General features: G+C 38.0%; 2 protein-coding genes and 1 long non-coding RNA gene across 3 annotated transcripts in view; all 3 read right to left on the reverse strand.

Annotated features, from left to right (window-relative positions):
- Nucleotides 1-11,571: 11,571 nt before the first annotated feature.
- Nucleotides 11,572-20,374, reverse strand: LOC118580025 (hyaluronidase-4). The gene is made up of 3 exons (XM_036181857.1): nucleotides 19,421-20,374; nucleotides 13,295-13,384; nucleotides 11,572-11,982 (listed from the first exon to the last, which is right to left on the reverse strand). Exons 1-3 carry the CDS (start codon nucleotides 20,372-20,374, stop codon nucleotides 11,572-11,574), a joined length of 1,455 nt encoding a protein of 484 aa, XP_036037750.1.
- Nucleotides 20,375-36,523: 16,149 nt separating this feature from the next.
- Nucleotides 36,524-46,671, reverse strand: LOC118580026 (hyaluronidase-like). The gene is made up of 3 exons (XM_036181859.1): nucleotides 45,751-46,671; nucleotides 39,144-39,233; nucleotides 36,524-36,961 (listed from the first exon to the last, which is right to left on the reverse strand). Exons 1-3 carry the CDS (start codon nucleotides 46,669-46,671, stop codon nucleotides 36,524-36,526), a joined length of 1,449 nt encoding a protein of 482 aa, XP_036037752.1.
- A 22,924-nt stretch (nucleotides 46,672-69,595) lies between these two features.
- Nucleotides 69,596-72,089, reverse strand: part of LOC118580387 — a 4,140-nt gene continuing 1,646 nt past the window's right edge. The window contains exon 3 of the long non-coding RNA XR_004944523.1: nucleotides 69,596-70,388. This is a non-coding gene — a long non-coding RNA (uncharacterized LOC118580387). The remainder of the gene's footprint in view (nucleotides 70,389-72,089) is intronic.

Consider the following 72,089-nt stretch of genomic DNA (forward strand, 5'->3'; position numbering starts at 1 on the left):
TTCTTAAGTCCATTTGATTGTAAAGATTTTCCCCAGCCCTTTCCTCTGAGGTAGTGTCTGTCTTTGAAGTTGAGGTGTGTTTCTTGTATGTAGCAGAAGGATAGATTCTGTTTTCATATCCATTCTGTTAGCCTGTGTCTTTTTATAGATGAATTGAGTCCATTGGTATTAAGGGATATTAATAACCAGTAATTGTTAATTCCTGTTATTTTTTGATGGTAGTGTTGTGTGTTTCCCTTCTTTGGGATTTCTTGGTGTGGAATCATCTATTGCCTATATTTCATGGGTGCATCTAACTCCATTGGGTTGGAGTTTTCCTTTTAGTGCTTTCTGTAGGGCTGGATTTATGGATAGGTATTGTTTAAACCTGGTTTTATCATGGAATATTTTGTTTATTCCATTATTGGCAATTGAGAGTTTTGCTGGGTGTGATAGTCTGGGCTGGCATCCATCTCTCCAGGACCTTCTGGCTTTCAGAGTCTCCATTGAGAAGTCAGGTATTATTCTGATGGGTCTGCCTTTATATGTTACTTGGACTTTTTCCTTTGCAGCTCTTAATATTTTTTTTCTTTATTCTGCATGTTTAATGATTTGATGATTATGTGGGGTGGGGACTTTTTAGGGGGTCCAGTCTATTTGGTGTTCTATAACCTTCTTGTATCTTCATAGGCATTTCCTTCTTTAGGTTAGGAAAGTTTTCTTCTATGGTTTTGTTGAATATATTTTCTGTGGTTTTGAATTGGTATTCTTCTTCTTCTATCCTTATTATTCTTAGGTTTGGCTTTTTCACGGTGTCCCAGATTTCCTGGACGTTTTGTGTTATGACTTTTTTGGCTTTAGTATTTTCTTTGACTGATGAATCTATTTCCTCTTTTGTATCCTACATGCCAGTGGTTAAGCTTGCATCTGTAGTTCCTGTTCATTTACTCAGATTTTCTATTTCCAACATTCTCTTGGATTGTGTCTTCTTCATTGTTTCTATTTTGCTTTTCAGGTCTTGAATGTTTTCCTTCACCTGTTTAATTGCTTTTTCTTGGTTTTCTTGGCTTTCTTTAAGGGATTTACTGACTTTTTCTAATTTTTGTTTGTCTTTTCCTCTATTTCATTAAGGGAATTTTTCATTTCCTCTTTAGATGCCTCTATCATCTTCTTAAAGTCATTTTAATGTCATTTTTTCTGGTTTTTCTATGTTATGATGTTCAGGTCTTGCTGATGTAGAACTACTAAGTTCTACATCAAGTGCCATATTGCTCTTTATGTTGTTGAATGTATTCTTGCACTGACATCTGCCCATCTCTTCCTCCAATTGGTGCAAATGGTGTCTGTGTCTCAGGGAGCCACTCTTGGTTCAATCAGAGCTCTTGGTCCAATTGGAGCTGGCAGAGTCTGTGTCTCAGGAAGCAGCTGTGGTTTCAGAGTATGGGTGAGTTTGAGGACTACATTGGGGCATGTAGGTTACAGAATCCATTGCAGGGGGCATTGTCAAGCCTGCCTGCAGGAGTCCTATGTGCTGGCCTGCCACTGGGACTGCAAACTATTTTTTATTTTTTGAGATTATAATAAAATTATACAATTTCCCTGTTCCCCTTTTCTTCATCCAAACTTTTCCAAATATCCTTCCTTGCTCTTTCCAATTCATGGCTTCTTTTTTCATTAATTGTTGTTACATATATAGATACATACAGACAGACATACTTCTAGAGACATAATTACAATATGAAGGGCTAATATATGAAATATATAAAGAACTGAGATAACACAGTAACAAGTAAACATCTGGCAAGTAGCAAACTGGCAAGAGGCTTACACAGATATTTCTAAAGAAAAAATGAAAATCATAGTGCAACATCATTTGTTACCTATCATAGAGGGTATTATTAAAGACAAAAGACAAGTATTTGACAAGGATATGGAAAAAATGGAAAACACACTTTTGATGAGAATGTATATTGTTGATTTGTTGTGGAAAACTCTATGGTAGTTCCTAAGACACTTAAAATGTAATTGGCATATTATGTAACAATCCCACTTTTGTTTGCCTGAAGATTAGAAACCTGTTTGTTAAACAGGTATCTGTACTCCTGCTGTATTCAGTGAAGCCCCATTCACAATAGCCAAGACACAAAGTCAACCACAATGTCTATCAACAGATAAACATAGAGGGAAAATATAGTGTATATGCATAACGGCCTTAAGGAATCATTAAGTGTCATTTGTGTTAACATGGGTAGAATTGCAGAAAAGTATGCTAAACAGAATGAGCAAAGTCCAAATATCACGTTCTTAGCTATCCTAGAGACACAAAACAATTTAGTGCATAGAAGCAGTAAGTAGAAACTTGGTTAAAGACTATGAGGAAGTATTCAAATAGGAAAACAATAAAAAAAAGACACAAAGTCTTAGAACAAATAAATTTCTATTTTGAAATCTATTTTACAGCATGATGAATATAATAGACAAGTGTATTTTACATTTCAAAATTTTTATATGTAAATTTCAAATATCCTTATATTATGAAAGTATTTTAGATGATGAATATGTTAATTTAATTGTCTCAGGTTGTCTCATGAATCATAACATCACTTTATATTCCATAAATATTGATAATTATAGATTGTTAATTTGTGATGTTTAAAGAAGACATAAAATTTTTCTATTAAATATTTTATTAGATGTATTTACTTGTTCATTTCATGTATGTATATGTACCTGACCATTACACAAAGCATATGTGTGGAGATCAGAGGACATCTCATGAGGGTCAGTTTTCTCCTTCTACCATGTGGATTCCTGAGGTAGAATTCATGCTATCATGAATGGTGGCAATCACTTCTCCTGAGTGATCACTTCCTCCCCAAACTATCTTGTCTACATTTTACTTTTACACAATATTATCATTATTTTCCCAAAGTTTATTACTGTAAATCCATTCTACCCAATTTCATTTAGTTTATTTTTTCATTTGTATACTTCTTGCTTGTTTTATAAACTTATATATAGTGAGGAAAGGCACAGGAACAATATTTTGTGGCTTAAATTAGAATCTTAGATCTCTAAGTCACTGTCTTTGTAGACTTGACATAAGAAATGTCTTAATTCTTTTTTATTTTATTTATCATCTCTTGAAAAAAGTTTTTCTAAGGAATCAATATTGATAAAATGATTAATATTTTGTTTTGTGTTACTACTGTTGACATAAGACTCAAAGAATCACTCTAATATTAAACCCAGAAGACATAATGCCAATAAGTGAAGAAATTTCTGGAAGTAAGCCATGTAGGCTTTCAGAAAACTAGAAATCCCAATAAGCTTATATGACTTGGAATTCTCAGAAATTATTTGATTTAAGCAACATTTACTACATATCTAATATTTCACACTTATCTTCTCTAGACATATCACATAAAAGATGAGGTGACTAAGACATAACATGGACTGTGGGTACAATATATAAAAACAAAGTAACTGTGATACACTGAAATATGCACATTTGCTTATTAAATACATCAACTCAATAAGCCCAAAGGCACAGGTTCCATGAAAACACAAACAATATGAAAAGCCAAGAGAGTATATCTAACCCTCAAATTTATCAGTTCCACAGCAATGTTCTCCAGTGAGAATTTTCTAGGTCAACCCAGGACACAGATTGTAAAAGAACACAAATTTCATGAAAGAATTCAAGGACTTTCAAGATGAGGTGTCAATCAGTTCAGTGAACTTCAGTAGAATAACGATAGACATTTGCATAATGACCAAATAGCCACATGCATATATCAGAATAAAATGATAAAAACAATCCAGCACTAGAGGATGAATTCAGTAAAGAGATAGAAACATTGAAGATAACTCAAGCTGAAACGAAGATGCAAGTGAAAAATTCAATAATCCAATTAGAAAATTCAGAAGAAAGCTGAACAAGTAGAATATATTAAGTAGAAGAAAAAGGAACTTGAAGATAAACTAGAGGAACTAACCCACACAAGCAAAGATTATGAAATGTTTTTAAAACACGCAGAAAGAACACACAGAAACTGTGGAACACAATGTAAAGATCAAATATTTGAATCACGGGCACAGAAAAAGGACCTAAGTCTCAGACCAATAGCATAGGCCAGCTCTTTAACAAAAGCATAGAAGAAAAAGTGCCTACACTAAGGAAAGATAAACTAATACACACACATTCAAGAAACACAAAGCACCAAATAGACAGAACCAGAAAAAAAAAGTTCCCCATGGTATATTATAGTCAAAACATGATATCTATGTAACAAAAATGAGTATTGAAAGAAGAAAGAAAAAATACAAGTCATATATAAAAGAAAGCCCAAGAGAATAGCAGCTGGTTTCTCAGTAGAAATTTTAAAAGCCAGAAGAACCTGGAGCATTGTGCTTTAAGTTCTAAAAAGACTATACATGCTAACCTAGACTATATTCCCTTCAAAAATATCTGCCATAGTTGAAAAAGAAAAAAGGGGGGAAAAATCCATGATACAAACATCTAAAAGAATTCAGTTTGACCAAGCCAGCCCTGCATGTAGAGAATACTGGAAGCAGTTCTTTGCAGTGAATAGAGTAATAAGCATAACCAAGAGACTTTAGAAAGAAAATGAATTAAACATAACTACTGAAACACAAAGTATAAGTAAGACACAAACAACATAATTTTTAAAAATAACTGAAATAAACCCATACTTGCCAATAATAACTTCAAATATCAATAACCTCAATACTCCAGTCCAAAGACACAGACTGTCTCAATGGATTAGAAAACAAAACTCTATCTTTCTGTTGTCTTTAGGAAACTCAGATCCAAAGATAGAAACCATCTTACAATGGAAAGATGGGAAATGCACTCTAATCAAATGAAACCAAGAAGCAAGCAGGCATGGCTACCCTAATATCTAAATAAAATAGATTTCAATAAATTCAGCAGATTACATTAATATTCGTGTGTATGACTGCTTGTCATGACAATAATTAAAGAAAATTTTAAAGAACAAGAAAGAGGGCTTGCAGATGGAGTAAGGGGAATGAACAGTGGAAGTGGGGAGGACACAATAGAAATTGCTGAGGATCACCATATACTCCATAATGTATGAAATGTCTTAACAAAACAAATTGCTGCCAGGCGGTGGTGGCGCACGCCTGTAATCTCAGCATGCGGGAGGCAGAGCCAGGCGGATCTCTGTGAATTCCAGGCCAGCCTGGTCTCCAAAGCGAGTTCCAGGAAAGGCACAAAGCTACACAAAGAAACCCTGTCTCAAAAAAAAATTATTTTGTACAATTAATAAATGCTAATAAATTTTTTAAAGAATTTATGCTCAGTCAACTGGAGAACCATTCATAAATAAACATCTGCTTGAGACTTCTGTTTGGATCACAGTTGGGAAGCCCAGATGTGTTTTCACTGAAGTGACCCTCCAAGTGATTCCTCTTTATCTCTGAGCAGGAATAATTCCATATTATCCTGTTTTATTCAACAAAGGATTTAGAAAATTCAACTGTGAGTATAGTGCGATTCCCAGCATTGAAGCTCCAGGGTGGAGAAATCTCCACTGTTCAGGAAGTTTCAATGAATAGAGAAAGGAAAACATGGAAATGAAAATATGCCTGTGGGGATACAGTGGGAGGGAGCTGATCATGACTCACCACTATTTTGTTCCCTTCTCATGCAGTAACTCACTAATGACAGGTTTGTGTAGCATTTGTTGTGAGAATACACATGAATTATAATTAGAAACTGTTCCTATCAGAAAGGACATAGCAGCCAATAGTGCCTGTTGCATAAATGCCGTGCCATAAACAGTATATTATAAATTCAGTATTTTGTGGGAGCTGGAGAGATATCAGAGCCATGATTGTTATGAGCACTTGTTGCTCATACAAACTACCTAAGTTTGGAGTTCTATCATCTGCATAGTGGACCACAGCATCTATACCTCCAGTTAATGGGATCTGATGCCATGTTTGGACCACTGTGGGCACATACATACATACATGCAAGCAAAACACACATAAAAAATAAAATCAATAACTCTACCATTTCTTCCCTTTTTCTATAAAGGATATGTAAGTGATACTGATTAAGTCTCACCAGTGATTTACCAAGATCTGAACAAAGATGACACCGACAGACATGCTGACATGGAAGAGAGAAAGTTCACTAGGCCTCAGCCCTACACAAAGAACTACAGACAACTGAGGAATACTGAGAACAGGGGGAAATAGTCTTCCTCAGGGAACTGCACACCAACTAGTTATCCAATTCCAATACCAAATGGCCAACTCTGAAAAAATACAAGTAACATTACGTAGACTGAGCAGGTTATGTTTATATATTTAAGAATATGTGCATGTTTGCATGCATGTGTGTGTGTGCATGCTTGCACACATGTGTGCACATGTGTGTATAACAACAGTTAAAGAAAAAGAGGTCATGGATTTGAAGAATGGAAAATAACCAATAGGCTACTCATACATGCATGTATGCATAGACTCACACATATATGTATAGTCATGGTGGAGTCAGAAAAACTTAGATTCACTTATTATAATGAATTGGTTCCATTACAGAGGTTGAAACACCCCAAGAGAGACAGTAAACAAACTAGAGACCCAGAAGAGCTGATGGTATGATTCCAGTCTGAGTCCAAATCTGAAGGTGGGAGTGCATCAGTGTTCCAGATGTAAGATAGTGCAGGACTCTCCCTTCCTCTACCTTTTGGTTCTAATATTGTAGACTTTCATACACTGGTCCTTTTCAGACCTTTAATGCATGGAAGGTTGCCCATCTACATTGCTCTAAGCAATATATTTTCATCTGCTCATTGAGCTGTCATTCTCATATAGAAAAACTTTCAAAGACACAATCACAATGTGTAGCCAAATATCTGGGTGCTGCATGTCTTGATTAGGCTGTTACAGCAAGGTAATCATGACACTAGGCAGCTTAATGTAGCAGAGTGCAGTAAGTCCTGATGACAACCTACAAGCTTTTACATTCTTGCCTCAGAAAACAAAATATCTTAATTCAGACTCTTAAAAATTTATACTAGAAGCAAGCAAGAAATGTTCTTGGAGACTCAAAGAGAATAAAATATCCAGTTTAGCTATTTGGTAACATTCTAATTTGTTCATGTTCTTGGTACCAGCGAAAACAAAGGCAGATATATCATTATGTATTTAATTCACTGGCACATAAACCATGTAATATTAATATCCACCAATATTCAAATATGTTTTTCTTTAAACCTTTATGCTATACGTTTTTAATTTTGCTACTATAACAGAGCTTCTATTCAAGGCTTAGGATAGTCTTTAATATTCAAGAATTGATGAAATTATACATTATACATTGTATACATTGTTTCCTTGATAGAAATTGTCATTCCAGTGAGGTAAGTGTTTAGTTTCTCAGCTAGATTTTGAAGCCTGATAAAAACTTGATTTGAGAAGGATTATTCTCGGTTGATGTTCCCCACTTTGACTAAATGATGTAAAGTGTTTTGGTGAACTTCCTTTTTGGACATTAGCAGCCACTGGCTATCAATGTTTTCATCCACTAAACAACAAAGATGAAAAGAGTAACAATAAATTAATGACTTCAAAATGTTTATATTCTAATTTATCATGCCTTCTTCACTTATTGTCTTGAAAAAATAAATTTCCCTCCACAATTTGGTTGCCCTCAAGTATAATTGTATAGGAAATGCAGGATAAGTGGCTGATTCTTTCTCTTTATTACTGGGTTTCAGAGTAATAAGTTGGTCCCTAACATCCTTCAAACATAGCCAAGAAAGGTGTTTTTGTTTTAATGGTGCTGTGGAATAATCTTTTTGTACACTGTGAAGATGTGTCTTTGCCAAGTCGCCTTCTGATTGGTTTGATAAAAAGCTAAATGGCCACTATCCAGGCAGCAGATATAGGCAGGAGAGCCAGCCAGCCAGAACTCTGGGGAGAAGAAGGGCAGAGTCGCCAGCAGACGAGTGAACAGACATGCAGGAAAAGAGGTAAAAGGCCTCACATGGCAGCATGCTGATGAATAGAAATGGGTTATTTAAGTTATAAGAGCTAGTTATAAACAGGCCTAAGCTATTGGCCAAACTTTCATAATTAATAAGAAATCTCCATGTATTTATTATGGAACAGGGTGGTGGGACAAAATAATGCCTACATAATGGCATTATTTTGACTACATGGATGTAAATGTACTCCATTTATTTCAACACATAACTGCTATTTCTTTAGTGACTAACAGTTTGCATTTTGGGCAGCAAGAGTTTACTTTTTCTTTGTTTCTTTGTATGTATGTTGTTGTTTATTTTGATTAGTAATGAATTTTAGTTGGTGGACCTTATTTCAAGGAATATGGGTTAATTTATTTTTTCTTCTTTTTTATTATTAAGAAACTTTCTATTCATTTTACAAACCAACCACCAATCCCCCCCCCCCCACTCCTTCCACCCCCAGCCTTTCCCCTATCCACCCCCTCCCCTGGAGTGCCATTCCCACCTCCTCCAAAATGGTAAGGCCTCCCATGAGAGTCAGCAGAACCTGGTACACTCAGTTGAGGCAGGCCCAAGCCTCTCCCCCTGCACCAAGGCTGTGTAAGGTGTCCCATCACAGGCACTGGGCTCCAAAAAGCCTGCTCATCCACCAAGAATGGATCCTGATCCCACTGCCAGGGGGCCCCTTAAGCAGGTCAAGCTATGCAGAGGGCCTAGTCCAGTTAATGGGTGGACCTTTAAGTTGGTTCCTGACTGCTTCTAATGCTCTCCTGGTGGTAATGGATTGTATCCCTGCTTTGTGTTGTCAGCTGTTTCAGATTCACATTGTACAGGCTCTATCTTAGATGTGGGAATTGGTGTTTTTCTAGGATGCCCAAATGGAAGCACTGCTAGTTAATCATTCAGTTGACTTAACAGTCTCTTTTCAATTAAGTTGAAAATGATAATTTCGGGATACATGATGACAGGATAGTATTGTAAGTTGCATTTCTGTATAAGTTGGCAAAATCATAATAAGTAAATGAACCAATGTCAATATGTCTTAGTATTTTCTGTTGAGATCAAATGAAAAGATAGCTCATTAGAGCTTCAGAAGAAAAGGCTCAAGGCGTCAGCACTTCTCTGTCTTAAGTAGGTTGTGTCGCTATTCTGTATGGTACATACATCCCAAAAATATTTATCTTATAGTCACAAGCATTTAAGTAGTCAATGAATGACTACTAAGGGTGCTAAAAATAGCCCAAAATATTTTAGTTCCCGGCCTGCGACACTCCAGCTCCTCACAATCTCAGACGTTCTAATTAGTCAGTGAACCTTGTAAGAATCTTTGACATAGGTATATCTTCTTCCAGACACTTCAGTTCACAGACACATAACAAGTTCCGGGCCAGCCTATCTAACCTAGATTCTAACTCAAAATAAAAATAAGTGTTAAATCACTTGTTTACTTTCAAACCCTCCCCTGGAAGAGAAAAAGATTTTTCAATAATATGCATGAAGATTATGAAATGATTATGAAAACCACTCACATCATTAATTGAAACACACAGTTTATAAAAAATATATAGATATAATGATTACAATAATATAAAAGTCATTTTACAAGAAATACTAGGAAAGACTACACCAAAAGTTACCAATGTGTAGTATAGTGTTTATTGGTGATTTCTTTGGTTATTCTTTTAATTTGGTAAATGTTCTATAATGCTAATCACATTGTCTTTGATGTAAAAGATTAATTTAATTTTTAAATAATCTATTACATAATCATACCTCTCATTCACTGTATTATGAAAGCTTTGTTTGTTTATATGGTACATTTCAGAATTAAACTTTCACAATGTAATGACTTTTGACAAGCAGGGAACCTCAACTGTGCTGTTTGTTTATCTGTTTTTGCTTTTTTTGAGACTAGGTTTCCTTATGTAACCCTGGCTGTTCTGGATCTAGCTCTGTAAGACTACACTGGCCTTAAACTCTCAGAGATCCTCCTGCCCCTGCCAATGCCTCCCCAGTATTGGGATGAAAGACATGCACCACCATCACCCAGCTATGAACTGAAAGAGGATAAGGCATCAACTTTCATTCCTTCTTTATCAGCATTATATCTTTCTTGAGTCATACTTACTAAATTATCATTATGACAAGAAAATCCTATTCCCTGAGAGTGGCTCTCAAGGCCACACCACAATGCATAAGTAATTATCAGTGGTCCCTAGCTGCAGAAGGAAATAGATGGACTGTTTTATCTTTACCTTTTCTGTTGTTTTAGTGACCACAAGATTATCCATGTGCTAAGAACCCAGGAGTGGTTGCTGTATTTAATCCCCAGAATAATTTGCTGAGGTAAAAATTGTATTACCAAATTTCAGACCATAAAGGGAAATTTTAAGATTTATAGCACCACATAGGTAGTAAAAATATAGTTCAAATCAGGTTCAAAGTTATTCTAAATCCAAATCTACTACTCGAAATCCATATGGGGAGCAAGGGGATACAAAAATAGCTAATTTTTTCTCATAGACTTTTTCAACAGCACTCTTAAGTGTCATTTATTAAATCTCTTTCATTAAAAATTTCATTTTCTAAAGTCACCAGCTACATTTTATCAACATAGCTCGAGCTTTTAAATCTACTGCACTCTCGGCCTGGACAATCATTTTTCGGTATGAAGACTGGTAGGGTCTGTGAAGGAAGAGGTTGATGGTTGAGAGAGACCTTTGTAAAGATCTGGGAGCGGCTCCCTGAACTCTTCTAAGGAGACACACCAGTCTTCCTTGAGTTCAGCAGGGAAGCTGATACAGATGAAGCTGGGGCTGGCACTGTCCTCTGTGAGTTCAGCAGGGAAGCAGATACAGATGAAGCTGGGGCTGGCACTGTCCTCTGTGAGTTCAGCAGGGAAGCAGATACAGGTGAAGCTGGGGTTGGCACTGTCCTCTGTGAGTTCAGCAGGGAAGCAGATACAGATGAAGCTGGGGCTGGCACTGTCCTCTGTGAGTTCAGCAGGGAAGCAGATACAGATGAAGCTGGGGTTGGCACTGTCCTCTGTGAGTTCAGTGGGGAAGCAGATACAGGTGAGGCTGGGTTGGCACTGTCCTCTGTGAGTTCATCAGGGAAGCAGATACAGATGAAGTTGGGCTGGCACAGAAACTCTGAATTTCATCTTCTACGATAACCTACTTGACCAGGTCATGACTGAGGTGACCCCATCTGTTGAACCACGTGACTACTTAGTAGTCCATCCTTGAATAAATTTCTATCTAGAAAATGTCCTTGAAAATCATAACCTTACTATTCATTTGTATTCATTATACAATTAGAAAAAGAATAAAATTGGATTTAAATACAATTTAAATATTCAAGTAAGAAAACAGTGTACATTATTTTGTTTTCTTAGATCTGGTTTTTAACCAAAGTGTAGCAAATAAAGTAATAGGTTCCTATTTATATTGTGACACATATGTTAACTTATAGTACCTCTCAGAGAAACCCATAAGAGAAAAAAATATGAAATCCATCTGTTCCCTAACACTCTACTTAAGAGGAAACAATTCCCTTTAACTCAATCATGTCGCAGCCAAATGCATTGATAACCAACTAGAACTAGCAGACACAATGTTATTACTGAGCTAGAGAAAAGAGAAACCCCAGAGCAAGCATCAGATTCTTTCATTTCTCTACAATCAGCCCCTTCATATCCCTGGTAACAGTGACATTGAAAATTCTCTTCCATCGCAGCTAGGTCTGATTCTGATGCTCTTCCCTTCACTATGAATTCTCCATCCTCAGAGGCCTCAATGTGGTAACTTGCAGGGTTCAGATGGAGGTAATGGGGTGCTTTCCATGTCTTCCGTATGCACCTCCCATTGTTCCTGCAAAGGTGGTGGCTACACATCTCAGCTGCTCTGGTAACATTAATTACGTAGCTCCCAAAATCAGAATTCACAAAGTGATTCACCTTTGAACAGTTCTCCTGAAAAGATATTAAAAAAAAAAAAAAAGCTGGATCAGAGATTTTAGACCCAAAAGACAGTTCTTTAGACTGGGCTAAAACTGGATGGCTTTGTCCTAGTGGGTAAACTCTTGGACTCTGCTATAACCCAAAGGTCAGGAATGAGAAAGGCCAGGAGATGTTATAATAAGGCAAAGTAACAGAACTAACAAGCTGGCCTGAGTCAACATGTAGATTCTTGCCTTTCTTCAATTCATGCATTGTTTTCTTTTCCTTCTTGCTCTCAAGGTAAGAGTAGTAGTATGAGAAAGAACAGACACAAAGTAGAATCCATGCCAGAGCTACTGTTACAGGCTGTCTCTCAGGGGTGAGTTGTTCTTTCTGGTTGTGTTAAGAAAATCTGAATCATCAAGTTCAGATTTATTATGGACCCTCCCACCTATGACATTCTGGACTTCTTGGTTACTTATACTTAAACATAACCTGTTGTGGGTTCTATATTTCTACACACAACTAGATATGGGAAAGCTGGGAACACTGGGTCATTTGTGTGTATTTTCTAGTACATGTTCTACATAGATGGTACCTCCATTGTGTATACTATTTCCTGATGAATCTCTTCCTCAACAGCCATGAGACAGCAGCTGAACCTCTGGCTCTCTGAATAATGCTCATAGATATGTGTGATGGCTATTCTTTATTATCAATTTGTCTATATCTGGAATTAACTAAAACCCAAATGACTGGGCACACTGGATTTTTTTCCTCAATTAAATCATTTGAAGTGGGAAGAACCACTTCTAATCTGAATCCTTGAGGTGGAAGGATCCACCTTTAATCTGGACCTCATGTTCTGCTGGCAGCCTACATAAAGGACAAAGAATAAGGAAGCTGGCTCTCTCTTTGCCTGGATGTGTTATAGTAATACTTTGGATAAATAAACAAAGAACAACTGGAGATAAATAGTAGATTGAAATTAATGTGACTCAAGGAAAGCCAGAAGATTTCTTGAAGTGAATGCTATTTCAGCTGGGAGAAATTTGAAAGGGTACCTCAATCTTGTTTTAAAGGCTATCAATTTCCAGTTCGCTTCTCTGTAGGGAAAAAAAATACTTCCAGTAAAACCTTACCTCTTAGCACATGACACATATTAAACAAATATTTGTGTGATGATTACTGTCTTTTTACAGTGAATATTTTAGGCCTATGTAAGTCCTAAGCACTGATTTTGACTTTTGCCCTAACTCTGGCTTGCTAAAGGAATACTGAGATCTTTGATTAGAGTGATCTCTACAGGAAAGCAGAACAGTATACCCTGGAGGTATTGACCTACCTCAGATGAAGTTAAATTCATGTCTCCCCAAATGACAATGCCTGCAGCTCCCAATGCAGCACTTTCTCCTATAATACTAATTAGGTCTTGCTAGAGTGAAGAGAACAAAGTGAATTAGTCATTGGAAGATAAATCAGATCACCAGGAGTTAAGATTTGAGGCTGAGCCCAAATACTCCCAAGATTATCACCCCCTGCTTTCCTAGAGTGACATAAATGTGAGATAGAATGACGCTTGGAATCAAATTCTCTGATCATATATAAGTGTGTGTGTGTGTGTGTGTGTGTGTGTGTGTGTGTGTGTGTTTAGACATAGTCTTGCTAAGTACCCTTGGCTGCTCTGGAACTTACTGTATACATCAGGCTAAACTCAAACTCAGAGAGATCTTCCAGCCTTTGCCTCTGAGTACTGGGATTAAGAGCATGTACTACTCAAGAAATTCCATAGATTCAACTAAGCAGGACTTGGGGCTCACCGGGACTGAACCAACAACCGGGGAATCTACAAAGGCCTGACCTAGGACCTCTGCATACATGGTTGTGTAGCTTGGGAGCAGGCCTGTCTTTGACTCTTTTGCCTGATTTCAGGACCCTTTTCTCCTACTGGGTTGCCTCACCTAGCCTTAGTATGAGGGGAGGTGCCTAGTCTCATTGCAACTTGATATGCTATGTTTGGTTGATATCCCTTTTCTGAGAGGCCTGCACTTTTCTGAAGGGAAACTGAGGAGGAGTGGTGAGTGGATCTGGGGGAGAGGGGAGGTTGTGGGGAAAGACGAGAGGGAGAGGAGAAGAGAGGAGTTGGTGAGGCGAGAGGGTGGCTGTGACTTGTTCCTCTGTTACTCTGATCTTTCAGCATTTACCCCAATACCTGGCTCTGGGTTTTTATTAAGACCAATTAGAATTTGTGCTACACAGGTTTTACTGTTTTAAAACAATTAATATATAAAGAGTTGTCAACAGCTGTTCATTTGAAGTTCACTGGGGACGTTTGCTCACAAGCTAGCCATATGTATAAATGCATAAACAGAATCCAAAGATTCTCCTTTTCCTGAGACAAGCCTTTCAGTTTCCTAATCTGTCACGTGCATCTGTGGAGCTCACCAGCACAGTCACTCAAGTGGCTTTGTGTCTCCAGCCTCTTTGTCCAGCCTCTATATTTGGCCCCTGAAATAATCTATGTTTAATTTCAAAGTTCTGGGGTTTGTCTATGACAAATCCTCAAGGATTTCTCCCAATATCGTTAAAATAAAGGAAATGGAGGTTTCAGAAGGAAGCATTTGTGTTTTATCATTTAAAGATGATGTTGGACCAGAGGAACAGAAAGGGGAAATAAGAGTTAGGTCTATGGTGCTGGTTTCCTAGCTTATTAAATTATAATGTATTCTTCCTCTATTCAGAATACTAAACACTTACCTTTTACTCCAAGGATAAATTTCCATAAGTTAGCTGACAGAAAATGTTGAATTGGAGGAAAACACAAGCAAAAAAAGAAAAATCGAACTTTTTATTTTGGCTCCCTTATTATAATATCAATACCTATGGAATCACTCTTTTTTTTTTTTGTTTTGGTTTTTCGAGACAGGGTTTCTCTGTGTAGCTTTGCGCCTTTCCTGGAACTCACTTGGTAGCCCAACCTGGCCTTGAACTCACAGAGACCCGCCTGGTTCTGCCTCCCGAGTGCTGGGATTAAAGGCGTGCGCCACCAATGCCCAGTGGTAATCACTCTTTGTCTGATACTTCCATAGTCCATCATTCAAATAACCAATTTTACAATGTCCATCTTTAAACAGATTTTACGGATATTTTTCTGGAGATTTTTGAAATGTGAAGAGAAAGTTTGAATTGATTTACCTCTCTGGTTCATACCCATTTCTATTTTCCAAGACCATAATATCAGATGGCCCAAAAAACAAGAAGGGGAGGGGTTCTCTGGGGTTCAAATGAGATAATGTACATAAAAGGATTTTGAAAACTGTCACCAATCTGGTGAATGCGAGCAGAAGAGGAATCCCCTATGCAGTGCCCAGATGGCAAACTGCAGCATGTACAGCTGTTGACTCAAAAGCATAAGCAAGAAAAACTCAGACCACTGACTTTGAAACAACTTTGAGACTAGCCAGATGAGAGTCACACAGTGTGATCAGAAGAAAGTCTCCAAGAGCCCATTCATGGTTAAGGTGGCATTATCAAAGGAGGAATGGGACATGGCATTGATATCTTGTATTTATGTCATTGATTTTCATTCACTAAATATGGAGGCCCCGAGTTTATGTGGTGACAGCCGTACCTCCCGACGTTATGTTAGTTTCTTTGAAGCCTGTCACTTCCTTAGTGTCCTTATGAGAGAGGGTTTATTGGAACAGATTAAAGATACAGCAAGTCTTCAAGCACATCTTGACCAAAGATAAAGGGGTGGTAACGTTTAAAAGAAAATGTTATTTTCATATTAGTTCACTGTCATCTGGTAGAGTCCAAGGTGATAATTGAATCACAGACCAGCCAAGGTCTGGGGACCAGAAAACTAAAGGCACTAAGGAAGCCATCAAGAGGATGCCTTCAGGGAGCACCTAAGAGATGGGACTTCATAGATGATATCACACGAACAGAGAAGTAAAGGAACAAAGTGGCTGTAGCAAAAATGAGCCTCTGAGTCCCAGTCTGGCCTCTACTTTTGCCCATGATTCTCAAATTCAATCAGTGTTTCAGAAGTTAATAAGTACTTTGGTTGCAGGACAAAGAAAAAGAAACTAATCTGAAATTAACCAGAAAACTTCCTCCATCCATGCTAGCTAGCTTTTGTAGTGCCAAGATGGCATGCAGGTTACTGTCTTACCCATCACAGTACTGAGTAATACTGCTACAATACTTACCACCCTGACCAGATATGCCCACTGGTGCAATGGTGTCACAACTGTTAGAGGGGTAATCAACCACTTTGTGCTTAGATTTGTAGCCCACTCAACACAAGGGAATTCAGGTCTACCAATGTAAACCAAGTCTATGACTGGGAAGGTCATAGGCCCTAGACAGAGACATACAACTGCAATGTTGCTAAGTGGTCATATTGTCAAACTGCCTTTAATCACGTGTATTTATTATATCCATAAATACGTGCTATTCTTAACTTTGGTTATAGAAGCTTCTTTTTGCAGTGAGGGGTGATTCAAACAAACTAATGGTTTAAAGTGCTGAGAATAAGAGTCTATGAGTGATCAGCCTTCATTGGGACATCATATCAACCCTCCACACCCTTTACCATTCTAAGATTCAGGTAACATCAAGGAATTGGGGACAGAAAGAATGCAAGAGATGGTAGGTGAGAAGAAATTCATTGAAATGCTCCCTCCTCTACATGGTGTTTCTATTACATTCATGAACTCTCAGCAGCTATGATGCCTGCGTAAGATCAAGCTAATTTAAATTCTAGTCTGGTTGGGGATGGGGAGCTCATGTGGTTCCACTCCTTCCTTAGGAGCTATTGGCTATTGGTGGTTTTTGGATAGATAGGCAATCATATTTCTTTGAAAATGTGGCCTCTAGTAAGTTGCTCATACTCCATTGGATGGCCTCATACCCATGTACAAGCAGGTAACACTAACTGTACTAAATGTGTTATTCTAAAAAATGAGGGGTTAAAATGGGAAGTATACACACACACACACACACACACACACACACACACACATATATGTATGGGAGGTTAATGGAGAGCATTAAGGAGCAAAGTGGAAGGTGGATATAATCAAATTACATTGTATGTATATAAGGGGTATAAAAGAAGTAAAAGGTAGGATATCTAGAGGAATCTTCCTCCATACTTGGTTCTTTGGTCCCTGGCTTACCATAATTTATGTTAGAAAGTAGTCTACCAGTGGGAGGCATAATGGAATAACAGTCACTAAAAAACATACTTTGCATGTTGCCAAGGAAACTAATTTTCACATACATGCACAAAAATAAACATTAAATCTTCAGCCACAGAAACACCTTTCATTGTTTTTATAGAGCACAACATCACATTATGTCTAGATTGAATTTATATGTTGGTGATACAGGCCATCCTCCCAGTGGAATGAGATGTTACTGCCTCTATATTATTTCCCTAAGCTATGACTGCTGCCTGGGATTCTTAGATAGTGGTTAAGGGCAAGGGTGCGATACTTGTTTTAAAATAATAGCTATTCCATGTGTATTTCTGAAGTGATTAAAATTTTCACATACCTTTCCTCATTTGATTTTTATCATACTTCTTTTAGATCAGTGTGGTAGGGGAGAGTGTCCCTGACCCTTTGTTTTTGTGTCAAGAACTGAGACACTGGGTTCTGGGAAAGGTAAGAGATTTGCTACCCTTCCTAACTGTATGTATGCATGTATTCTAAACTGCACACATATTGGAGAAAGAAATGTAAGCCCCCCATAGTCATTCAGAGTTTGGGTCAAATGAACATTACATCTTTTTTAATTGTGAGTAGATTTTGTTATGGTAAATTGAGTGCAGTGGTGTATGTATGCTGATGTTTTTAAACACTCAAAAAGAAGCTGACCTTTTAGAATGAGATAAGACCCAAATGCTGGTACTACCTTCCTGAGAGGAGATAGTAGCATTTCTGAGCTATTACTATTAAAAAAAAAAAAGTTACCTAAGCCATATGCAGTGTGCAGAATGTACGAACACACTAAGTTGCCTTTCCAGGTGAACATGGTTCCTTTAAATTTTAGGGTTTTATTTTCAAAAATAAATTAATTATCACTGAAGAAAGGAACATTATTAAGCTAAATATACAAATATACATAGGAAGTTAAAATATAATTTTTGATATATGTATATGGTATGATTTCATTTCCAATGCTAGAGTCAGGATTATTCTGTAAAAATTTAGATAGCTTTTCCAAACCTCTCAGAAATGATCTCTTGCCACTCTTGATTCAATATTCAGTTGATTTTTCTGGGTAGTGTAGTTCTCAGCCCACAGTGAAGACTTTCACCTTCTGGATAGTGGTGAAGGCACGGCATTTCCCATACCTCCCACAGATGCACTGTTTCTCCTTTGGATAAACATGCAAAATAAAGCTCAAGCCAGTGCATTTCCTAAGCATCCACCTGAGGATGTCAAGCACTCAGAACATCAGAACATCTTTTGTCTTTTAGCCCAGTCTAGTCAACCAAAATTTATAATTGAGGACTGAAAAGAAATGCCTCTGTTGAAATATCTCAAACCCTTCACCAAGATAAGTAAAATGCTATTGTATCATAAACAGGATGGCTGAACGGGTTTCAAATTGTCTTGGTGCAGAAAAATGTATACTTTGGTACCCAAATCTACCTTTTTCCTGGAAGTTTCTGTTTAAATGACTGGAGCAGCCAAAAGCTGGCCATGTTTAAAGGTTACTCTCCTGGAACAAATGAGATCACTGGCAACACATATAACTTGAGTGAAAATAACCAGGTACAAAGACAGTTCTCTCAGAGCTTTAACCTGAGTTGCAAAACTACTCATGGTTACCACTGAATTTACAAGCCCACACCACACTTCTAGCTTTCCATTAGCAGTGATCAGAAAAGCAACTGATCTAAGATGGCTCAGTTTACAGGTTTACACACTTTTAGCCAATTTGTGATTGTTTCATACTTTTAAAACTGTTTTTAAATGAACTATGATTTTAAACCATTACAGGCATGGGTACAGCTTCCTTAGTAAAAGCTGGTATTGTGTATTTAAAAGAAAATAGATTCTCCTCTCTTTGTATTTGAAATGGTGAAGCCAGAAGCAGGAATGTCTTTCATTCTACTTTTACATGTATGAGCAAACAATCCCATTTTGAAATGTACTCTCTAATTTCTTAACCCACTCACCCACAACAACCAGTCATAGGGAATTCAATAGCTGCTAGCCTTGTATGTTAGCTCTTTCCCACCTTGCTATGTCTTTTTAAAACAATGTTAGCAAACAAGATAAAAAAAATTTAGCTTCCATAAAGAAAGAGTCTAAGCAGACCAGTACTTAAGGAAGAATAAGATACTAGCTTTGCACTAACCAGGTATTCTTCAAAGGGCATGATTAACAAGGAAATGTTTCTTGTAGTGATGCAGTGGAAATCCTCCACCATGGGGCAAGGAGAGTCTTACCTTAGAAAGAAAGACCAAAGGTTCCTCTCTGTATCCCAGCCGAGTGTAGATGAATACAGGCAGAGCATAATCATGTGATGTCATGGTAGAGATCCTCATTGATTCATGTACCCGAAATTGTGAGAAGTACAAAGTGTGTTCGCTATCACTTAAGGATTTCTTAATAGAAATAGCAGGATACAAAGCAGTACTACTGTTCCAGAGCCAAGAGAGCTCGTCGTTCCTCATAACTTCCTCTACTGGGCATGACCCAGTATAGTTTGTGTTATAAAAATTATAATTGTGGCAATCAGGATATAAATAATAACCCCAAAGACCCTTGGGTCGGCTCCTGGTTCCCAATTTGATAGTTTCCTCCATGAAAGCTTTTGCACTTTTCTCAAAAGTTGCTTTGGCTAAATATTCATTATCAGCAGCTGATATGTTCTCTTTCATATCAGAAATAATTCTTCTTGACTTTTGTCTGTAGATATTCTTTGAGTCCCAGTTCCGGGCCCACTGTGGACGCCAATATTCCCAGTCTATTACAGCAAGTCCACTGAAATTTTCACCAGGGATGTAATAATTAATATCCTGGGTAGCCTTTTCCAGATGTACTTGTAAGCTTGCATTTTGGGGAAGACCCCCATTGATGGGGACCCCTTCTGATGTGTACCATGGGTAATATCCCAATTTGTTGACATAAAATATAGTAACATTTTGCTCCCCATCTTTGAGCCGGGGGCTTCCAATCATCTGAAATATTTTCAAATTCATTGTAAAATTATATTTTATCAAACATAGATCTGTTGGAGCATTCCAAGCAGCTATAAAAGGTTTCCTTTGGTAAACTGGAAGTTGGGCAGGTTTTAGAGATGAGATAGACTTCAGGAGAAAAAATATGAGCAGCCTTGATGTAAGATGTACTGGCTGAACAACACAGAGTCTTAATTGTCCTTCAGATAACAGTTTCATGATAAGATAGAAATTTACACTACTTCTTCTTTAATGATATCCAAAAGGCCTGTGGAGAGATTTATTTTCCATTAGTGATTACTTCCAAAAGAGGGGATGCTATTACTATTTACTTATATTTTCAAAGCACATTTATTTTAAAGTTATAATGATTTCTATAAATGACTGAGGTGTAAAATCAATTGTCATAATCAGGTTTCTACTCAGGGATAAGCAAAAATGTTTCAAGTAGTCTCCAAAGACTACAAAACCTGTATGTCCTCAATAAAATATGAATAAGATGTGTGGTTCATGGTGGAAAATCAGGTGTGAAAAAATACTTATAACCACTTTGGAAAGCTTGCCAATATCAAGCATTACGCCGGATGCTTTGTTTTATTATAACAATTATGTAACAGTCTGTAATTAGATTCGCATTTTACAAAAGAGGAAATGGAGACAGCCATGAAGTGCCCTGACTGATGTTACATTACATGAAAGATAAGGCAATGCAAGCAAATACTAGACAAAATGCATGGCAAGTTAGTGGAGTGATTAACCTGGCTGCAAGGGGTATAAGAAGAGAACGGAGATCAGTGGCAGAGAATGCTGCAATGGAGGTGTTCTTCGACTGACTGGAGAGGGCAAGAGACAGAATTATCACATTGCCCTTTCATTTTCTGGGGGGAAACTACAAAAGAATTACTTTTAGATAACCACAGTGAAGACTGTAATGATGTAAAATGTTCTTCTGTACCAGTGAAATGGAGATGCCTTGTGCTTAAGGCATAACACCATGATATTAAGACATGTAGTAGTCATTTGCTGATTAAGTGCCCAGGAAACAGATCCCGTTCCTCTTCCTCTGCAGTGAATTCTGCATCACATGTCTTGCTGAAACGTGAAGTCCTTGGTTCACTACATAAGTTCCAAAGTCCAAATGCTTCCCCAGCATTCAATGCAACTTTGATGCTTATTTGGCCCTTGATAAAATCACTTAAGTACACCCTACTCTAGCCTTTGACTTGAGATCTTGAGATTCAAAGAGTCTAAGAGGTAATGGTGATAAAGTTCCAGCATCCAGGAGTTAAGGAGATGGCTCAGTGGGCAGAGTCCTTGTTGTAGATGTGGAAGAACCTGAGTCTGGATTCCCAGCACCCCCACAAAAACATGTGTAGTGGAACTCACCTGTCACCCCAGCACTGAGGGAATGTGGGCAGGTGGATCCCTAGACTGGACATTGACCTCTGGTCTTTACACGTTCATGTGCAAGCAAGTGCACTTGCATGCGCGCACACACACACACACACACACACACACATTTTTCATTGCTGGAACCAGAAATGCCTGGGTTTGGGAGCCATCTAATGTCCATGTTTCTGACATTTTGTGCCAACATTGTTCTTGTGGTACAGAATTTTTCTGTTCACATACATTAGGTTTAATTCAAACTAGAAACTATGATAGAGGCTTTTTCTGTGGAACCTCTGGCTTATGTGAATTTCCTGAAATATGTCATTTTATGTAATTATCATTTTAACCACCAGAGGTCACCAACCAGACCTCATAGTATTTCCCAGGCCTAGCATACTGAAGCGAACAAAAATTCTAAGTAACTTATCAAACCATGAAAAAATATTTAAGAAGTCCTAAGTAAACTAATACATTCAAATGTCACTTTTTAAAATTAAATATTATTATTCATTGGATAAATACCTACTCCTCCACAGCCCAAAGGTGTATAAAATTACTCTACCTACTGACATACAATGGACATTTGCTTCAGGTTTCCTTGGGTCCCCTTTCCCTCACCCCATCTATGAATCTACAGCGCCTGCTTCTGAGCCCTACTGTATCTGGACCAGTCAAAGCACAGATCACTGCCTGAGTACCTTACCCAATGATAAACATCCCACAGCAACCTGCCTTTGCCGTCTGGCCTCCTCTCATCCTCTCCTTCTGAAGTTCTAATCCTTTAAATACCTCTAATTGGCAGAATTAAGGAAGATCTGACAACATATCAACAGTATGGATGAGTGAGGATTTAACCTCGGCTCATCCCCTCAAGTTTGTTATCTGTTTCTCTCTGCTTAAGAGCCAGGTTTATTTGGGAACATACAGGAGAACCATCTGTGAAGACATTTTGGAGGCCTCTAAACAAAAGAAAAGGGAAGTATGTTTCTTCTCAGATATCTTCCCCTCATAGAGAAAAGACATACCCAAGAAAGTGTCTTAATTAATATACAGAGACTTTGGCTTCATAGTTCTGATCTTACCCACTGAAAGATAATCACAACACAGGCAACAAAAAGGTGAGATGTGTTTCTAGGAGCTCCCCAGGGTCTTACCTCTTTGGTTCACTTTTCCAGATAGTGAAGAAGGTGAGTAGATGTCCCTTGGGTGGAGACAGATCTGCCACATACAGACTGGAGTCTGTGAAGAAACCACTCTTCTCTATTCCTCTCATCAGAACAGTTATAATAAATTATAATAAAAAACTAAAGTGAATAACCCAATACTCAGAAGCACTGAAGCCACGGAGCTTAACATTAGATGTCGGCAATTTCACAGGATAGCAAAGTTAGGCAAGTTCATTGTCAAGTAAAAATGAGACAGCATAAAGCCCCCTTCAAATCTTGTTCAAGCATGAGGTTGGGATGTGTAATGAACACCAAACATACCCGTTACTAAGGAATAAATGACTACAAGAATGTTCTGTTATTGCGGTTTTCTGTTTATTTGCTTGTTTACAGTCCCAGGATCCTGTATGTAACTATTCTTCTTTACCCAGGCACCTACTCCCTCTGCCTTCTGAAAACTTCCAGCCCAGGGTATATCACCCCATTCTTAGACTCACTCTCAAGGTACCCAAAGAAAGCAGAAATCCTACAGGTTGTTCTCTCTGACATCAGTTTGCCCAGGGATCCTGCAAGTATAAACACTCTGTCTCTTGCATAAGCAATTTAACCCCTCAATTAAGTCCAAATGTGGTCTGGTGGTCTTCGAAGCTCTGGCACCTATGTGAATGCAGATGCACTTAGCATTCATCCCAGTAAAAAAAGTTGAGCATAAATCTGTAAGCACCAGAGACTATAAAGAAGTTCCTGTGATGGCCTGCCAGAGGGTTGTTTCATAGAGTAATGAGTAACAACCTCATGGTATTTTTAAAAATTACCACATTTAAAACAAAAGAAAAAAACTGAATATTTTGTTCTTTGGTTCTTATGATCCACAAACCCAGAGCCTTGTGCATGGAAAATAGCACTCTACCCCTGAGCTACATCTCTCACTCTTGCTTATTTTTTTTTTTTTTTGGTTGGGTTTAAATTTTGTCTTACTGTTTGTTTGGGGGACTAGATGTTTCTCTGTAGCAGGCTGGCCTTCACCTTGGGACCTTCCCATCATCCCCTCCCAGGTGCTGGCATTATAATATTATGTCTCAATCTGGACTGCAGCTCAAAATCGTTCTTTTTTCATTCATGCAGCAAGGATGGTGCCCCTGGAAACACTGAAAAGCAGACACTCTCGGCTCCATGTTGATGCACGACAGAAGACATCTAATGCCCTCATTTATAATCCTCCTTTTTCTCTTTCATGATATTGGGATTTTGTTTTTATATACCTTTTTAAGATATCAAGTGAAATCCACCAAGGTTTACAGAGATAGCCTAGAGTTGCTAGTCTCTTGGGAATCCAACAAATGTGATTTTACTTCCAAGTTATCATAGAAAGTTCAGCTCACTGTGATGTTTTATTGAGCATTATAAAATACATAAATATTTATCAAATGAAAGGCAGAGCAGAGTCGGTGATCCCAAAGCTGTGGCCACAATTCTGCAGTAGTAACTACTAGCCTGCTCTCCAGTAACAGTTTATCAGAGCAACAGTCCATTAGAGGCATCCTTTTCCCTAATGAATTCCTCCTCTTTTAAATATGATTGCTCAATTTATGCCTTCCAGAAAAAAAATAGAGAGATATAGTTAGATATATAGATATACAGATATAGGATTCTCAATAGATTTTCACCCACATTTTAAAAAAAAATTAGCACCACTTGTGTTGTGATACAATCCATTTTATTATTGTATCTCTTAAAGGCCCATAGTTTATAAGTATGTCTTGAATTTATCAATCTATTTCACATTGTTATCACAGAACACCAGTATACCTTCTTCTGAATAAATTTTAGAACTATTGTGCTATATTGGGTTCTGTAAAACTATTCTTCTCAAAAATAAGTTTAACTTTGTAAATCTATAAAAATGATTATTTTAATGTCACCTGTCACATTGCTTTTTCTTCTGGGTGGAAACCTCCCCTAATACAGGGAGGGTGGATACTCACAAGGCTCAAATAATTCACAAGAAACTCATAAAATGTTGAAGGTCCCTCTCCCAGGCTTCTGGGGAGGAGACCTTTCCATGTGAAGACACATGCAAGTTGCAGGAAGAACTAGTTATACAGTTTTTGTGTATAATCGCCCATCATGTGGAGACTTAACCTCCAAGGTGAAGCTTTCCTGTGTCATCTGGGGCTGGGGTGGGCCGCCTACCTGTGTTCTCCTAAACAACCCCTGTCAATTTGTTGGCTAATCAAAGCTAGATTTGGGTGGGAACCTATCTTTGATCTGTTGATATTCTCTATTTGAATCAGTGAGGCATTTCTATAAATCTCCTCAGGAAAAGTCCATTAACACCAATAAATGAAAATTTCATGATTTTTCAGTGTGAGAAGTCACATTTCTTTCTGAAACATAACTGTTTTATGTTTTTCAGAAATGCAATCTAAGAGAGAATGTAATTGTGTTTGTATGAAAGTATATGCTTAATCTTTGTCAAAAAAAAAAAGTGCCATTTTTCTGTTAGGACTTGAAATTTCTTGCAGCCAAGATCAACAGCTTTCTTGGGAGGGCACATAAAGTCTTAAGACAACATTTTGAATAAAATGTTCCCTATGTCAACCTGTTTTTGACTAAACTCCTTAAAATAACATTAGGTTGACTTAACTCTTCCCCTTTCTAGTTAAAGGGTTTAACCTCAAAGATAATCTAATAGCATTCAAATCTTTTCAGCATCCATAATTATGTTTTAAAATACCCACCTTCCCCATAATATGGCCCAGATTATCACTAGGAAACGTGGAATATTTGGAAGGGTAACCAGAGAGAAGCTAATGTAAGGAGTAGAGACTTAAACTTTGGACCCAAGTCTGGAAAAAATATTCATACTATGTAGATTTATCTGTATTGTAGAGCTTCTATGTCTGAAGTCAACATACAAGGTTGAACTGGGTGACTAAGCCACATTGGCCTATGGTAAGTATGGTTTGACTACACATTCTGCCTTAGTCCTGACAGACATGGCTGAGGACCTAAGATTTATCTGTCTAATGACATTCATCTTTGATTAAACACACTTTAGCAAGGTTAAACAAAAAACAAAAAGAGCAAAGTGAAATGTAAAAGGATGGGCTCCAGCCTGATTTCCATGAAGGAAGAGGTGCGGTCCATGGGAAAGAGGCACAAATTACAAATGCACAAGTCTTCTCCTTACAAACATTGTGTTCATCATACCATTGCTTGTAAATACCAAGGCTGAAAATAATATCCATCATCAAGAGGAAGACTATAAAAGCCATGTCTTCCCCTTCTACTCAAATAGGGTATTAGGATCTGTTACAAAGAATACATTTGCCTCTACAGATTACTATGAACATTACACAGATATTAAAACATTCCTTAAAATATACTTTTACACTTATTGGTACGTATTTTTTAACTTTAAATAGAAAACAAGAAATTAAGATTATTTCCAGTTGTCTAATAATAGACATAGATTACAAACATGAACATTCATATACATTTACTTACATATGCATAATTTGTAGACTGGGGAATATCTCTGGAGAAGTTCTCTGAAAACAGCTGCATCACTCATCTCCAGGCAGCAGCACAGTGTAGCTGAGTGAGATTAGTGGACAAGGGGAGGTGAGGTTTCTTTGTAGGGTAAGTTGGGACCTTTTTTATATTGTTTTGATTGCTTTTTATTTCTTTTCCTTTCTTTTTTTTTTTTTTTTTTTTTTAAGCAGGCATATCAATGCTTTTAATTCCTATGGACAGGTTGGTCTGGTTTCTAAGGCCTGGCAGGTGGCATGCTGCCCAAGGCACAAAAGGAAAGCACAGTGCCAGCCCCTCAGAGACAACACAGCAAGAACAGAGTCCTGACTTGGTTGCTGTTGCTTTTAAGAATGCTGTTTTTAAACCGGGCGCACGCCTGTAATCCCAGCACTCGGGAGGCAGAGGCAGGTGGATCTCTGTGAATTCAAGGCTAGCCTGGTCTCCAAAGCAAGTTCCAGGAAAGGCGCAAAGCTACACAGAGAAACCCTGTCTCAAAAAACCAAAAAAAAAAAAAAAGAATGCTTTATGCTTTATTTAATGAAAACACCCATAAAGCTTTGTGTTTTGAAAGTACAGTGTGCAAACTAATTCTTATCACAAAGATATAGTAAGCAGAGCTCCTGAACAAGGTCAGACCTCAGGTTGGACATTATTAACTAGTTAACTCTTTCTTTCTTTTTTTAGCTGAGGATTGAACCCAGGGCCTTGCGCTTGCTAGGCAAGTGCTCTACCACTGAGCTAAATCCCCAACTCTAACTAGTTAACTATTAATGGTCTTTTACGAAGTGTTAGATTTTTGCCAACCAGACCTCCCCCCGCCCCTCAAAAAAAAAAAAACTTTTCTGGAAATAAGAAAGACTTTTTTTTTATTTCATTGGAGGGAAATGTTTTGGACACACAGATATTAATAATAAATATAGATAGATTGGCTATACATGGTAAAGAAAAGCCAGCAGTAGGCTAATACTAAGTACTCAGCACATACACGAAGGACAGTGTTGAAGAAATTAATTAGGATTAGTATATACTGTGTAATACAGTGCATATTAATGTATTATTTATTACAACTAGTAAAGTAGCCTCCTCCTTGTAAATATGTCAAAATGCTTGCTAGAAGACAGAATTATTTGAAAGAATCCTATATGAAAAGATGTTTTGGAAGTTCTTTGCCATTTTGTGGCTTCATATTAGTTTAGGTGATTTATCCTATAATTTTAAATAAATCAGAAAGTTAGGTTATCACCTTGGAAACTTCAGATTACTTATCTTGATTTTTATCCTTACTTCAAATATTCACATATATATTTGAGGCAGGGTCTCTCTATGTGGCCCCTGCTGGACTGGAACTCATCATGTAGATCAATCTGGTCTCAAACTCAACAGAGACCCACTTGCCTCTGCTTCCCAACTACTGAGATTAAAGGCATGTGCCACAACTACCCAGCTCTGCTATAATTCATCCAAATACCGCTTTAAATTAAGTTTGTCTTCTGACTTTTTTATCCCTCAAAGAATGTATTCTTTCCTTTTCTATTCTCACACTTTATTTTTGCAAATCTTGTCTTAGATCTAAGTGCTTTCTTTGAATTCTCTTCAATATCCCTGATATGTTGATAACACAAAATGAAAACAATCTCAACCCTAGTTGCAGAAGCCAGCAAAAAGATCAAAAGTTTATATTCTGAAGTTCATTACCATCATCAACACACTAGACAAAAAAATTATCTTATAATTTAACTTCTTTTATTTTTCACTGTTATAATCTTTGTTAGGATATCACAATTCTGTTTCTTTGGGACAGATACAATTACAATATTGATACCATCTGTATGTCCAGAGGTGATACTGATAATCTATTTTCTCCTTCTGTGGATTGTGGACCAGAATTTAAACTTGGGTTCTTAAGCATGAATATGAGGTAGTGCTGCTTCTTCTGTGCCTCCCTAAAATCCTGTGCCTCTCTCTCTGCTTGCCATTTCCTCAGGGACAGCTTTCTTACCCCACACAGTCATCTCACTTAATTAGACAAATTGTGGGCATTGTGCAGCTAAGTTCTGACCTCCCATATTTAATTGATGCATGCCTGACTTTGCAAGGCCCTTTGACTTTATAACCACCTTTTACCTGAAGTATCTCTGTCAGCCTTCAGTAGAGCTGACTGTAAGTTATCAAGTTCACTAAAACTACACAATCTGAGATTTTGGCAGCTAAACAAAGAGCTAATGAAATATTGCTTGCGTGTGTTTGTCTTTTTTGTTTTTAAGGCTTATACCTTGCGTGGTTAGTTGCATAGGTATTTATACACCTCTGTCTAAGGCCCTGGGCTTACATTTTCAGCATCTTCTCTGATGTTGCAGTTGAATGTGCCAAGTTGTAGCAGCAAATATTTTATGCTATCTTATAACCAGGTTGATTAAACTCTGACAGAATAACAAATTATTAACTAAGTATTATTTTGTGTATACTTTAAAAGATCATTGGATAACTTGATCTCCACTTTAGTTGGCACTGACATACACAAACTGGCATTTGTACATCAGTTTCAAAAAGTGAGTTTCTGTATTAGTTATAGAAATATAATCTAATCATAAATGCAAAGGAAATACCCTTTCAAACAAATGACTTTTAATTCTTTTACAATAACTTTATTTCACTGAAATTGTTTATTAATTGCACTCAGGATAGTTACAAACCTTGCAACTTGAAAACATGTAAATTTAAATTATAATTTCTCCTTTGTAATATGAGAGGATCATCTAACACAGTAAAGAAATTGAGAAATGTGCAAATCATATATTCTGGGTGGCAGAAAAAGCAGAAGGAATTCCAGCCTGGAACAGCAGCCAGGTCTTGGAACATCCAACATATCGTACCAAAGAAATATTGCTTCTTCTACTGCTACTGCTGCTGTTTTCAAACATACATAAGTGGTAACATGGGCCATTCCTTTGACTCTATTGTGATATTAGGCCTCTACCTAGTATTTATGACTCTTTATGCTGTGAAAAAGACAACCAAAGATTGTTCTCATTAGAAATGTCCATCATCTAAAATTCTATTACATTTAAAAAAAAAAAACTCTCAAGAAATACGCTAAACTGAGGAGACAAGACTTCAACACACAAGTAATTGTAGATGAAGGCAGAAGTATGACTAGAACTTGAAATACTGAATTTGGTGAGGTGCTTCCCAAGAAAGCCAAGAAAGAATCATATTCACAAGATCATTGCTAAGAAAAGGCTATGTATGAGTCTCAAAAAAAAAAAGTTCCAAAGGATGAGCCTTGAGTCTCTGCACGTGATTGTTTCTGTTGTTGTTGTTGTTGTTGGTGGTGGTGGTGGTGGTGGTGGTGGTGGTGGTGGTGTTTTCTTAACTTTATCCTTGAAATAAATGTTTAATTCCTTACCAATGGTCTTAGGTCTTCAAAGAGAGCGCCTGCTTCCATCCAGGTGAATTCTAATTGAGAGATCAGGATGCAGGAAAGACTCTGCCTGAGATGTCTTAACTAGTGCTACAAGGGCACCATGTTGGTCCACAGGTGTCACAATGACAGTTGCTCTCTTTCACATGCAGCCCAGCTACGGGAGGAGTTAAATATGCCACGAAACAAACAAGAAAACCTAGTTTCACCCAAAATTCGACCTGATTGGCACAAGAGATTTCCATGCTCCAGAGAAAAGCACACACAAAAGGAGTGTTTTATGTAAACACATAAAACAGAAAATAAATATAATATCCCAGTGAACATGGGCATATATTGGTTGAAACTTTGTCTTACAAGATTTCTGTTTTGTTTGTTCTCCTTTAAGTGATTATTGTTTGAGAAAAAGAAAACCTATAGATTACTTATTCATCTGGGAATGAAAGAGTGAGAAACAATACATTTTATTGCCTAAGCTATTCTGTTTAATAATTTCGAAAATTTTCACTTCCAGTTTGATAAGTATAGCCATTATCCACATGGATTTGGCTCCATAGATTTGATGAGTTAAGATTTATCTTTCTTGCACCATTTTGTACTTATCCTCTCTTTCCTAGAAAAATATATTTATGTGAGTATGTTTATGTTTACTCCCTTCCTAATTAGTAAGAGGTTTTTCTTTCACAAAATGCCTGTTGGTGATCATTTCTACTATCCAGTCACTTTCTGAGTATTTGAATAGAATTATGTTTATGAGAGAAACACCTGTTTTCTTAATCCTTTCCAATGTTACACATTTCCTAAGAACTGTGACATTCGTTGTAAATATGAACCCTCCAGTATTATTGAATGAATTAGAAAACACTGTTAAAGATTATAAAAAGTGTTTCATTAAATAAATATACTGTTACTAGAATGGAAATTGTTAGCTTGAGGAATTCTTTACCACTACTAATTTAGCTCTCTCATAAAGCCATATTGCAGCTATGTACTAAGCTTGCTTTGTGGAATGCCATTCAAGACACCGAAAGTTAAGTATTAGGTCACGATACATACTACAAAAACTTGCTTTTAGGAGAAACTACTAACATAAAAGAGAGATAAATAAACCTGGGCTAAACAAAAAAGTGTGAATAATATTTTCAAATACAAATATATAATGGATAAAATTACCAAATTTAATTGACAGCTAACAATGATAAATACAGTTTTAAGAGACTAGATTCCCTAAAGCAGCTCATATTTCAGAAGGCACTTCATTTGAACAATCAAGTTAGGCTAAAAAAAAGAAATTGAAATATTCAAGTAAATGAAGATTCATTTTCTTCTAGCTGTTGTAAGAAGACATTTCAAAACAATGATCTTTAAATCTTTTCAGACAGAACATAAAGTATAGTTTACCTTCGCTTTTGTTTGCCTGCTGGTCCTTCATTCACCTGCTGCAAAGCAGAGGCTGAGTGGCAAGGATGCCCCACTGGTCTGGAAGCCTGTCATTACAGGGCTGACTCAGTCCTCCAAGCTAAACAGGAGGCATGCATTAAATCCCTTTATAATCAAAGTGAGTCTCCCTTAGTATAAATGACCATTGCTTTCTTAAAATATCCAATTTGAATTCACTGACTTAAGGACGAGGAAAGAAAACTAATTGGGATTTCAGTGGGAAACAGTAAAGAAAATTGTACAGGTAAGATTTCCAGATTGAAAGAGAAAGGGGGTTGAAGGTTTTGTGTACTGTGTGTTATTTTAACAAACAGACCCTAATGTGCTGGCCTTAATAAAAGAATAATTGACTCTTAGTGGGACATTAAGTATCATCCTGAAAAAATTTATGAATCAACTAGAACAAATGGTTCAGGATGGTGAGCCACTCAAAAGACGTGAGTTGAGCACGTCTTTATTTAATATGTCATTCTCTTCATGTGTCATTAGACAAAATAAATATGAAGCTGAAAACAAGGATTGGTATGACTCACAGACTGCAAACAGATGAACTCAAAAAAGGAAATGCAAAAAAAATAAAATAAAATGACAACAAACAGTACCATGGAGGCCTCAGTTGTTCCTTTCCTTAAAGAAGAATTCCATGATTGAAAACAGAAAACTAAGAAAAGTGGATGGAGGGCAATTATTAGAATGATCAGGTGAAATATTGTTTACAAAGCTCAGAACCAGTCAGACTACACTCTCATTCCCAAAGGATGTGGAGTGGCAAGTAGGACAAACATCTGACTTCAGAATATTTCAACAGCTCTTCCTAGGTCTGCACTTGTGTATTGGACTAAATACAAAAGCATAGTTTGAATGCAGAAAGGTGGTCTCCATAGCGAGTGCAGAAAGCAAGAGAGACTATTCAGATCTTGGGGAATTATACTCTTCTCCCATGATAGTTCTCTCCTTCCTTTGATAATTATGGGAGTTCCTACCAACCTATATGTTTTTCACTCACATGTACCAGAAGGAATGTTACTTGTCTACACACCCCTGTTCCTATCACAGAGTCCTTCTATGCAGCTCAAGAATCCTGTTGAGTAAATAACTCAGGCACAGGAGTGAAATTCCTGTGATAGATTTTTCACCTATTCAAATCCCTCACACGTGTGATGACCAAGGACTACCAGACACACAATACTGATTAACAGTGTGAAAGAGAAGAAATTAAGAAAGGGAACAACTCATACTAGAGAATGGGAAAGAGGAGATAAAAATATGTAACAGTGGCAACATTTAAAATACAGAATAAGTTGTCAAGTCTCTACTCGGGAGGCAGAAGGATCCTGAGTTCAAGGCCAGCCTCAACAGCATAAGGAGATCCTGTGTCAGAAAGCAGTCAAGCAATAACAAAAATATTATATTTTTAGAGATATTTAAGGTGCTGCTAAGTCTGGTACCAAAACAAGACTATTCCGAGAAAGGAGAAATGACATGCATTCTCCCAAAGAGCTTTTTGAAATCATTGAGTAACTACTAGTATTATAGAGAAAAGACTTTTTAAAAAAATCTACAATACAAAGTAAAAGTTTCATGAAAGCTTAGAACACTAGAGAAAAAAGCAACACAAGACAGCTACAGAAGAGCATTGATTCAATCCACTTGAAATGTCGTAAGTGAGCAGAGAAAATAAAAGACCAGAGATCACTTGAGAAAAATAATAAAGAAAATTCTCCTGGGCCAAAAACAGGAGTCTGTATTTGAAGAGAACTTCAAAAGACGTGGTAAAGAATGCCTTACACATAAAAATAAACACACCACAAATTTGCCATGAACCAAAGGGTATAATTATAACATTCTCTTTGTGAGATGAAAATGCACATTCTTTCTGATTGGAAAGAATGAGTGGTGTGGAATAGTGATGGAGAAAAACATGTGGCTAATCAAAAGGTTTGTGCCTAAATAAAAGTTTTTGTTTTAAAAAAAAAAATAAAATAAATGGTAAGTAAAGAATAGTATCCTCAGCTAGACTGCTGCTACTCAGGTGACTCGGATTAAGATAATCCTCCTATAGGTTTCTAACATAATCTTTATCCTCTTAGAAAAGATTTCCTTTACTGAAGTCATTTGTGGTACTTTGTTAGCATTGAGCTAACAGAGGACCCTTTTGTTCATTTTACTTGGAATTGTATCTTAACTAGATATGTAAAACATGTATTTGAGTTAAACACAATAACTTCTCATTTCCAGTAGGCAGCTGATTAAGTACAGAGTCTGGGAGTACAAATGTACACAAGCAAAAAGAAGAGACAACAAGGCCTGAAAATCCTTCATAATCTGCATTTGACTTCAGATTTGCAAACTACCATTTGAAGAATCTACCATTAGAAAGATGACAATTGAGGCTGTTGAGATGGCTCAGCACTGAAGAGCACTGACTGCTCTTTAACAGGACTTGGGTAGGGTTCCCAGCACTCACATGACACCTCATAAATGTCTGTAACTCTAGTCTAGGGAACCTGAAATCCTCTTCTGGTCTCTGTAGACACTTCATGCACATGGTGCACATGCATACATACATACATACAAGCAAAACAATCATACACATAAAATAAACATTTTTTTTTCAAAAATGAAATGTGCCATTGTGTTTATTTTATAATACTGGTGATATAATAAAATTCAGTAATGTTCTTATTTAGAAAATGGTAAATGACTATCTGTGGTTACTAGCATTTCTTCTACTGATTTACCGTGTTTTCATTTTCTTCTCCACATGTCAATCTTTTCATATGCCCTAATTATCTCAGAAGCATTTTAAACAGTAAATCCTACCTCTGATGTTTTTACTGGGGGCTTAACAAAATTGGGCATGCCTCTGTTATTGTTTATGTGTTTTATTTCCCTTACCTTCAAGATGATGGTACTATTTAATATTTTCCTTTCCTGTTTTATTGGAATGAGTTCAGTGTCTGAACCCTGATATAATAATTGTTAAATAGTTTTTCTTCACTGGAAGAGTAGGAAGAGCCATTGCTTCTTGTGTGAATACCAGGTTAATACTTATGAAAAATGTCACATGCTTATGCCTTAGGCTTTCATTCCTGTAAATATATATTGGTTTTGTGCTACAGGAAACCAACAAGACAGGAGAACTCATGTATACCCTTCAATCTCATTTTCTATATTTCATTGCTTCTTTACCTTGTACTTTTTCCCCGAATACATAATAGAATAACTAATTAATTAACCAATTAAAGTTAGCATGAGAATTTTTCGTTTATTAAGAAAGATTTTTTATTCATTTTACATACCAATCAAAGATTCCCCCTTTCCTCCTCCCACTTCTCCAGCCTCCTCCCCCCAACACACCTCCCATTCCCTCCTATAAGAAGGGTAGGCACATTTAGTAGAGGCAGGTCCAAGCCCCACCCCCTGCCTCAAGGCTGTGCAAAGTGTCCCATAGCATGAGTATCTTAATGTGACCTTTTATAAAGTTCTATGTGTGTGCAAGGATATAGTCTACCTAATACTGCAATATTTGGAGCATATCAGACAGGAAAATACCTCTCCTAGCCTTAGAAAGTAAATAATATTTAGGATACCACAATCTTTGTTGAGTTTGTGAAATAAAATTATTTGTATTACAACTAGGTCAATTCAAGTCTCCACAATGAGATTTTCAAATTAATGACCATCCAGTGAAAATTGACAAACTATTTGGATATAGTATATTTCAATAAACCAAAAAGTATCAAATGAAAGAATTTCCCATACAATTCTACTGTGTAGGAGGCTAATAGTGTTTCTCTTTTGGTATTGATGAGCCAAATCCAAGGTAACTCTGGATAAAGTTAATCCCCTTTGCATACATTTAAAGAGTCATGTTCATCCCATAGGTTAGTATTCTGGGGTGGTGGTGGTCATCGTCGTCGTTTTGTTGCATTGTTCATTATTTTAAAATTCACATGTGTTAGGGACCAAGATTTCAGGAACCAAACATGAACCGTGGAAAGTACTAGCTAAGCCAGAGAACAAGTCATAAGCCCACCACCCTTCCCCAGAGCAGTAACACCTGTTTGCTAACCAGAGGCTCCCAAAGATAAGAACATTCCACAGTCAGGTGCCATGGCAACCGAATGTAAAGAGCATTCCACGGTCAGGTAGCCTAGCAACAGAACAAATGGCCCCTGACCTTAGCAGACATCCTGCAGTTTCATGACCTGCACATCTCCCATGTCTTGCATGCCTTCCACATCTCTTCCCCTTTCCCCCCTTCCTGCCCCCTCCCCTCCTATGCTTTATAAGCCTTGCAAAGAGAAATAAATATTGCAGCTTGATCAGAATCTTGTCTTGCTATCCGTCTCTCATGTCCCCTGTCTCTCATTCACTCCCACAGGTGGGTTGCCTCCATTGAAACCCCGCTGGCCGGGGCACACATGCCAGCATACAAAGAGCTGTTTCCCCTGGATTCGCTTTTCCTTATTTCAAGAACACTTTCCTCAGACACATTCTTTTGGATTTTTCCCTTTTTAGTTTTATTTTCCTTTTTTGAGACAAACTCTCACTATGTTGTCTTGACTGGCTTTTTACTCACTGTGTAAACCAAGCTTGCCTTGAAGTTACACTCTACTTCTGCCTTCCAGGTGCTCAGGTTGCATAAGGAAACTGTTGTGTCTGGCTCCCTGATAACACTGACTTGTCTCTTCTGCTGTCTGATCTTCTCACTAGAAAGGCACCATGTGATTGTCTTACATAGCATTTCTGGTGCTTTCTAATCCTTCCTAATTCCATAAGCCTGTTTTCTCTTTATTTTATAAAATACTATCACCATCATAGATGTGTGTCTATTTACTGCTTATTTATTATTAATAAATTTCTAAGCTCTGCTGTGGGATGTCTTTCTGTATACTGTGAATATGTGTTGCTCTGATTGTTAGATAAATGCAGCTGTTTGGCCAATGGTGAGGCAGAATTAGGCGAGGTGGGACATTCGAGCTGGAGAAGAAAGGGTGAGTGGGGTAGACTGTGTGAGCCGCTGCCAAAGGCACAAGATGTCAGGGGGCTGGTAATGCCATGACCACGTGGCAACATATAGATTCTAGGAATAGGTTAAGTTCAATTGAAAGAGCTAGCTAGTAAGAAGCCTGACCATAGACTATACAGTTGGTAATTAATATAAGCCTCTGAGTGATTATTTTATAAGCATCTGCAGCCTGCAAGTGGGAGAGATTCAGCACTACCCGTGGGGCTGGGTGGGACCTGAGAAACTTCCAGCTGCAAAGCTCCATGAGGCCAGGTCTATTCTTATTGCCTAGTACAAAGTGAACATCCAACAAACAGTTTGCTTAGAATTTAAAACTAAAAATTGTTTATAAACAGGTTGAAATCAGAGAAAAATGACATTTTCTTCTCTTTAGTATTTTAAGAAAAAATTGACACCATAGTAGGGAATAAGAAAAAATTCATCAGGGTCACAGTTAAAGTCGTAAGAAAAGCTAATGAATTAAATGCAGCTATAGAAGCCTTGTTCTTCTGACTCAAGAGATTTGGAAAGCGCAATCTGCAGGACTCTCCATGCCAGCCATAGTAACAATGACACACAAATCCATTCTTCATATTCATTATTGTCTTCTGCTTACTCCTTGCAGAAATGACAAATTTGTAGCCCTTTTTTATGACATAATTCTTGTGGCTATCTTCAGGCATATGCAGATAAAAGGAGGATTCAGCTGTCTTTCGAACACATCGTCCATGACTGTTACATAGACTTTGACTACAGAGCTTGGCTGCAGAGGTTACGTTGAGCACATAGGGACCCAAGAGCCCTTGAATAGTTTGTTGCACAGAAAAGCAAGACTCCTGTGGGGAAAAAAATGAGAGATGCTTAAAGAACAGATTGGAGTCCAAAAATAAACTCATACATGTACAGTCAACTGATCATTGACAAGGATGTCAAGAACACACAGAGAGAAAAGACCAACTTGTTAAAAAAATAGTGTTGGGAAGAATTGTCCAAACAAACTTGAGCCACCAACCATACAACATAGGAAACTTCACAAAAAGTGGTTTAAACTTGAACATAAAAAGCCAGTAACTGAAAAAAACCTTAGCAGAAAACTGGATTTTCTTCCTGCTTCCTGTGAATTGTGACAATTATCTTACATGGAACCAAAAGCATGGGTGACAGAAGCAGAAACAAACAAGTGGAACACCCAGAAAAAAACACAACAGTCAAGAGAATGAAAAGGCATCCTACAGAGTAGTGGAGAATATGTGCAAAATCCCTATTACCTACAGTAACTAGCAACATATCCAAAGTCTAAATAATCCAAAGTAGCACACACAGTAACTGAATGGGAAAAAAAATACACAAAGTAGCCAGGTTTGGTGGTATAGGCCTATAACCTCAGCTTCCTGGAGGACTGAGGCAAGAGAATCACAAGTCTGCAGCTTCAGTGACCTACAGAGCTGAGTTCAAGGCCATCCTAGACAACTTTACTAGATCCTATCAGAATATGTGAGGTAAAGTGTGAGCTGGGAACACAGCTTACTGGTACAGCCCTTACATGTGTGAGGCCTTGGATTCAATCCCTAACATAGGAAATATAGGTAAATGAAAAGACCCAGGCATGATAGCCACACATCTTTAATCCCAACACTCCACTAGAAGGCAGAGGCAGGTGGATCTCTGTGAGTTCAATGCCAGACTAGTTTATACAGAAAGTTCTAAATCAGTTATATAGTGACATTTTTGTCTCAAGAAAATGCAGTTGGCTAACTCACCTTGTTGTTTGCACAAATAAATAGAAAAGACTTGAATAAATATCTTTCATCCCCAGAAAAGTGCAAATCAAAGCTACAATGAGACATTACCACACACTTGTAAGGTTGGCAAATATTAAAACATATGTAGAGATTACATGTGTTGATGACATTGTTTGGAACCCTTTCAGCCTGTTAGTCCAAATATAAAAATATACAAGACCTATGGAATATAGTACACAATTTTTCAAAAAATTAAAAGTAGAGTTATCATATGATTCATACCTACATATGCACATACACAAATATGTGCTCATACACACAGTTATGGACATAGATACAAAAGAGTTTGAATAATGATCTGGAAGTGACATCCAAACTTCTCTATTCAATACAGGACTATTCTTTGAAGTCAAGAATTGTAACTAATCCAAATGTCCATCAAGAGATAAATGGGTAATGAATATGTGTTACATAGAATGGAATATAATTAAACTTTAAAAATAGAAGGAAATTCTGTCATTTAGGATAATGCTAGTGAATCCAGAAGATATTTTACTAGGTAAAACAAGAATTTGAAGAAGAAAAAGTACTGTATGTGTCCATTTATACATGAAATATCTAAATAGTCAAATCAACACATTGAAAGGGACACACATGCTAGACAAATAAATATGAAAGATCTGCTGTATAACCTCATATCTATAATTGATAATGCTGGATTATGTACTTCCAAATTTGTTATAAAATAAATACCATGTTAGATATTCTAACTACAAAATTTTAAAAATATCAATCAACTATTGTATATGTACAATTTACCCCCATGTATTATAAGCTACCATCAAAATAAAAAAATAGTTGTAGAGAATCCATTCTTCATAATAAAATTATTTTCAAATTTTCATAATAACTTGTCAGGTATATACAATAGCATTTTTTGACTAAAATATCTGCATTGTGGGTTTAATTACAATACAATTTTTAAATGAAGAAGGTAAGACTGAAAGCAGTTACTTAACATGCCACAAATTATGCCCTTAGAATATAATAATCGGCTTCTTACTTTAGGCTGCCCAGTTGAAGATTGTGTTTGTCCACCCTGCTATTAACCACAGTCTGGTATAGAATTGGGTGATCAGCATTGATCCCTACATACAGTCTTTGAACTTGGTTAAGGCAAGGAAACAAATAATCAGCAGCCAACTGCTGTGAGGAAACCTTTTTCGTTAAAAATCGCTGTCTAGAATGTAATACTAACAGAGAAATCACTACTTACCCTGGAATCAGAATATTCATATCCTCCCCACAGTATTATTCCTGCTGCTCCCAAGGCAGCACTTTCACCAATTGTATGCACTAAGTCCTCCTGCAGAAGAGAAGGGCCAGGAGAGATGTCTATCAAGTCATTTTAGGCACTGCTTAACGACTAAGATTATATTTGTGTTTATAAAGAAAACAGTTATAGAAGAAATAGAAAGGGTGATCTGGGCATTTTAGGTTATCTGATAATAGTCCAGTGTTCCAGAAAATACTCTAAACAGTGAGGCTATAAGAGCAAATAGACTCCAGTCCCTAGTCTGAAGTTCTATAAAATGTTAGGGAAAACATAGAAACAAGTAATGGCAATACAGTAGACTAATATCCATATTTGTAGCCCCCACACAGTATCTATAGATTAAAGGAGTCATGGCATAGCCTGAGAAGCTTTCCTTGAACAGGTGACATTTTAGATAAGTCTTTGAGAATGAGAATGTTTTCATAAGACACAGTAGAGAGTGTAGAGTTGGTTTCCTGTTCAAAGGGAAGACAAAAGGCAGAGGCTCATTCAAATAAGAATGCAGTGACCTAACAAGCTGCTTCCTATGATAAAGCACACAAGATTTGGAAGACAAGTAAAAACAAAAATGGGTCCTTGTACATAAACAGAACCATGTGCAGAGAAAAATCACCTACTTATGAGTATTAAGATAGTTCTGTTTCTAAAAGCCATTGTGTCTTGAACAAAAATCTCAGTGCCAGGTGTGGGATACTTCATTATGTGTTGTCAGGAAGACCCCAGAGGCCTTGTAACATGGACTCTTGCATTTCCTTTTAGTTGCCCTACTCATTGAAGACACCTTAGTGATGAACACACCACATGAACACACTTGATGTAAGACATAGAGAAATAAAACCAAGACTGAACTACAAGTTTCCTCCTGACTGACTAGACTTTCTAATACCAGAAGGTGCTATGAAGGCTGCTAGGGGAGAAAGGGCATTAGTGGTCTCTCCCAGCTGTGACTCCTACAAACTATGGGACCAGCATACCAGACAAGATATGCCCACTATTTTTATGAGAATAAGCTACTGATTTGTCTGATTGGATCTGAGGCCTGCTCCACAGGAAAGAATCCATACATGTTACCATAAACCTAGTCAATAGCCAACATCTCTCTAATTAGAGTTAACATCTGCTCAACAGCTCAACAAGAGGGAGGCAATGCCTACTACTGGAAACAAGCTAGCTACTCAGTGCTAGCGAAGACAGAGTTAGTGGAAAAAATCACAACCACTAACTTACTAAACCAGCATAGTCTCTAGCAACATTTAATGAACACTTGTCTTTTTACTCATATATAAGTGTAGTATTCACTCCCCCCCCCCCATCAAGGGAACTTCTTTTCTCAACAGACACCTATAGTTGGAAGTTTTCCTTTGCCCTGCCTGGTCCGCAGCCACTCAAACCCAAATAAACACACAGAGGCTTATATTAATTACAAAACTGTATGACCACTAGCTCAGGCTTATTATTGACTAGCTCTTACACTTAGATTAACCCATAATTCTTATCTATGTTTAGCCACATGGCTTGGTACCTTTTCTCATTTCTGCCTTATCATCTTGCTTCCTTTGTGTCTGGCTGGTGGCTCATGACACAGCCTTTCTCTTCCCAGAATTCCCCTTGTCTGCTTATCCCACCTATACATCCTGCCTGGCTACTGGCCAATCAACATTTTATTTATCAACCAATCAGAGCAACATACATTCACAGCATGTAGAATGACATTCCACAGCAGAGACCTTTACAGCAACCACACCCAACCAAAATACAATTATGGAACCCAGTCCCAATAAATACGTCCACAAAACATTCCTGCACCTAAGACTGGAAGGATTTTAAGAACCAGAGGATCAAACAGTTTACTGTGAGATTGCATCTCCTAGTAATATCAGAAGCTATACCTTAAAGCCTCAAGAACATGACTGTCCAAATGTGGGTTGAACAAGGATGACACCAATAAACATACCAAATTGGGTAGAGAAAAGCCCATGAGGCCTCAGCCCTACACAGAAAGCTATAGGCACCCAGGGAAAGCTGGGAATGGGAGAGGTGACCTTTCCCAGGGAAGAGCACACCAATTGGCTGTCAAGTGCCAAACATCAACACTGAAAACATACATACAGGTAGCACTATACAGACTAAACAGGTTATATTTAGGAATATATATGTGCAATAAAAAAGGAATTTGAAGTGAATTTGAAGAAGAGAGGAGAGGGGTATATAGTATATGGGAGGGTTTAGAGGGGGAAAAGGAAGAGGAAAAAAGGTTGTAATCAATGTATAATCTCAAAAATAACAATTTAAAAACCCATGATAAGGGAAGTCATGAGGGAACTTAATATTATTGTTTATAAAATGTTGAACTGCCTTCTTAGTAGTTATGCTTATACTCATAGCCAAATGCTACTTAACAGAGAAGCTTTTCTTTTCAATGAAAGGCTCCATGAACACAGAGATTCATGGCTGCTCAAGGTTCCAGGAAGTGACAGTTGAGTACTCAGCCCTCAATATAACAGTGTCCTATCCCCTCTAAGGTTCTGGATAGAAATATAGATAAAGGCTGCAAACATCTGTCTGCAAAGCATGACACAGCCATTTTAGACATGATATCAAAGCAGCTGCAGTTGCCTTCACTGGACCAGCACAAGACTGGACCTGTCAACAGTGGATCATGGATTGGAGGAGCTCCTGGGACCCTATCCTCCTTGCCATCCTATTGGCTATTGGGAGACTCTGGAAGAGTCTATCCTTGTCTTCAGTCATAGTATACACAGTGGTGAGTCCACCAGGTACCAATGGATACCTCCAAACACACAGTCACATAGACACCATTTTAAAATCAAGATCACAAAGCAAAATAAAAAGGCATGAACATGGGAGGGTTGTAGAAGGGGAAGGTCACTGGAGCCAGGAGGACATATGAAAGGGTAGAGAATGAGAGTAGTCAAAATGCATTATATAATGTATGAAATTGTCAAAGACTAAGTCTTATCAATAAAACAAAGTCTTACCCACAAGTACTTATTTCTGGAAAGATACAAATTTTCACTTTAGGAACACACACTTTTGCAGCCATGTAAAGAAAGCATAGGATAGGGATGTTAAGACATTAAGGATCAAAGATAATAACTAGGGAAGATGGAAATTGTTTTGGGAAAAATTATAAAGGTCCAACAAATGCAATGTCAGTTCAAAAAAAAAAGAAGAAGAAGAGGGAGCCTATTGGAGAGTCATTTCTAATTCAGATATACAATTCTTAATTACCCATTTGATAACAGAAAAAAAAAAAAGAAAAGAAACAAGGCACCAAGTGACTTTCAAGTTGCGTGACTGGGTAGATTAGATATTGAGGAGGAGGTTATATTCAGGGTTTTGGACCAAAAGCAAAGAAATGAGAAGCAGAATGAGAAGAAAGGTATGATGAACAACAGAGGAAATGGTCTATATTTTTCCTCCCCTGGGATGTATTAAAAATCCTTTGAAAGGCTGGAGCACACAAGGACTAGATGGGCAAATCTCTAGACCACAACCAAGCTTGTAGTGAAGCTCCAATCGCCAAAATTGAGTATCCCTTATTTGAAATGCTTGGAACCAGAAGTATTTCAAATTTCTGACTTTTTCAGATTTTAGACTATCTGCACATACAAAATAAAACATTGTAGTATGAAATCCAAGTCTAAATACAAAATTCACTTTCATATTTTATAGAAATCTCATATAAGATGCATAAAAATAATTTTATAAAAAATGTGTCTATGTTTGTAATGTGTCCATGTTTTCACTGTGACCGGTCACCTGACTTCATGTGTACAATGTTCCTCTTGTTGCAGCAAGTCAGTGTGCAAACAATTTCATATTTTAAAGCATTTTAGGTTCAGAGATTTCTGCTTTAGGATGCTTCTGCTAATCCTTGTGATCTGTAATTTTCTAAGTAATACAAATAAGGCAATCATTCTTCTACTACATAAATGGTAGCACATTCCATAAGCATCAGTCAGCTTTTTGCTGAGGCACATTTGAAAGAACCAACAAACCAATTGCTTACAAACATACTTAATTTGAAAAGTTACGTTTCTAAGACAATGGGTGAAAATAATCCATATTGTTGGTTGATTTGTGATTCATACTCATCAATAGGAAAGCTTTAAAACATATTAATTATAGTTTTAGGACATCATATACTTTTTGATGGGTAGAATATGTGGTTTATTAGCTTATGAAGTAGAGTTCAGAGAGGATAGCCTGTAATTCATATTTAAAGACTAAGAGGAGGATCTGGGGAAATGCTTCAGCACTTTAGAATACATACAGCCCTTGTGGAGGACTGGAGTTTGATTCCCAGCACCGATGCCAGGCAGCTCACAATTAATTGCCTGTGACTCCAGCTCTACATACCCCAACACCCTTTTCCGGAATCTTTGAATACCTGCACTCATGTGCAAATACCCACACACACATATACAAAAAAAATTAAGAGTAAACAAGAAAAAAAAAAAAGCTTTTTGTAAAGCAGAAGAGTAGAAACCTGGCACAGCCATATCTGAGTAGGATGGCAGAAGTCATAAAGCCAGCACAGTGCTTGTCAAAGATCCAGCAAAGCTGAACCGCATGATGGCTGTTGTGTCACCCTTGGTTTTCATCTCCACCTGTTGCATACTTGGGGCACTTTTAATATTTGTACATGTAAGAAGAATTGCTAAATGGTCTCATTAATAAAACACCCAGAGTCAGATATTGCAGTAAAAATTTGAGAGATCAGAGGAATAGGAAAAGCCCCAGCCAACCTCACATTACAGATGCCTCAGTCTCTAAAGAGACCTACTTCCTGTATACCCACACCTATATGCGTTTCTGTTCTGCCATTTCATTTCCTCTCTCTGCCCAGCCACATCACTTCCTGTCTGTTTGTACAGACCTCCAGACAGCTATAGTTAGTGCTAGGATTAAAGGCATGTGTCATTATGCCTGGCTCGGTTCCCCAGTGTGGCCTTGAACTCACAGAGATCTGGGTGGATCTCTGCCTCTAGAATGATAGGATAAAAGGCGTGTGCTACCATTACCTGACTTCTGTGTTTAATATAGTAGCTTGGCAGAACAGAAAGGTATATGGGTGTGGGTATACAGGAAGTAGGTCTCTTTGGAGACTGAGGAATCTGTAAGGTGAGGTTGGCTGTGGCTTTTTCTTTTTCTCTGATCCTCAGATAAGCTTTATTAGGGTGCGCAATATTTTAGGGGACACAATTATCACCACATGTACAATTTGGGGATATTGGATTGACGGAAAATCCAATCATTTTATGAATCAAATTATGAATCATTTATACCTTCTCCCAGGAATGCTGTTTCTAAGCTTCTCCAAAGTAGTCCTGAACATACTATTCCCTCACTTCAAGGGAGATAGTCTTATTCTGAAGATCTTCCTTACGCATCGGAGGCTATGACACACATAAAGAAGCTAGAGTTCTCTTTATGAGATATTCTTGAAACATCTGTCCCTGCATTCACTCAGGAACAAAATAATCAAAACAAAGTAAACTTTAAAAGGACAACAAGATTCAGTGAGCTAGAGGAGCTGGCCACAGATCAGATTGACACTCTCAGTCAATTACATAGTATATACAACAACACAATTAGATTGGCTGAAGTTACCTCTGCCCTATATAGAAACTTATACTGAAGGGCAAAGAATGATGTAGAAAGATGATAAAAGTATGAAACGTCAGGACCTCTCTTTCTTGAAAAGTTAGCATATACAGAACCACTGTGGTGTCATATGACCAAAAGAATAATAGAATGCCAGGATTAGACATAGAGGCAAATTCTATAGAGATGCAAACATTATATCATGCCAGAATTTGAATAACAACGGCAGGAACTTCAAGCAGTCACTCATATCCAGTCAAGAGAAGAGAAAGAATGGATGCCTGGATGCTTCCTATTTCTAAGCTTACTGTCTCCTCTTTTATATGGTCCAGGGACTGAAAACACTGCATCCCACTTTTAAGCTGGGTCTTCCCACATCAACTAGCAAATTCAAGACATTTTCCCCACGAACATGCCTACAGGGCAACCCAAGCTCTTCCCAAGTGATTCTAAATTGTGTCAAGTTGATAATTGGAACTAATTATCAAAATACCTATTTATATAAACTGCTCAATCCTTTGGCACTATTAGGCCATATTGTGGACTCTTAAGAAATATTTAATAGACTCCATGCCATCTTTTCAGTAAACCTAATACACTGAACAGAAAAAAATATTGTATAATGAAAAGTTCCAGTAGATAACACCTTGATCCCAAATCTCTATTTTAATATATTTCCAATCTGGAAGTTTTTGTGAGAAATTCTTCTGAGTTCTAAATGAGTTTTTTATCTTCTAAATTTCTAGGTGCATGTCTAATTACCAGTTGTTTGGAATTTCAGAGTTGAGTTGTCTCTTTTAATATTAGAATAACATTTTCCTGAGAAATAAATAAACCCCCCCAAAGATTTCTTTCTAGACTTTACATATATTCTACTAACCTTATATTGTTTTTAATATGACTTTTTTTTTCTTACCTCTGACAGAGCTTCAATACTCTGCAAATAAAATGGTCTGGAAAAAATAAAAACCGGCAAAACATAGTCCTTTCTAGCCATTTCAGCAATTCTCAGGGCTTCTCTCACTCGAAAATGAACAAATTTCAGGGCATTTAAGTTCGATTTTAATATTTTACTCAAATATATGGAAGGATAAAGTGCTGTGCTTTTTTCCCACAGCCACAAGAGTTGATCATTGCGGAAAATTTCATCATCTGGGCAACTACCTGTGTAGAACTCTGGATTTATCCGGTAATCGTAATTGTAGCAGTCTGGGTAGAGATAGAAGCCCCATAAACGCTTCGGTCTCATTTCTAAAGCCAGAGTGAGAGTAACGTTCATAAAACTCCTTCCAGCCTTTTCAAATTCCTGTTGGGCAACTGTTCTCACCTTCTCTTCTGACCAGTCAGGATGGTGGTATCGAGTGAGAGCTAACGAGCGGTTTTTGTATATCACCCTGTTGCCCCAGTTCCTATCCCACTGGGGCTTCCAGCCTTCCCAGTCAATCACAGCAAGTCCTTCTGATCTCCACCAAGTGACAGCGTCTGCAATGTCACTGGCGCTTTTCTTGAGGTGCTCGGAAAGGTTCACATTCTGAGGTATTCCACCATGGAAGGATTCTCCATCTCCAGAGAAGTAAGGGTAATATCCGAGCTCATTTGGGTAAAGTATGGAAATCGTGGATCCGCTCTGGGTTTCTGAAGGATTTGGGATGATGTCAAATAATTGAAGATTCATATCTACATCAAAATGGTCCTTACAAAACAAGGTAGGAGCAGCCCAGAAAACATTGAAAGGCTGATCCTTGATCACCGGAGGCATTGCTGGTTTGAGAGTTGCCTGGGTGATCAGAGCAAAGACCATCAGCTCGCCAAGCTGTGCCACCCACGGACTACACATGGATTGTTGTTTTCAGCATGATGGAAGTGTACTAAAAGCAAGAACAAATATTTACATGAAGAACTCAAATGCCTGATGAGTTTTACACTATGTATTAAATAAATTGAATATTTTCAAAGATTTATGAGGTTTATTAACACACTTATTCATGATGTCATCTGAACCAAAGAAGAAATAAGAGACTTTTGTTCCCTCCTTGAAATATTGAGAGAAATTTAATGAATAAGGCCTAGGAATTTCATACAGATCCTCATCTACATAAACTCTGTGCTCATTTATGTAAACTTGCTATTTGTTCTAGATTTAATTTCCTATAATTCTGAGTACATGATCCAAACTATTATACACCAACAAGCCTTTTTGGTGTGAGGTCAACTAGAAAAGAGCATCTCAATGAACTGTTACATTTTCCTATTAATTATTAGAAAGAAAACTCTAAGAACATGTCCACTTGGAAACTAACAAATATTGGCAGATATTATGTAGGACAAAAACAAATAATGAACTGTATTAAAAGTAGTACTCTATATGGGCTTCGAAGTGTACTGACCTTCAAGGGCTTGTTTGATTGTTTCCAAAACACAGCAAAGTTCCTATCAGAATAGCATAATCCGGCACAGAAACTAGAGGGGCCAATTACATGTTGTTGATTGTAGAGTTGACCAACATCGTTTCTTAGGCACATAAATGAACATTTAAAAAATTATTATTTCCTTAAGACCATCATTCTCCTATGAAAGAATGAGGCCATAGTCTCAGTAGTTCAATTGCAGATAAAGCTTGGCTTTTTAGTCACACATAGTCAGTTAAGACAAAAACTGCCAAAGAATCTTGCCAGAACATAAGGACTAATAGATGATGCATTCCAGCCAATCAGATCTTACCCTGAAAGCAATATGGCTGAAGCTGCATAGAAAAGTTAGTTATGTAGTGTATATTTAAAAAAATAGTGTGCTGGTTAGTCTGGGCTGTCAACTTGACACAAGTTAGAATCTCCTAGTAAGGGAGTCTCTAGTGGGGAATTACTACATGAAAGTTAGTCATTAGACATGTCTATGAAGTTCTTTCCTTGGAGTGTGTGTGTGTGTGTGTGTGTGTGTGTGTGTGTGTGTGTCTAAGAGGACCCAAACCACTGTGGGCTGCATCATTTCATAGGCTGGGCCCTGACTATCTAAGAGTAAAGAAAACTTTATGAGCATAAAAAAGCAGACATTTGTTTGTCTCTGTTCTTAACTATGGATATGATGTGACTAGCTCTTGCATTTTTTATGTGGCTTCCTTGAAATGATGAACTGTAACCTAGAATTGTCTGGCAAATAAATTCTTTCTTATGTTGCATTTGATCAAAATATTTCATCAACAGCAACATAAATTAAACCATGGCATATATATATGTGTGTGTGTGTGTGTGTGTGTGTGTGTGTGTGTGTGTGTGTATGTTTTACAATATTAAGTACATATCTCTAATTTTTGTTATTTAATCTATTGAATGCAGAAAAAAGTTATCAATCAAAATCACAGGTAAATTCTGACAAAACAGCACGCAAAGTTTGTAAAGAAACTTGAAAAAAATCAAGGGCTTTCTATATAGTCACTTTCTAAATCAGCGAGTAGTCAATGGTTTACTCTTGAATATTTTGGATTTTACTGAAATGACTGACTTAATGTGGCCTTTGTATTGTGGTACCAGATGAAACTCTAAGTCACCAAAGTGGTTACCCATCACTTTTCCACCTATGGGATCTTAATGTGAACCAGTCTACCCTATTAATGGGGGAAGGGTATCTTTGGGTCCATCTTTATTGTTTAGGGGAATGTAAGCATACTCACTCTCCACAAATAGAATTCTTCACTTCACTTATATACTATCTGCATGTAATGGGCATATGTGTCTAGCAAGCTGTGACAACCTTGGAAATAAACCTCTGTTGATTGTCACAGGGCATAAAACACTTTAGAGATGAAGAAGCAAGAGTATAAAAGATGTGCCTTTGTAAAATCCAATTTCAAGCTTCTTTTCTAGGAGATTTTAATCTTATTTTCTGTTTATATAAAGAGGTATAGACTCTATCTTTGTCACTGAACTGGAAATAATTTATTATTTTAGCATTCTTTTGTCCCCCAGTACATATTTTTCTAACCAACTTTTAATGTTTGTATAGTATACATATATTGAATTTCACAAGTTTTTTTAATGTAATGGAATCTTTCCAATGATTTTCTTTTAAGCCATTTTTGTTATTCAAAGTATAAAACCCAGTTTGGTTTTTCCCATTTATAACACATGTATGCTCTTGAATTTAGTGGCATCTGATATGTTTTAGACAGTGTACTGTGTCAAAGAATGCTATGACAAAACCAATATAACCCTACATAGTGCAAACAATTTACAGATTCATAGGAGTAAAATGCTGGAGTTTTCTCCAGTCCTGCCTGGCCCACCATCAGGACAAATCTCTCTCACCCACCCACCAGTCCTGCAGCCGCTTAGACCTAACCAAGTAAACACACAGAGACTTATATTGCTTACAAACTGTATGGCCACAGCAGGCTTCTTGCTAATTATTCTTATATCTTAAATCAACCCATTGCTATTAATCTATAAGTTGCTACATGGTGAGGCTTACCGGTATCTTTACGTGTTGCTTGTCAAGGCAGCAGCTGGCAACGTATCTCTACCTCAGCCTTCCACTTCCCAGAATTCTCCTCTCTGCTTGTCCCACCTATACTTCCTGCCTGGCTACTGGCCAATCAGCATTTTATTTATACAGAGAGATATCCACAGCAAAATACAAAATTATAAAACAAAGAGAAAAATATTTATCACTTTAGGCATGAAAAGGCCCCTCTATGTACAATATCAAAGACATATCCATGAAAAAAATCACTGATGAACAGCTTCATTCAAATAATTTTAGTCTGATCTTAAAGAGTATAGAAGACAGTGATGAGCTGACAGCTCAGTAAATAAAGTACATTTTATGTTATGTGAATGGGTGCTTTGACTGCCTGTATACCTGTACACCACATGCATCCTATGCTTTTGGAGGTCAGGAGAAGGTTTCAGATACCCAGAGGTCGTTTTTACAGGTCCACAGGTCATTGAGCTGGAAATCAAACAAGAACATCTAAGAGGTTTGCTCTTAACCACTGAATAATCTACAACACATACACACACACACACACACACACACACACACACACACACACACATGCGTGCACACACAAGTAAAGTGTTTATCTTACAAGCATAATAGCCTAAATTCAATCTTTCCCTGCAGAAAGCTCAATTAAGTGGTATACTCTTGTGATTCCAGCACAAAAGAGGCAGAGACAAACAGATCCCTGAGCCTCTCTAGACACCCTTGCCTACTTGTTCTAGGCCAATAAAGATCCCAATTAAAAAAAAAATATGGAAGGCATTTGAGGGACAGTATCTGAGGCTGTTGACTAGCCTCCACTCATTCACAGACATGCATGACACATACACTGGTGGAGATGAGCCATCAGTAACCTGGAAACTCAGAGTGTGTATTCTGTACAGTACAGATGAGCAGGAGGTGGGTTAGCTAATCGGCAGTCCTAGGTTGCAGTCATTCCTGAGGAGGAAATTGCAGTTAATAGTTTCTAAATACACTGGTTTCAGCTGAAGGTTAACTGTTAGTAAGCTTCTATGCCCAGACCAGGGGAAGGCTTTGCCATTCCTCTAAACCTGACTCAGGAAAGGCTTGGCCATTCCTCTGAACCTGAACCAGGGACAGGTTGGCCATTTCCACTGACATGGCCATGCTCATGTCATTGACACAAATTCACTAAGGACTTCATCTGCTCCTCACACAGAGTAATTATTTTTTCCTCTTGAGCAGCCAGTCTTGTGAACATCTTCCAGGAAGATATCTCTTATATGCCATTAAACTATAATAAATTATAATATTAGGGTTAACTTAAAATTCACAACTTTTACCTAATAATGTTTGTGTTGACCTAAATGAACACCTCATTTAGTGTATTCCATGCAAAGACTAACTTTTCTCTTGAGGAAAGTTCTGTTTGCACAGAACTTGGATCTCAGCTGAAGACATCAAGCCATGACAGAATTTTTTTTAACTGAAATTTTTTATAGTTTTGATTTTTAGAGAGAGAGGGATGCAAAGCTCATAGAAAGGAAAGAAGAAACTAGAAATTGATTTAAAAAAAAAAAAAGGATAGACCCAATAAACTGTTGTGCTTATGTTACCAATATCTCCCGTTTTTTGATACAGTAAAAAGTCAAATCAATTCAAATTTAGTTAGATTTGCACACTAAAAGAAAAGAAGTAACAGATTCTCAGGAAGGAACACTGGGATGGTGCACTTTTCTGGCTTTGTTTTTTCAACTTGGCTTCCTACTTCGTAACCTCAGTCTACATTTCACAGATTCAATAACATTATAGTAGCATGATTATTCTTATCCCTTTTCCTGTGAACATGTAAAAATTGGAAAGGAAACAATAAAATTATTATTTTAGACATGATTTATTATATTAAAAAAACTCAAAGTAATCTGAATTATATGAAATAATAGGCTAGTTCAACCAGGCACTGTATGTAAAATTAATGTAGGAAAGTCAAATGTGTTGGTAGTCACCAACATGATTAGAAAGGAAACACAATTAAACAAAACATTCAAAACTTGTGCAAGATCCCTATAGATGACATTCATTAATCTTTATTAAATCTTTATGGAATTCTGACTTCTCTACCCATGTCTTCTATTCTTTTATCACACCGCTTCACCTTCATTAATTTACAATGGTTCTGTTTTCCAGAGCAGCCAGGGAAGGAATACTAGAAATCAAAAAAAGGATTTTATAGGTTCCTGCTTAGCTGGCTCCATCCCCACTGGTGGAAATGAGAAAAGATCTCATGAATAACCTGTGAAATTATTGTGCATACGGAAAAAAAAAACATTTAAAGTCCCTCAAAAGAATTTACAGAGAAAGAGAACATGAAGTTCACTTGTAGCCCAGATTTGCAGACAGTGACACTTGGATTCAACATAATTCAATAAGCATTTTTAGCAGAGTTTGCCTCATTCATGACAGTGTTTAACAGGAAAACTATACAGACAACATTATCTCATTGAGCTTCAAGGTCTGTCATGTGGGGGTGTAAGTGTATACACATTAGATGTCTATGTCTGTATATAGAACAGCAACAGTGAGGCAGAGAGCTATGTGCCCTATGTAAGATACCTGGAAGGATGGAATAAATGCTGGTTTTTTTCTTTAAAAACAAAACTATCTGATACATTACAAAATTAAGTAAATAAACAAATAGAAAAAAACAAAGTTAATATTAACAGCATCCTCCTCTTTTCTCAAATATATTTTATGTGCCTCATTATAGGCATTTCTCTATACTTAACTCTAATCTATGGACATCTGGCTGGGTCATAGTTGAGACTCTGTTGAGGTCTAGATGGTCCATAGTTTCTTTCTAAAGCACAAGGTCTGACCCAGATGTGTCCTGGTGATTATGGAAAGCTGTAGGCACAAGATAAAACCTCAGAGGAATGTCCTCCTGAGCAAAACAAGGCCACATAGGCAGGAACTGCAGAAGGAATAACTCTGATAAATGGATAAAAGATGCTGATTGCAGGAATGTGTGGAAGGAAGAACTCACAAAAGGGTTCAAAAGATACTATTTTTTTTTCAAGTTATGCGTGCAACGCCATCTCTAGTAGCTAGCTAAACAATATATAAGCAGCTGTGGGAAAAATAAAAAGTCTTTATTCTTGAAGTGAATCCAGAGTCTTGTATCTAAGTCTACCATGACCCTCCTTGCTGTGGGATGTTCTGTATGTCAAATATGTTGCTCTGATTGGTTAATCAATAAAACACTGATTGGCCAGTAGCCAGGCAGGAAGTATAGGTGGGACAAGCAGAGAAGAGAATTCAGGGAAGTGGAAGGCTGAGGAGAGAGACACTGCCAACCTCCGCTATGACAAGGAAAATGTAAGCCACAAGGACATGGCAAAGTATAGATTAATAAAAATGGGTTAATTTAAGATGTAAGAACTAGATAGCTAGAAGCCTGAGCTATTAGGCCAAACAGTTTAAATAATATAAGTGTCTGTATGTTTATTTTATAAGTGGGCTGTTGGACTGCCAGGGCTTGGTGGGACCCAGAGAGAAAACTCTAGCTACACCTCCTTTCTAGGTCCCCATGATGCTCACAGCTGTGCTGATGGCAGTATCTGTTAGATGAAGATGTATTCCCCGGCAGTGTGAACATCTGGAACTGGGAAATATCACATTTCACAGCTACCTGGAGAGGATTAGAGGGTAAGCATTTAGTATCTATAGTATGTTAGGAGGCACACTAAGAAAAGCCAGGACAAAAATCTTGATCAAATTCTGATGGTAGGTCATAAAGGAAGAGCAGAAGAGAATATTCAAAAATAAGATTGAAAAGCCATGATCAGATGAAAAACTTCCCTCTCTCTTCCTTAAGATTCTCAATGTAAAAGTTGAAGAGGCAACTGGGGCAAAAAGTTTGACTTCCACATCAGTGGTCTCTAAGGACTGGAGTTTGAAATGCTGCCACCAACATTTTTCTTGAATGGCGGATGAGTCAGGAAATATACATGTATAACTATACCCATCATACACATCTTTACAAAGACAATGTTATCCTAGATGTGCAATTTGCTACTGTTTTTACTCACACTGAGTAGGTAGTAGCATATATTTTGCGTGGTTGGAGAAAAATTTGAACTGAGGATAACTAAAAATCATCTACATGTCATCTGGAGTAAAATCAATTCCACGAGAGGTCATGTAAGTTTAAAATGTTACACCATCAAGTCTGGTTTCAAGGATCTGGATTAGCTTCAAAGTGGAAGTAATGCCTAGGGCTTAAAATAGAGCAGAATTTCCAACAGACTAAAAATTGCAGAGGTACCTCAGATGGAGGAAATGATAAGGAAAGATACAGAGGATGCAAGAGAAGAGAGACAAAGAGTGTGCAGAGGAAAACAGACTTTGATTGGGGGGCTTTATGGAGAGAGAGAGGGATGTAGAAAAGGAAGCCAGGAGTTATTCTGAAATAGAATTGAAAGTCCTCTGAGTTGAGTTGATGGTTGACACAAAGAGGGAAACATCTTTGGAGAAGAGATGAGGCCAGAAGATGAGAGTGTGAGGTTCACCTAGGTTTGTTTCACAGAAGGAGAAGAACAAAAGGAACAATGTTCTGAAACTAACTGTGAGGAGAGTGCTGTGTGTCTAAAGATAAAGGACCTATGTTTAAGGAAGTTGTTTTAATCTAAATATAAAAGGAATTCCAGGTTGAGGATTTAGCTCAATGGTAGAGCCCTTGCCTAGCAAGTGCAAGGCCCTGGGTTCAATCCTCAGCTCAAAAAAAAAAAAAAAAAAAAAAAAGGAATTCCATGGGTTCATATGTTTGCCTGTTTACCTCCTAAAGATGGCATTATTTGTAAAGGTCTGGAAATTTCAGGAGGTAGGACTTAGCTATAGGAAGTAGATCACAGGGGGATGGGTTACTGGGGTATTGTGTTTATGGCTCCTTCTTTTGCGGTGGGATGTTCTGTATGTCAAATGTGTTGCTCTGATTGGGTAAAATAAAGTGCTGATTGGCCAGTAGCCTGGCAGGAAGGATAGGGCACGGGGGACAAGGAGGAGGAGAATTATGGGAAGTGGAAGGCTGGGAGAGACACTGCCAGCCGCCGCCATGACAAGCAACATGTAAAGACACCGGTAAGCCACAAGCCTCGTGGCAAAGTATAGATTAATAGAAATGGGTTAATTTAAGATAGAAGAAGTAGATAACAAGAAGCCTGGCACGGCCATACAGTTTGTAAACAATGTAAGTTTCTGTGTGTTTACTTGGTTGGTTCTGAGCGTCTATGGGCCTGGCGGGTGAGAGAGATTTGTCCTGACTGGGCCAGGCAGGAAAACTCCAACTACATTCTTTTCTCCATTTCTTCTTTCTCCCTGCTATGGCATGAACACAGCTCCTCTGTTGCACAATCCTGACATGATGTTTGGCTCAAGTGCATGGAGCCATGAATCCATGGGCTGAAAACTCTATGAGCCTCCTTACCTTAAGCTTTTCTGTCAAGTTTGCTCACAGTGGTACAAAATCTAACACAGAAGAGAATCAAAAGAAGAAAATTGTGTGAATCTGTCCAGTGAAGGCTTCACTTTTCCTTACCTTCAGTCTCTATGGCTTCTCCATTTCTCCCTACAGATTCCTTAACTAGAGCAGAGAGAGGATTCTTTGTGGTGGTATTATGTTCCCCAAAATATTGTGCACCCTAATAAATTTATCTGGGGTCAGAGAACAGACAGCCACTAGATACAGAGCCAAAAATGGTGTCAGAGCAAGCCATAACAAAAGTCGGGCAGTAGTGGGGCACGCCTTTAATCCCAGAACTTGGGAGGCAGAGCTAGGTGGATCTCTGTGTGTTCAAGGATATAGCCAGCATGGAAACACACGCCTTTAATCCCAGAAAGAGAGCCTTTAATCCCAGGGAGTGATGGCAGAAAGAGAAAGATACATATTGCATGAAGACCAGAAACTAGCAGCATTTGGCTGGTTTAACATTCAGGCTTTGAGCAGCACAGTTCAGCTGAGATTCATTTGGATAAGGACTCAGAAGCTTGCAGTCTGAGGAAACAAGACCAGCTGAGAAACTGGTGAGGTGAGGAAGCTGTGGCTTGTTCTGCTTCTTTGATCTTCCAGTATTCAGCCCAATAACTGGCCTCAGGTTTGATTTTTATTAATAAGTACTTTTAAGATTCCTGCTACAATTCTTTTCTTAAAAAGGGATGCTTATGTGAGGAGACTTTTCAACTTCTGGTGCTCAACTGAATTCACCCCTAATGGGCTGAAACACTACTGTGGTGCTAGATTTAAATCTCTAGTAACTAATGAGTTCTGTAGAGCTTGGTGTCTTTCGTTCCAGAAATACCAGGCAGAACCGTCAGGTTCAATTTAAGACAGACAGTAACCCTGACTAATGCAATATGTGCTTGCTTCATTATCAAGACAGATTCTTCTTATTAGGCATGTTGCTGTGCCTTCCGCAATTATTTATTAAGATCTCTTATTTTTAAGCAACTGCAAGTAGGTATTTCTTAATATTTGGTAGTGCTTTTGATAGCTTTGGGTTTTTTTTTTTTCCTTTAAAATGACAGTTGAATGGTATCATACATCAACACAGTGTTGGTTGTGGTTTGAATGGGAGATCCCCCTACCTCTTTTTAACACTTGATGGCCAGTTAGTGGTGTTATGGGGGAGGTTTGGGAGCCTTCAAGAGTTGGAGCCTAGCTGGAAGAAGTGGACTTTGATTTAGCTCCAGCTCTTCTTCCAGTGGGAACATTCTGCTTCCTGGTGTGAACCAAGTAACAGGCAGCTACCTGGTGCTGCTACTGCCATTGACAGACAGAGCTCCACCCAAAATGCCTTTCTCACCGTTACAGGCTTGTACCCTCTCAAACCATAAGCCGAAAAAAAATCTTTGCTCCTTTAAGTAGTTACTGCCAGGTGTTCTTCTAAAAAGATGAGAAATGTAACTATGACAACATTCAAAACTAATACACATCTTCCAGCTGCACCATTTTTTAAGGGATGTCTTTAAAAGAAGAAAAAAATACAAATTTGGATTTATAATATTACTTATATTTTTATTTTACATTAATAAATTTAGCTCAAAATTTATAAAACAAAGTAGTTGGAAACTTGATTTCATCTAATAAAATTATAATTGATGCATGGGAAAAAGTCAAGCATTCAATCAAAAAGATTTTGTTTTCACTTTACGAACCAACCACATTTCCCTCTCCCTCCTGTGGTGATATTTTATTTGTGCTGAAATGTGGTGATATTTTATTTGTGTTTTGATAAATAAAGCTTGCCTGGAGTTCAGAGGGGAAAGGCCAGCCATTTTAAGTAAAAAAAAGTCAGGCAGTACCCGCCCTTAATCCGATCACTCAGCACACAGAGTCTAGTGTTCAAGGCCACACTAGGGAACAGAGCCAAGCGTGGTGACACAGGCCTTTAATCCCAGGACCAACCTTAGAGACCTGGAGGTCTGTACAAAAGGAAGTGAGGTAGCTGGGCTAAGAGCCAATGAGAGAGCAGAAAAGCAAGGCATAGAAAGGCATGGGTAGACAGGAAGTGACTCACATTTGGAAACTGCAGAGCTGGTGAGGTAAGGTTGGCTGGTGGCTTTCCCTATTTCCCTGATCTCTCTAAGGCTTTCACCCCTATATTTGGCTCTGTGTTTTTTATTTAATAAGACCATTTAGAAAGTCATCTACACCTCCCCCTCTTTCCCCATACCCCCCCCCCCACTTCCCCTCCACCCCACCTCTCATCCACATCTCAGAGAGGATAAGGCTTCCCATGGGGAGTCAACAAGTCTGGCACATCAAGTTGAGGCAGGACCAAGCCCTTCTCCTCTGTATCAAAGCTGAGCAAGGTATCCCTCCATAGGCAATGGGCTCCAAAAATGGGCCAGTTCATGCACTAGGGATAAATTCTGGTCCCACTGCCAGTGGCCCCACAAACTACCCAAGCCATACAACTGTCACCCACATTCAGTGGGCCTAGTTTGGTCCCATGCAAGTTCCCCAGCTGTCAGTCCAGAGTCTGTGAACTCCAACTAGCTCTGGTCAGCTGTCTCTGTGGGTTTCCCCATCATGATCTTGACCCCTTTGCTCATATAATCCCTCCTCCCTCTCTTCTACTGGACTCCAGGAGCTCCACCCAGTGTTTAGATGTGGATCTCTGCCTCTGCTTCCATCAGTTACTGGATGAAGGTTCTATGATGATAATTAGGATTGCCATCAATCTGATTACAGGGGAAGGCTAGTTCAGGGATCCTCTCCACTATTACTTGGAGTCTTAGCCGGGGTCATCCTTGTGGATTCCTGGGAATTTCCCTAGCACCAGGTTTCTCCCTAACCCTATAATGGCTCCCCTCTGTCAAGGTATCTCTTTCCAGCCAGGTGGTGGTGGCTCATGCCTTTAATCTCAGCACTCGGGAGGCATAGGCAGACAGATCTCTGTGAGTTCGAGGCCAGCATGGGCTACAGAGTGAGTTCCAGGAAAGGCTCCATGAAATTTGCAGGCAAATGGATGGAACTAGAAAAAAACATCTTGAGTGAGATAACCCAGACCCAAAAAGACAAACATGGTATGTACTAATTCATAAGTGGATACTAGCCATAAAGCAAAGGATAAGCAGGCTATAATCCACAACAGAGAAGCCAGGTAACAAGGAGGACCCTAAGAGAGACTTGCATGGATCCCCCTAGGAAGAGGAAATAGATTAGATCTCTGAGTAAATAGTGAGTGTGAGGAGGGAGGGAGAGGAGGTAAGGGGAGGTGGCAAGCCAGCATGGGAGAACTCTGGGCACTCTGGTTAAGTCTGGTGAATACATTAAAAAATTTAGCTCTTCTTAAAGGAACATAGAAAATATCTAAAATTTATTTTCTATGTTAATGATTCTTTTAAAAATATTTTTACTGAAACATAATTGTATGTTTTTTTTCCCTTTCCTCCATCCAACCCCTTCTATGCATGCTCTCACTCCTCCTCAAATTGATGGCCTCTTTTTCATCAATTATTGTTGTTACATATAAATACAAATAAGTATATAAATAACAAGATCATGACAAGAGATGCATTAATGATTTTATTTTGTCTTCTTTTGTTTGGGTTTTTGTTGTTTTGTTGTTTTGAGGCAAGGTCTCTCTATGTGACACTGGCTATCCTGAAACTCACTATGTAAATCAGGCTGGCCTTGAACTTGGAGAGATACACTTGCCTCCACTTCTCAAGTGTTGGGATTAAAGGCAAGAACCACGCTACCTAGTAGTATTCATGATTCTTAATGCCATCATCACTAGCACTTAACTCCACTTAACTTTAGAAAACAGTGGTTTTAAAGTATTTTAATAAATTTAAATAAATTTCTTCAGCTACCTTGTCAAGAAACCAGAAGTGACTGGGAAATGTGAAAAGTATCTAAATTGATCATATTCTTATTTGCCAAAGAGTAACAAGAAATTATTCGTAGGTAAAGGAAGATGCATGATACCTAGTCTTCAAGGGATTCACAAGTAGTAGATGGAAGTCACAAAAGGCACTGCTGTGTGCTACATTTTTATAACAAAATAGCATTAGATTGTCAAACAGGCAGAGATTAGGAACTGACTGTATTCTATGAAGTTATAGTAGATGGCTTACTTATTTGGATTGTTAAGTACTAAAGAAACATCTATTTTTATTTGGTAATGAATTTGTGTACCAAAAGAGCATAGTCAGAAAAGAACTCATATTAGTAGTGATGTCGAAGAAGAGGCTGGTTTAAAAAGCAAGACATTCTTTTGCAGAAAATTATGTCTGAGAACAAAAGGTATGGTGCTAAGATGAATAAATGAAAACTGTTAACTAAATGTTTAAGGTAATAAATGGTTTTCAAAGTATTGTATTTTTACAAGATTTATAAAGTCCTGCTAACAAAAGAAGAGAGTCTAGTATTGGCTATAAGGGGTCTATGAAAATAATTTTTTATATTTTTCAATTATTTTTAAGAAAATTAAAGGTAAATGCATCTTTCAGGGGAAAAAATAGTCTATATAAAGCTGTAAGAAAAAATTAGAAAGCAATTTTTTTAAATCAGATTATTTACTGTGAAAAATATTATAACAGAGATAAAGATTAAGGGGTTGGTTTAAATTTATTCTAATGTAGCATTTGACAAATACAATGTCCCTTTCTATATAACTAAAATACTGTCTCTCATAGGTCTCCTCTGCTCTTTTATGGTGCTTCTTACATAAAATGTACTGGTTTCTTTATTGTCATTGCTACTATTCTGGGGTTTGACTTTGGATTTTATTGGCTTTGAGACAGGATCTCATTGAACTCTTAATCTTGACTCCACCTTCTAAATGCTGGCTAAATAAACAACTTATCTTTATCACATTAGATGTCTCCAGATCTTTTGTGGTACTGTAAATTGAAATCAGGGCCTCACACAAGCTCTGCACACCACCAAGGAGCTACACCCCCAGCCCAGTGGAAGATGTCCTTTATTGTAGAGTAAGTGGAAGGACCTTGTACAACTTCCCAATAGCAGGAGAAGAATCAAAGATCTTGAAAGTACTGTTCTTAGCCTCTTCTTGGTTCTCATACAATATTCTTTGCCCATCTCATGTTATTAATTTTACTTCACACTAATATTTAAATCTAGCATAATCTAGATTGTGTTTTCTAGCCTCAGTTACAGTCTATCTTGATCTTTTTCAGTCTGGGTCTAATGCTCTCACCTGCTGGTCCAGCTAACATCTCAGGATTTGGCTGTATCTCCCGTGTGCTACACAGCTCCTCTGAAACATCACTAGGAATCTTATTCTGCTGTGGTAACTTCCTCCAGCAAGCTCTCCTGGTTGATGCCCAACAACTTGTAGGTCAATCTAAATCACTTAGGAGCAAAACCTGCCCTGGAAAACTATATTGCCAGGCTTTTTTCCCTGCTCATGTTTGACCAGTGACTCTGTCCCAGTTGGTATATTAAACCAACAGCTTTGCTTTCGCCCTTCATCTCAAATATTGAGTGAGACAGTATGAGATTCTCTCTCACCTTCCCATGCTCTTGATTGGTTAAAGAATGTCCACTTCCAGGCAGAACGGAAAAACTCTAAGAGAGAAAACTGCACAAAAACATGTCTCCTTCCCATTCTTCTCTTCTTCCTGTAACTCCTAGGAGGTCAAAAACACTTGAGAGATTTGCACAAGTGTCACATAACCTCCATCTGGAAAGCATACCTTTATCTGCACTACATCTCATTGACCAGAACTTGCCCTTTCCTACCTCTGTAATTATAAGGGGACCAGCAAGGTAAAAGAGTAAATGCAATGTTTGACCTATGTCTATCATAGAACCAAGAACATGATTCACACACCCAGCCACTTGCTACCTCCTAATTTTAGCTTTCTTTTGCAAGGTTGCTCTTAAGTTCAAGATAAATATTATCCTCAAATAAAAGCAGCTCTACTTTTGGGGGTTGCAAATGAATATTACAACATCATTATAAATCTTTAAGGGTTTGAGATCATTATGAGTATATCTTTAATAAAGAGTTTGTATGGCATAAGAAAACATCTAGACTTTTACTTCTTAGGAGTAGAGTACAAATAACTAGAAAGGTGAAGTTTTTAAAAAATCCAAAGAGTGACTGCAGCTAAGCTTCTCTATGTGTTGCTACTGGCTGGCCAACTTCCATTGACAGGTGTCCAATTATAAAATCCCTATTGCACCACAGAGTCTTGGGTAACAGATTTCCTGCAACTTTAAATAGTATTAACAGAAGGTAATTAGAACTCACTGTAAAATGTCCTTTCAAAGTGTCACTGTCTTTGGGAAATGTAAGGAGGTAGCACCATCTGGTGGTATAATTTTAGACATTTGTTAACATTGGTATTATCATCGATGAAAATTTTTTCCAAATAAGAACTTTCAGAGAACTTGGATTTGAGACTTGAGAGACAAAAACCCTCTTTTCAAGAAATAGGGTAAATAGAATGTTCAGAACTTTTTGACGTGTCACTTCTGGAGGATAACTACTCAAATGAAACCTGGGTTAATTAAAACAGGCTCTGGCAATAGTGTGATGTTTATTTATAATTGCAAATCATTCTCATCCAACAACCAAGTGCCCTCATTTTTAAAATAAGTTTACTTTCAGACCAAAATCCTTGGGTCTTTGTGAAACCCTGATTCACTGAGCATTGTTAGGAAATGGCCAGCAGGGGGCCCTTCACACCTATGGGATAGTCTGTTGTTTTCTTTTTGTTGGTTTTTGTTGTTGTTGTTGTTGTTGGCTTGTTTTGTTTTGATTTGTCAGCAATAGAAATGAGTGGCTGCATATTTTGACAAAGATAATGAAAATAATGTCTCAGAACCCCATTCCTTCAGCAGACATTTTTCTTGAAACTTTAACTTTGCTTTGAGAAATTAATCTTGAAATCTTAGTTGATCATTGTTGAGAAACTAACTTAGAGCAGGTATGTTAATTACTTAACTATCAGCCACCCATCCCCTCTGGTGCCCTCCCTCCTTCCCAAAGCAACCATTCCTCAGCTTTCTGTCTTTGTATATTTTCACACATTAAAAACCTTGACTGGGAGGTGGTGGTGGCGGCCCATGTCTTTAATGCCAGCACTTGGGAGGAAGAAGCAGATAGATCACCATGAATTCGAGGCCAGCTTGGTCTACAGAAAAAACTTTGCATGTGTAGAAATCCATTTGTATGAATGGAATCATGCATAACGAGGGTCATCTGTGACTAGAAGCTTTAATTTAAAACAGTGTTTTCAGGATCATCCATGTTATAGTATGAATGCAAGCTCATTCCTTTTCATGGTTAATTACTATTTACTTAGATGCGGTCTTGTCATGCATCCCAGGCTGTCCTCATTTGTGATCTGCTTCAGACTACCATATGTCAGAGTTAATAAAGTTTACCCTCATCATGCCCAGCTCTAAGGACTGAGTTTTCATTAGTCAAGCAAGTGTGGACTCGAAGTCTTGATATTTAAGACTTTACTATATCTGTGAAATACACCATGGCAAATAAAACCTAAGGTAAATGAATTGTATATAATTAAATTCCAAGAGTAGTTTACAGAAGAAACACATAGGTACTTTACTCAAATGCACAATGATAAGAAAAGACAGACCTAATAATTAAAACCTTTATTCTGTTCCTAATAATGGTGATAAAAGGCACACAAACTGGGCAGTTGCTGTATGCTATGTGATTTACCTGGGCAATAATGAGATTTATGTAAAAATATTTCAGCATTTTTTTCCTGTTGTGCTTTTATCAGTTAAAGAATAAGGCCAAGGCTCCATGGTCGGTATTTCCAGAGGAAGGATTAGGAGTCATTTCAAAGCCATTACCCAATTTAAAAATTAAACTGGATTATATACAAAAAGAGAATAAAAGTGAACTTTAGGGTAAGTGACCAAACCATGGAGTTGATTCCAAGGATGAGAATATAAGGAGAATGTGACTTGGTTATGTAGCAATTTCTTTGGAATTTAAACATTCAATCCTTAAGACTCAAGAAGTAAGCAAAGTTTTAGGGTCCAGGAAGAATGCAACTTATAAGTCTCAGGAAGTTCCTAAAATCTGCCTGATCCACAGACTTTCTCCTCAAGGTTTCATGAGCAGTACAGACCGCTGAAGAGTGGAGGCTCCCAACTGTTAACATGAAATTCATACAGGGCACGCTAGAAATGCAGCTTTCACTAAGAGTTGTCTAGCTATTGTGAGCTGTCCAGTGCCTCTTCCTTTGAGTTATCCATGGCCCTGTAAGTAACTCCTTACCCACTCTGTAAGTGACCCACCAAAATCATTGCTAGCCACAGTAGACTGTGGTAGAAGAGTTTCTTTGGTCTGTCTTTAGTTCCCTATCTGGGGTAAGTAGACATTTGCTTACATCTCTCCCAGAAACTCACACCACACAACAGGGTTTCTTCAGGTACTTAAACTCTGCGTTTTAGGGCCATTAAATTCTAGTATGGGAAGGAATGAATTGGCCATTAATGGTTATGTCCTAAGCATCTCGTAGAAAATAATTGTGAGTAAGCAGTCAGCAGAAAAAGATATTTTGAGTGGACATCATGGTAACCTTCCATGGAAGCCAACAGCAGTGTCTAAAACAGAAGCAGAGTTCAAGCAGTAATGAGCATTTAAAGAATAAGCCACCACCCATATTTATAAAACATGTGTAACAAGGAAACAAAAGGAAACATCTGTGGACCAAAGTCTATACTCTCCCATTTCTTAAGATGTTACCAGCCTACAGAGTTCATAAACTTCAAAGAAGTTAGCTGCCATTAGTAACTTGTGTTGGACTTACCGTTGAGAATGGTGCATTGTAATTGGAAGTGGCTTCCTTTAGAAAATGAAGACACATAAAACCCTTGCATCTTGAATGCCAAGGAGTTCTTCATACCTTTAGATACACAGTAACTCAGTCATATCACACATTACCAAAGTTCTATTATCTCCTTTTCACAGAAAATGTAATTATCCTTTAAAGTTGAGCTACTCTGCATCTGTTTCCATCAGTCACTGGATGAGAGTTCTATCATGACAGTTTTAGGGTGTTCGGCCATCCGATCACCAGAGTAGGTCAGCTCAGACACTCTCTCAACCATGCCAGTGGAGCTCCAGGAGTCCAATCCACAAGAGCTAGGAGGGGTTATATGAACAAGAGATATTGAGACCATGATTGGAAAAAGCACAGGGACAAATAGCCAAACTAGTGGAAACATATGAAATGTGAACCAATAGCTGAGGAGCCCCCATGGAACTGGACCAGGCCCTCGGGATAAGTGAGACAGTTGATTAGCTTGGACTGTTTAGGAGGGCCCCAGGCAGTGGAACCAGAACCTGTCCTTGGTACGTGAGCTGGCTTTTTGGAACCTAATGCCTATGCTGAGACACTTTGCTCAGCCTTGGTGTAGGGAGGAGGGGATTGGACGTGCCTCAACTGAATCTACCAGGCTGGGCTGACTCCCCAGGGGAGACCTTGCCCTGGAAAAGGTGGGAATGGGGGGGTGGATTGGGGGAGAAGGCTGGGGGATGGGAGGAGGGAGGACAGGAGAATCTGTGGCTAATATGTAAAATTAAATTAATTATAAAATAAAAATATTTTTTTAAAAAAAGTTGAGCTACTCGTTTATGTTCACCCAAGTCATAAGCCTTTCTAAATATGAATAATTTAGGACTTTCTGAGTTGTCAGTATCATGAAAAACAATACATCCACACATTTTGAAAACCACAAAGCCAGGCAGTAGTGGCACATACCTTTAATAACAGTACTCAGGAGACAGAGGCAGACTGATCTCTGTGAGTTCAAGGCCAGCCTGGTCTACAGAGCAAGTTCCAGGACAGCCCAGGGCTACACAGAGAAACCCTGTCTCAAAAAACCTAATTCAAAAAGTCTGTTAGATAACAGATGGTTACCTAACAAAAACAGAATGTATAATAGAATCTATTCTTGAAAATAAACACATTGATATTCAATTATATGTATAATACAATAACATTTTTCATAAATAAACGTCCCTTCAAATTAGTTGGCTCTAGAACGTGTGTAAACAAATGTATCGTGAAGGATGGTACAAGAAAGGATTAAATACCATAAATGCTGCGGGTTAGGACTCAAGAGTGAAGGTGAGACAGCAAGGTGACTGGGCGACCTACCAGAGGGTACCAGTCTGACTCCGGTTCCGCCTGTGCCCCTCCAGCTCCAGACCTTCCAGATCCCCAATCTCTCTGTGCTTCAAATTACTCACTTAAATACTGTTGAGAGTCATATGTTCCTTTCCTTAACATTATATATCCAGAAGTGCTTATGAAACATAATGAACTGCCTAAATAAGTAAAACATGGCTTATTCCTCCTCCTCTCATATGCCCTGTTCGTGATTCATGACACTTACACATATATTTATATGCATAAATACACATATAGTATATATATATATGTGTGTGTGTGTGTGTGTGTGTGTGTGTGTTTCTGATTTCTAGAGAACTATAATACAACAGTTGTCCTAAAGAAATAATTTAGATTAATAAAAAATATAGAAGGCTATCAAAGAGACTTCAGGATTTATTCTCTATATTTTTTGTTTGTTAATTTTTGAATATTTAAAAATCAGCAAATAATAGAGTGTATGTTTTGTAATGACAGCTTCCATTATCTCAGTGAAAAATGCACATTTAATGCACCTATGTAGGCAATATGATGGTGTTTACCATCGTTGGGGTAGCTGATTTTCAGGTTGCAGTCTGTTTGTTTAAGGTGTTCCTTAAACCACAATACCTTCCCTCCTAGTCACCCTCTTGTCCAAATAACGCTACAGTCCACTCTTTAAGGCACAGTTCAGTGGCCCTTCAAGACTAAAATGGCCAATTCCTCAATCTGAATATGGTCCCTTCCTTTTCTGGGCTCTGTTCCTGTAATACTATTCATCACTTCCTGTCTCAAATTTCCATTATAGTTATTGTGTGTTTGTGCTATTCCCACGCATAGAAATAACAATCCCCTGGAGGGTAGTTATTTACTAATAAATCATAATTTTGCTGTAACCTGTTGCAGCTCTTTGTTGAAGATGACTAGATAAATATGGGATGAGTAAATAAACTCCAGTGGTTCATTTAAGTCTCCTACATTTTAGCTGTGTTCTTTAGTTGGTGCTCTAATACATCCCATACATAATTTCTATCAGTGTACTGTCATCTTTTATAGATGATGGTCTGTCGGAGAAGATTGAGTAGATCCTGGCAGGATGAAATCAGTAGCACAGGACTTCGTCTATCTAAAAAAATGAGTTTGACTACTGGAATAAAACGATATTTTAAATGAGGGAATTTTATGAGTAGAGGTAGTTTTTTTTGTTTTGTTTTGGTTTTTAACTAAAGGCTTTGAAATGTACACAGGTGACTCCACACTAACCAGGGAACTTCCTAGTTCTCACACAAAATGTTCTTGATATTAATTGGTGATAGAAACTGACTGCTAAAAATGTAACAAAAGCAGAATACGAGATCTGTGTACCCACCAAACATTTAACTTCAATGATATTTCTGTGCCCTGAATGAACAGTGTGTACTTTTCATCTAAATTCAGAATATTTCACAATATGTGACACAAAAAGATTGAATGAACATCTTCTCAGGGGGAAAAGCAGAACCTGGATCTATTTTAGACCTCAGAATTTTGAAGTTGCAATTTAATGTTTGCCTTGAATATCTGGAGGGAAACACATTAAAAAGTTATAGGTGGAGAACAGATGTGTTCTTGAGCTGAGTTCAACTAATTACATATTCTAAGTAACCTAAAAATTCTTATGATCAGTTTATTAGAGAAGACAAGAATAATAATAGCTCACTATTCATTCAGTTCTTTGAGTCATTATGTACTGGTAAATGGTGTGTTGTGTGTTAAGTGTTGAGGATGTATTCATGAAGAAACGCACTTCCCAACTCAAGATTGTCTGTTGGGAGTGGACAGACATGCCAATCCAACTATTAAGTCATCATCTTGCCCAGCTGCTATTTTGGTTTCTCCTGCTGTTCAATCTCTTTTCCTACCTCTTATGTGAAAAGATGCAACCCCGTTGTCTTCCTGACAACTACTCTCCAGTTCAGCCTATCTGAAGTTTATAAACGTCCTCATCTAGGAGTGGAAAGAAGTTCCTGTTTGTAATTGAATCAGGTAGGGTCTGACTTGTCCTAGAGGGGGGTTTCCTGAGATTGTGAGGGGTAAGTCCCGTTCCCTCTCTAAGGTTTAAGTAGCTGGAGGCTGGGAGGTAGCAGAGAAGAGGAAGAAGGAATAAGGTCAACCAAGTCATGTATAAAAAAGCCATAAGAAAACTAGATACTGTGTAAACTAATTAAATCCAACCCATGGTAAAATGATGGGAAGAAATGTATTAGTTACTCAGTCCCAATTGTGTTGGCTTTCCAATCCCAGAAGGGCCACAGGACTGAGCTGAGTGTGCAGGAATAAAGTAGCCAAGCTCGAAATAGGTTACATGGGCTTGAGCAGTTGGTATATAAGTAATGAGGCAACTAGAAAAAAAAAAAACCACAAAAACTCTTCCTCTGTGATCTATAGAATGAGCTGTGTTTTAGGTAGGTAGACCTAGGGATTCAGAACAAGATGTTTTGATATTTTGAAATAAAAGGATAATAATTTCTATTTCACTATTACCTAATGCAACAAATTCATAACCCTTATACTTAGACCAGATAGATACAGATACAGATCTGTAAATACAGATATACTTGTAATAAATACCAAAGTAGAGGAAGTATTGTGTGGTATGATTTCTCACAAGAAAAAAGTAGCTACTACTCACAACTCCAGGGAGGCTACCTAGAAAAACAGGACCCTAAGAAAGACACAGGGATCACCCAATGACAGAGAAATGGATGAGATCTACATGAACAACCTGGACATGAGTGGGGGTAATAAAGGGCAAGGTTCGAGGGAAAGAGAGCTTAGGGGAGCAGGAGATCCCAGCTGGATCAAGAACAGAAAGGGAGAACAAGGAATAACAGACCATGACAAATGAAGAGCACATGAGAACAGGAAGAAGAAAGGGCTAGAGAGGTCCCCAGAAATCCACAATGATACCTCCACTGTAGACTACTGGCAATGGTCAAGAGAAAGCCTGAACTGACCTAGTCTGGTGATCAGATGGCCAAATACCCTAACTGTCATGCTGGAACTCTCATCCAATAACTGATGGAATGGATGCACTTCCTCGGTCAGGCCCCAGGTGAAGCTCCAGGAGTCCAGTTGTCGAGAAAAAGGAGGGACTGTAAGAGTGTGAATTGTTGAGACCAAGATCGGAAAAAGCACAGGGACAAATAGCCAAACTAATGGAAACACATGAACTATGAACCAAAGCTTTGGAGCCCCCAACTGCATCAGGCCCTCTGGATAAGTGAGACAACTGAATAGCTTGAACTGTTTGGGAGGCGCCCAGGCAGTGTTACCAGGACCTGTTCTTAGTGCATGAGCTGGGGCTTATGTGGGGACACTTTGCTCAGCCTGGAAGGAGGGGGACCATCCTGGACTGAATCTACCAGCTTGAGCTGAATCCCCAGGGGAGTCTTTGCCCTGGAGGAGATGGGAATGGGTGGGGGTGGACAGGCTGGGGGAAGGCGGGAGCGGGAAGAGGGGGGGACAGGGGAACCCATGGCTTATATGTAAAATTAAATTAAATTAAAAAAAAGAAAAAGTAGCTACCACATTTCCATAGTAAAGTGTATTTAGTCATGTTAGTATTTCCTAATTGGGACATGTCTTAAACAACTAATGCTTGTGTTTAATAATCTATTAATTTTGTTTGGCTAGTATCTTAGAATCAGATAGCTTTATAATTAATTTTATTCAACTATGAGGAAAAGGTAGTATCATAGAAGAGCTGTCGGATTTCTAATTATGTGAAAAGTATCATGGACATAGTAAGACCCTCAATGTGTGGAGGTGGACATTCATGAAAACAATCATAATGACTACAAGCAACCCTGGACCTGGTTGGTAAGCACAATCTGGCATCTCTTTGAATCCAAGTGGTTGTTGAGAATTTGGAGGATATGAAAATCATAATAAAGATTTTAGCAGTTGAGAATGTAGCTAGCTCAGTTGGTAGAATACTTGATCATATCACATCGACCAGGCATATTGGTACATGCCTATAACCCATCTCTTTGGAATTAGAGGCAAAAGATCAGGTGTTCAAAGTAATCCTTGGCTACATAGAGATTTCTGGACCAGCTTAGGCTACAGACACTAATACAAAATAAAATGTTAATAATTAAAGTTTGGCTTAGAAAATGCTGCCTTTACTGTCTGACTCTTCTTGGTCAAGGCATCATCAGTTTGGAGGTTGGAGGAGTAGTACCACCTAGAAGCATATTCCAAAATTAAATGTTTAAATTCTGGTATACTTCCCTTGCCTCACTGTATGATTCCACACCCATGTACCTGTGGGCAGCATGCCCTTGACTCAATGGATCTTTTTATAAAGGATATGAAGTTGGAAGTGAGACATGTTGGGGTAGGCAGGGCAAGTTAAGAGGGAGAAGTATGGGGGGATATTATCAAGATACAATATATCCATGTGTGGAAATCAAACAAAAAATTAAAAATTAATCCGAAAAAGTTCTAACAATGAGTCATGTCCCTATTAAGGACTATTATGTGCCAGTATTTTGGAATCTTGGGATTTGGACTATTTTATAACTACTTGTATACAAAAAGCTCAGAAAAGGTAAATGATTCTTGCAAGAACAGCTTTATTTTGTCTTTTTATTTCTACACAAGAATTGGACTCCTTTTGGTAACAATGGACTGAAACTTTTCACTTTGTGGAGGAGAGCAGGTCAAACGCTGTGTATACAGACAACAATTTTCAGTATAATCTGTGGTGGAGCACTTTTGTAAGTCAGCATCCAGCACTCCATGCCCTACACTTTTGTCCATTTCAGAGGTGAAGGATCTATAAGAAGTGAAGGGGAAGCAGAGGTATGTTTAGGAAAGAAATGAGACATCAGTGTTGGAGCATTTTATTGCTTCAATAAGATACTTTGGCACACAATCTTTTGCAGTCATTGCCCCCATTCTAAAGATGGAGAAGCTGAGACTGAGGAGTTTATACTCCTCAAGAAGTTAGTGGTCAAACACTAAATAAGTAGAAATAAGTCAGTTCTCTGAATTATAGCTTACACATTGCCCACTCTGCCAAAAAACAGGCACCATAGCCATCTAATCCCAGTGATAGGTTTTCTGGTGTATTCCAAGAAAACAATACAGTTAATATTTAAGAGATAGTTATGCCACAACAGTTAAAGCATGGGACAGAGTGAGAGTCAAACACCAACTGGTTTGCACTAGGGAGACCATGTTTCCTTTCCTGAACTCAGGAAGTCTACTATAAGTAACAGTCTTCTTATTGCCAATGGATCACAGCTCAGTGTCTGACTTTATTCTAAAATAGTTCCAGTAATAAGGATGATGGACACTTAACCCAGCCTTGCCACTGCCGGGTGTTCCATGTCCTGGAAGGTTTCTTGTTTTCCATGGAGTTGGCAACCATCATGAAAACTGGCAAGAGCAAATCAAAGTTCACTACAGAGTTAAGGTAAGCATATTTATTTTAGCAAAATACACCTAAACAAAAGCCCTTTGGGATAAGCGTCAGTAAATGAAGTTTCTGGAACTCTGTGGGTTTTGGTTTTGGTTTTTTTTTTTTTCCTTGCCACAAAGTAATGCCCCAGTAATCAATTTTGAGTGCTGACGGGCTTGTTTTCTTGTCGGTTTCCTATTTCTGACCCCCTCATTCCCTTCTTTCGAAAAATAGAAATATTCCAAAATAATCCTTTCCAAGGACTCTGTCAGCAGCTGTAAAACCTCTAAACTTCTGGTTTCCCCTGGCCAGCCTGCTGGTGAGGTCACAGTGAGGCTTGTGGCACATTTTCTAGTTGGCCAGAGCAGCTTCTCAGCTGGTGAGAAGTGTGAGGTTCTAGGTGGGCCCCACAGCAAGGGTTTTAAACCCAACTGTAATGTTACCGCTAGCTGAGCTTGCTGCACTGGACTGCCCTGAGGTCTAGGTCACTTTGAACTAGAGCATATGCTATGACAACTTATTTTCATGAATAAAAATTTTCCATAATAAAGCCTTTCATAAATAAAAATGAAATTAAAGAACTTTTAAAAGATAAACTAGCTGGGCATTGGTGGCACACGCCTTTAATAATCCCAGCACTTGGGAGGCAGAGGCAGGTGGATCTCTGTGAGTTGGAGGTCAGCCTCGTCTACAAAGCGAGTTCTAGGAAAGGCACAAAGCTACACAGAGAAACCCTGTCTCAAAAAACCAAAAAAAGGAGATAAACTAGAAAAGCCTTTAAAATACCATGAAAATTGCTTATTCTATTGATGAAAAACTAAAGGATATTCAGAGCCCAGAATAATCTCTCTCTCTCTCTCTCTCTCTCTCTCTCTCTCTCTCTCTCTCTCTCTCTCCCTCCCTCCCTAGAGTGACTGCATACTTCCTGGAGGAAGTTCTTGCTAAAATAGTTTATGAGACTCCTACTCCCTTTATTGAAAGGGAGTGTCCCAACACTGTTGCTCATGATGGTGAGTCAGCACTTTATTTCTCAGGTGCAGGTTTACCACACCTAAGGAAGTTTCTCCTAAAGGTTTCACTGTCCCTTTGTGCTGTATCACATTGTACTGACTGGTTGGTGTCTTACAGTAAGAGCAGTTAAAACCAGAAGTCAGATTTTAGTCTCCTTAAATAATAAAAAGTCTTTGTATTTTAATCCCAGTTGTGTCCTTAAACTTTGGTTTCCCTGACTCCTTAACCTGTTCCCAGCAGCGGAGAACACGCCTTACACACACACTATCTAGGATTGCTGCTCTGTATAGTTCTCTTCTCGAAAATGCACACACCCCAGTTGGCTGGCATTTTAATTTTCTTCAAAGCTTTACTTGCCTAGTACCCTCTTAGGGAAATATTTCACAATGATCCTGGAGATAACTCAACAATCTCATCTCTGTGCCTTGTTTTTGTATCTTAGAAGGTGAAATGTTATTTTTTGTTTTATTCTGTGTCTCATCATTGAAAATGTTTGACTTTGTGTAATCACAAAGGTCACAATGTGCAGACTCAAGAGGCAGGGTTTTATTTCTTAGCCTCTGCCTCCTTGAACAGAGCTTTGATGTCCTTCTTAGCCTGAAAGGCCTCTGTTATAGTCTGGATTTGGATTACTGCTGAAGGCTCTCATGTGTTTAAAGCTAGGTCAG

Source organism: Onychomys torridus, chromosome 3 (genome assembly GCF_903995425.1).
Source record: "Onychomys torridus chromosome 3, mOncTor1.1, whole genome shotgun sequence".
Taxonomy (NCBI): domain Eukaryota; kingdom Metazoa; phylum Chordata; class Mammalia; order Rodentia; family Cricetidae; genus Onychomys; species Onychomys torridus.

Bases quoted from the DNA above. Each gene is read 5' to 3' on its own strand.
- LOC118580026 (XM_036181859.1), bottom strand. From the start codon at position 46,671: ATGTGTAGTCCGTGGGTGGCACAGCTTGGCGAGCTGATGGTCTTTGCT. The intron at 39,234-45,750 runs GTAAGAAAAAAA...TCTCTTCTGCAG, and splicing joins GTATTGAAGCTCTGTCAGAG to GAGGACTTAGTGCATACAAT. The intron at 36,962-39,143 runs GTAAGTAGTGAT...TTTTCCCCACAG, and splicing joins ATGAATATTCTGATTCCAGG to GAGTCTTGCTTTTCTGTGCA.
- LOC118580025 (XM_036181857.1), bottom strand. From the start codon at position 20,374: ATGAAACTGTTATCTGAAGGACAATTAAGACTCTGTGTTGTTCAGCCA. The intron at 13,385-19,420 runs GTAAGACTCTCC...TCTTCACTCTAG, and splicing joins CTTTGGTCTTTCTTTCTAAG to CAAGACCTAATTAGTATTAT. The intron at 11,983-13,294 runs GTAGGTCAATAC...ATATCTTTTCAG, and splicing joins TGAATTTAACTTCATCTGAG to GAGAACTGTTCAAAGGTGAA.